This window comes from Galleria mellonella, unplaced genomic scaffold (genome assembly GCF_026898425.1).
Source record: "Galleria mellonella isolate WM207_F2 unplaced genomic scaffold, CSIRO_AGI_GalMel_v1 utg1267, whole genome shotgun sequence".
Taxonomy (NCBI): domain Eukaryota; kingdom Metazoa; phylum Arthropoda; class Insecta; order Lepidoptera; family Pyralidae; genus Galleria; species Galleria mellonella.
The window spans coordinates 1,356,564-1,417,511 of NW_026441987.1; the positions used below are offsets into that span (position 1 = coordinate 1,356,564).

Below are 60,948 nucleotides of genomic sequence, written 5' to 3' on the forward strand. Positions count from 1 at the left end.
ATGATCATCCATTAATATGAGGAACACCACTGCCCATTAAACTCCCTTAGTCACCTCTTACAACACCCACGGGAAAAGAGGGGTGACCCATTCTATGCCAGAATCACACGACAATAGCTGTGCTTGCATGGCTGTAATTCACTTTGTAAGGTGAATAATGCAAACATATTTTACTGTTAGGCTATCGAACGGCCTCAGCTTAGCACAGCTTTTTTTGCAAATAAAGCCCGTATTACATCACTGACAATGTAAATTTCTATTAGTGAAAGAATTTTTAAAAACTGTTTTTCGTTTTAATTTATCCATTATAAACAAAATTCCTTACTATGATATAAGATTAGGTGAAAATTAAAATTGTAACTATACGGTGTAAAAGCGGATACACAGCTATTTTTTTTTAACTCTCAGTATTTTTGGTGAAAAATGACCCTTCAGTATTATCTGGGAGTGGGCGAGTTGAAGGGATTACATTACAACTAGGTGTTATCTTTGACTTTTGTTGTAAATATTCGTATCATTGTGTAACAGAATGAATAAAAATAATAAACGAGTTAATCTGTATGGAGTTTCTGTGTCGTCACAATATCTGTGCTGCAAAGTTTTTACCAACTTTGACAGGTACGTTTAATTATCTCGATTGGTTTTTTTTTTCTTAATTTTCTTTATTTGGCTTAGTTGACTTTAGGCTAGTGTATAATAAGAAAAGAAAGCATTTTAGAACCTTAGAGTAAAAAACTGTTTGGAATTAAGTAACAATATAGATATCTATAGATACTACTAAATTGTAGATTGACATTAAAAATGGCGCGAAAATATTCTTAAGGTATTGTTGTAGGGATGTACCACACATGCTAGTGATGTAATCAAAAGAGTCGAATATCGTAAACTATATAGCATATATACAAAGCAAGTGTAGACAAACATAATCTCATATTTAACGAGTTTTATAAATATGACGATGTCAGTCTCAGATGCTAATAGTTTCTGTCAAGTGCATTACATGGCTTACCAGACAACGACACTACTTGTCCTTTAAAGCAAGTGATATTATCACCTGCTTTGAAGGACAAATTTATCAATTTCAAATGAGCCAACTGTAAATTTAAAAATTTATAGGTTTAAACTAGGATTCAAACTTGGGTTCCCTAGACTGCAGTCTAACGCTATCCAAATCATCTATTGATTTTATGTATAACAGTTAAATTGTACCTTATAATTTATACTGCATCCAAATCCTTTAAGTTTGAAACGAAACCTTGCAAATGCAGATAGTTGGCAGCAAAAATCGAATAGGAAAAAGCTATCTAAGCAGACAAATTTTATACACAGTCTTCCTCTAATAAACACGTAGGATATTTTCCGTTTTTACCACCAAAGCTGCCGGAAAGAGCTAGTATACAAGCTAGTAAGGATAAATAATAATAAGATATTAGAATCTATCAGATAACATAATGTTATACTGATAACTTCGATGAAATATACTTCTCATACTAATCATAAGTTACTGGTGGGTGTATTCAACTTTTCGCATTATAACTTCTCGCATTTATGTAGAATCATTATTATCCAGAAGCATTTCATATCGACAATGTATGGTCTTACATACAAAATATTTATTTAAACTCATACCTGTATCCTTATTCAACTTTCTTTTAATGGATGATAACGGTATGGTAGCTCCGCCTGTGCTAATGGTATTTGCTGGCGGAGCACCAATGAGAGATGATAGACATAAGAATAAAAAGGCAGATCAGTTAGCACATTGTGATGAATGCACCAGGAATTCAGCACCATGGTTTCCAGGAGGGACCACGTGGAGGTCGACCTGATTGGGTGTATTATTATCAATAGGGAAGCTAGACCCTATTACTAATAATCCCTTCCCTCTGATCCTCATTAAACTTATCATACATCTTATGACCTTGTTGTAAAGTGTAGTTATATGATGCAGCCTTAGATTGTATAGATAGAGTATTGAGCCTCAAAATGGGTCAATTTTTAGTCGACTACATTTTTTTTTTTTTTTTTTTTTTTATAGAACTTGAATGGCAAACAAGCTGACGGCCCACCTGATGGAAAACTATAGACATGAGCAGTACCATGGACATAACAGAGTTTACTGTTTCGCCCATGATAAATTCCTATTATTTATTCCTCTGTACCCAGTAAATTTCAAACCGAAACACACATGCAAATTAAAAATGCAGAACTTTTTTATATGACATTTAAATATTATATAAATAAGTATTTACGCAAAGGAATTTATATGACAAAATAAATATAGAAGTTACAAAGGAATTACTCATAACTATTTATCATGCAAAATATAATAATATAAAAAAGTTGACCCGCTTTTCTCGAAGCATTTGTACGGAGTCGCTCTATCTATATAATCTGAGGTTGCAGTTTTCTTAGTAATTCTGAAAATCTTAGATTTTCAGGCTGACAAATTACTTAAAAAGGATGTTGAGAGATCTTGACACTTCTAAAATTTTTGATAGGCTTATCTGTAATGAAGGCTATCGATCCCTTTACTACTTTTGTTAAGACTATTGGGGCTAGTATTCCCATTTTTCAGTAAATTACCAATCAAATACAAAAATAATTTTTCAAATCCAAGTGATAATTCTAGAGATTATCACATTCAAACAAACAAATGTTTTCATCATTTTAGTATAGATTTATATAAACAAGTGATATATTGAATCGTTATATATATATATATATATAATAATTATTTATATATATATATATATATATATATACGTGCAAGTGGGGGAAAGAGATTGATAGTAATGGAGACTGAGAGTCCTATTGCTAGCAACCAGTCCGACCTCCTCGCGGTTCTCCCTGGAAACTATTATGGTTAATTCCTGAGAAATTCATCATAATCGGCTAACTGGCCTGTTTTCATTCTCATCTATCAGCCACCCATCAAAAAAAAAAGTTCTTCGTTTATATATGTAAATTTTATTTTATTAGTAGAATGCTTTTAGCATTAAACCCGCCATGTGCACATATATGTACTAGTGAATAAATAAATAAACAAATAAAAAAATATAAACGTTTATTTTATGAAATTGTAAATATAAAAGCAATTTTATGCGAAAAAAAACGACTCAATTCTGTATTATAATGAGATAGAAGTATACATTCATCTTTTACTAAGAGATTGAACGTTCGTAATGTAAAGTTGATTTATTTATTATGCCAATACAATTTTAATGATGTGTGTTTAGGACTAAGGGCGAAGCGGACGTTGTCTACATTTTCACGAGTAAGTATCACCACGTATTCTGCTAATGAAATATACTTTTTTTATATCAATTCTCTCTTTAGCGAAAAACTATTTACAAAAATGCTTCTTATTTTATGGCAACTCGAACAAATATTCGGGCAAACACGCTACTGACGCACCTAATAAAAAATGTCAGAGGGGAAAAAAGGTTGTTAGTAATGTAACTACATTACTAACAACCTTTTTTTTCACAATTTTTTTTCACAATAACAGTCCCATTGCTGGCAATACACCCTATCAGGTCGACCTCCACGTGGTTCCCCCGAAAACCATCTTGGTTAACTGACCTGCTTCCATCCAAATCTGTCATCTCCCATTCGTGCCAAGCCAGTGTATACCGACAGCGCGGGTTACCATATCATCATCAGCTATTAAAAAAAAAACGAAAAGTGTCGTCTACAAGTATAAACATTTTCATTATCATCATATCAACTTGTAACTGTCCACTGTTGGACATAAGTCTTCCACTTGGTTTTGCCAATAGTTGGCAGGTGTATTAGGTAATATTTTAAAAGGGACACTGCTGCTCATCCCTCGTTAAATTACCTTAGTCATCTCTTACAATACCCACGGGAAAGGAGGCAGTAGCCTGTTCTATGCCGTGACCTACACGGCGAATTATAATTTATTTATTTGTATGTAATGAATAATCTCAAAAACTGTTCAACCGATTTTGAAAATTCTTTTACTTATAGAAATCTACATTATCAGCCAGTAACATAGGCTATATTTTATTAGTAATAAAATATTACTAAAGTTAAATCTTAACATGTTATTAACAAAATTAATATATAATTTGTTTTTGTTTTAAAGTTATACATCATCATCATCTTCCTACCCTTATCCCAATCATTTGGGGTCGGCGTAATATGATTTTATCCATATTACAAATAGATTTGTTTTTTTTTAGTTTTACAACCGGCCACCTGCCTGACGTCAACCCTCTTTGGGAATGTTTAAAGTTATACATATCGAAAGCTATTTATTTCTATATATTATAAGAATTTTTTTATGTACTCACCGTCACCTTTTTTGTGAATGTTTTCATCTGTATAATTTGTACTGCTCGAGGTAAGGGTCCTGGTGACTTGTAATACAGGTTTAATACCTAGTTCAGGCACCAGCTCCCACAAATAATATTGTTAAAATGTTTTGCAAGTTGTAGATATTATGTCCTGAATTGTTTGTGGTGAGAAATAAAAATAAATAAAAATAAATTATTTACATAATTACTAACAAAAAAATATTTAAATTATGTAAATTACTCAGCGAGCTATGGAAAGGGCTATGCTCGAAGTCTCTTTACGTGATAGAATCCGAAACCAGGATATTCGCAAAAGAACCAAAATAAGCGACATAGCCCGAAGGATAAGCAAGCTGAAGTGGCAATTGGCTAGTCACATAACTCGAAAAACCAACAACCGATGGTGAAGAAACATTATTGAGATGCGACCGCGTACGGGCAAACGCAGTATAGAACTACCCCCCGCTAGATAAAGTGACGAACTAGAATGCACTGCAGGGAGTCAGTGGATGTAGGTGGCTCAGGACCGTTCTTTATGGCAGTCTATGGGAAGGCTTATGTCCAGCAGTGGACAGATAATGGCTGAAATGATGATGATGTAAATAAATAAATGTATTATTAACAAATATTATAAATTCCTACTAATGGCATGGCAAGACAGTCATAATGGTATTGTAAAAGTCTCATTTAGCCCCTTTGAAAAGTTTAAAACGCAAATTTTCCTATATTATGAAAAAATTCCGAGGGAAAATGTAACCTAATTTCTTTATTATATAGCAAGCAAGCAGTTCATTACGAACGTTAAGAATTTGAATTACACTGTGCAAAGTTAGAAGTTGGTTAGAGTAAAATATGAGTGGTTTGGCTCGTTATCAGACCTTCAGGCTCCATCCCTTACTATTAGTTTCTTAATTCTCACCTGCTAATATTATAAACTATTGTATTTCAATAGAACATACTAAAAATGTAAACAAACAAATAATAGAAATAAAGAATCGATTGATCGATAAATGTTTCGGTTCGTTACAAATTTATTTACTGTATATCTATCTACTGATACACTCTTTAGAATCAACTTCCAGCAGCGGTATTTCCGAACCGATACGACAACATAACCTTCAAGAAAAGAGCATATTCCTTTTTAAATGGTAGGCAGCACACCTATGCTATGCTTCTGGTGTTGTAGGTGATCATGAGTGGCGGTGGTAACTTACCATCAGGTGAGCCGCATGCTAGATTGCCCTCTATGTTAAAAAAAAATTACTAGAATATATATAAGTACAAATCTATAAATGATAACGATATCTGTATCAAAATCCGTTGAATGGTTTAGAAGTAAGCGGAAAAACAGACAGACTGACAAAATTTGATTTTTTTTTTCTTAATTACATACTTTTAACAAACATTACAGTTTCAAAAACAGTTTTACTAATAATATAATTATTTCTATTGAAATTCTGGACTGAAATATAATATGTTCATACTGGAATTTTTATGACGTGCACACATATTTCATTTTGTGCATGGACCAAATTTATTTTTATGTTTACATATTCTTCTCACGCTTTTAATTCCGACAAGAGATGGCCCTCGGCATAAATTTTTGTACGGTCATAATAAAACTCCAAAAATTTCATGGTACAATGCACACGTGTTATGAAAATATATGGATAGCTTGCGCAAAAGGAAACTTTTCCCCTGAATATAATATCCATCATTTGCTCTGAATTTCTAATATCTATTATTATATATCTATACTATTAAAATAATAATTATGTATTTTATCAACAGGTATATTAGAATACTTTAATAATAGCCGTATGGTCCTGGCATAGAGTAGGCCAGCCCTTCCTTTCCCGTGGGGGTCGTAAGAGGCGACTAAGGGAGGGCGAGAGATGGGCAGCAGCGTCTCTCTTGAAACATCTCCAAAGCCTAACTGATGTTGCCAATCTACTTACTAAGCATGCCAATTACTGGCAAAATCCCCAAGGAGGCTTATATTCAGCAGTGGAGAATTAAAAGCTGATATGATTATGATATTAAAATACAATACTAAATAATAATATTATATCAGCCGTTAACTGTCCACTGCTAAACATAGGCATCCCCCATTAAGGGGATTTCACCACTAATTGCCATGTTCTGTTGGCGGATTGGCAACCACAGTTATGCTTTGGTAATGTTTAAACATTAATTAAAAAATCAATTTTCAAACCAATTTACAGTAGCAAATTACTGACGGAGTTATTAAGTAACAAAAATAAGATAAAATATAATAAAATTAGGAACCTTTTTCTTTGTGAAGTTAATTGAAAATATACGTATATACCAAACTTAGTAACAATTGCTCGAGCCTTTAAAGCGATAAGAGATGACAAACAAACAAAGAAATAAACTAACAGACTTTCATAATATAATATGATATGATGTGATATGATGTGATGTGATATGATATGATATAATATTAAAATGTATTATTGTATAAAAAAAAATCCAGATATATTTTCGAATACAAATATTCGTATTGTGTATTATGAAATGATTAATCTACGAGATCACTTAGTAGTGGTCGAGTTTATAAATCGTATAAACTCTGCTGGCTAAGTGAGGACAGGCCATGCTTTTATATTACAGGCGTCACCTGCGCCAGGAATCTTCTACTTACGTGGCATCTTATATTATACTCGTATAGATAGAGAATCGAGCCTCAAAAACGGGTCGACTTTTTGCCAACTAATTGTCCTGACATTTTTTTTATCAGTGTTCTATACACTTACGTATAAAATGTATCTGGACATATTATTTAGTAAATAAAATGAATGTTCACACATTAATAAGATGCAGAAATTAGAAAGACAAATATAGAAGTTATAAAGGAATCACTCATGACTATCTATCACACAAAATTGTATGAAAAAGTTGATCCGTTTCTCTCAAAACATTTCTATATAATCTAACCGTAGCATCTACCATATTATAAGGCTTTTTATTATAAGGCTACTACTTTGGCGATCGCTGGTAGATATCATTATTAATCTATACTTAAAATAATAAAAGAAAACAGTTCGTTTATTTGTTAGTTTAAACACGCTTATCTCTAGAACTCATAGTTGGATTTTTTTTAACTTAATATTTCATGCCTTGCGATATATAAAGACTATTCAACATCGTATAAAACCATGAGTGAAGTCGCGGAATACAGCTTGTATTATATTCGTAAGTATGAAAATGTGTTTGTTTTTTTTTTGATGGGTGAAAATGGTATTGTTATGGTGGTAACCCCGCCTACGCTGACGGAATACGCTGGCGGAGCACAAGTGAAGGGTGATAGATGAGAATGAAAACAGGCCAGTTAGCCCATCATGATGAATTCATCAGGAATTAACCATGATAGTTTCCAGGGGGAACCGCGAGGAGGTCGCCCTAGTTGGGTATATTGCTAGCAATAGGATTCTTAATCTGCATTACTAACAATCCCTTTCCCCCAAATGTGTTTGTTTGCTTGTTTGTTATATCTTATCGACTTAATGTCATAAATGATTATAAACTTTGGTATACAAGAATTTATCGTCGCACCGCTCTCCATCACGCTAGAACCTAAATGGTCACGTACAGTGCTATTTCAAAGAAATTACCTATCGCAAACGCTCAGGCTGTGAAATGAGCTCCTTGCTGAGTTTTTCTCTAGAAACAACAGTATGGAGTTTTTCAAATAGTATATTAAAATTTCTTCAGGTTCGGCAAGTGACACCCCTAGTGTTGCAGGCGTTCATAAGTCACAGTGACTGTTTACCATCAGACGGGCTGTATGCTTGATTGCCACTGATTGTGGTATAAAAAAAAATCATTCGACATATTCCAGTCATGTCACAAGTCAAAACCAATATACAATATATTTAAAAAAAAGATTCAAAAAAACACCCTTACCAAATCCGAAATTGCTATAGTTTCGTTCCCTTAAATTCTAATATATCGGTGAAATGTGCTATTAGCTTAGGGTAATAAGTGCCCCTGACTACCCCAGTCGGGATTACGGTCGTTAACATAATTCACGATACAATTTATAAGTTCTTAATTTAATGTATGATACTTTTTAGTGTGTGAATGTTGTGCGCTGTCTTAGCCAATTCTTCGCCTATTTTAATTATTCTTTTTTTTATTAATTGTATTTTACTCTTATGTTGTTTCTATATTAATTTTAAGGTTTTAAAGTAATTTTTGTTGTGTATAAATCTTAATTTATTCATTTATAATTAGAAGCAAAAGAAACATTTAGGTCAAGGTCGTAAAAAATTTGCATGTATTATATATTTGCTCTTATACAGACTAAGACATAGTCGTATCAAGACCTCTTGGCACTGTAGCCACCGACCGCTTGCCAAATAAAAGATTCTGAACCTATTAGGCATACGACTTCTTATTTTATGACATAATTTGGCAACTTATAATATTTTAAAAACACATATTAGTTTAATAAAGCATTTTAATTCAATTTAGCTCATCAACTGACTTAAAAAAAAATTGTCAATTCGGAGATAATTTTTGTATGTTACCTCCAATTGTCGTTTACAGTTATAAACCGGTTTAGAATTTTTTTTTATACAACTTAGAATGGCAAACAAGTTGACGGCCCACCTGATGGAAAGTGGTAACCGTCGCCTTTAGACATGAGCAGTACCATGGACATAACAGAAAAGGACATCTCTGAAAGGATATATAAAATTTCTGTTAGGCGAATCTATTTCAGATTCAAATTTTATCAAAATCGATACAGTAGATTAGTTTTTAAATCAGAATAACTAACTGGTTTTGCAATAATGACAGTCCGTTTTTTAAGGAACACAATCTTAATTATTTCTGACTTTCTATTGGGAGGCCCATGTTCAGCAGTGGACGGATAATGACTGAAATGATGATGATAAATCTTAATTATATTAGAACTTATTAGATATTTTCACCAGAGGGAGACTTTGTACAAAAGTCGATTGCTTGGATATCTCTGTCCCATTCGTGTTTCTACCGTGAAGCAGTTGTGTTTGCATGACTGTGTTTCCGTCTAAAGGGTGGGATATGGCAGGCAGGGTTCAGAGAAATAACATCTCGAGTCCTCAGGAATGGCAACGCATGGGGGCTATCATGGGCGGAACAGTATACTCTGTTATGTCCATGGTACTGCTCATGTCTTTAGGCAATGGTTACCACTTTCCATCAGGTGGGCCGTTGGCTTGTTTGCCATTCTAAGTTGTATAAAAAAAAAGATATAATTATAAAGATATTTTATCTAAATTTACTTTAGTAAAAAAAAAATAACCTCAGTTATATTACCTATATAATAAGAGTATAGTGCATGCAAATGTGTTTAAATTTCCTTCATGAAGATATCATATCCATTAATTGAATTTCATTAAACATAATGCAGATATTTTAGTTAATGGAGCAAGATTGAAATAATAATTATTACATTATATTGTTTTGATGTTCAGGATATAGTTCTTAGAATAACTTAACATAATTATTCTAAGAACAACACTATTAGATCACAATCCGTATAGCCTAAGATCTCGCTTCCAAATTCTGCAGGTAATCTGTCTTTCTTCTACATAAAACTTTTTAATGAAAACTGATTTAAATTAAGGACTTGACTAGAAAGAATTGAAAGAGGTTGGCTGCTTTCAGTTATCCGCAATCTAGTGTTGCCATGTCAAAACAGGTACAATAATTTTGTTAAATTTCCTCTCAATATGCTTTTTGAAAAGATTTACAGCGAACGAAGGTTTATTCTTTCCTATACATGGTAATATATGACGGTCTCAAAAAAATGCTCACAAGTAAGGATTATCTGCGTCTAATGTTTCGTTCCAAATGAATGGTGCTGCATTTATGGGAAATTGGTTCGTTCTAATAAAACCTCACTAAATGGAAGTTTATTCTTTTCTCTATGCGACAACATAAGATTGTTTATAAAAAATGGTCACAAGTAAGGATACCAGGTTCCTATACTTTTTTTAACGTCAAGAAAATGCATCATGCCGACCCCATACAGCTTAGGAACCATATGGGTACTGCTGATGTTTTACTGGCTAAACAACCTGACGATAAACTCCAACTCAGAAGAAAAGTGCTGTGGGTTCTTATTTGAATTCGGCCAAGAACAAGGTTACAATACAAGGTTGTGAGTAATTGAGAGCAGACACCCAGCATTTTATTATATTTTAGCTCATCTTTCATTTCGAATCATCATGATCACTATCACATCAGCCGTTAACTGGCCACTATTGGACATAGGCCTTCTACATAAGGCGAGTTCGGCTAGCAGTTGCTATGATTGATAGACGGGATGGCAACCGCAGTTAGGCTGTGTTATTTTAAGTGGGACGCAACTGCCAATCTCACAACCATTAAATTCCCTTACGATACCCATGGATAAAGAAGGGGTGGCCCATTCTATGCCGGGACCACACGACAATTGATTTCAAATAAGTTTCATTAAAAAATCATACCTGCAGAATTCTGCTGCGGGATCTTATACTATTAGTAGTTATTGTTCTAATATCTAAACTAATCTGACGTTACGTGACATATGCTGTCAAAGACCCAAATTTCATGCGAAACACAATAATTGGGAATTTACCTTATGGTAACTAATTTTCAATTATTATTTCTAAGAATCGCAGGTATCCCGTCACGTGAGCTGTTTAAAGTTTTACTCGTATACGTTTACCAGAGGGAGACTTTGTACAAAAGTCAATTGCTTGGGTACCTCTGTCCCATTCGTGTTTTAACCGTGAAGCAGTTGTGTTTGCATGGCTGTGTTTCGATTTGAAGGGTGGGATATGGCGTGAATTTACAGGGTACAGAGGAATAACACCTGAGTCCTCAGGAATGGCAACGCATGGGGGGTATCATGGGCGAAACAGTATACTCTGTTATATCCATGGTACTGCTCATGTCTATAGGCGACGGTTACCACTTTCCATCAGGTGGACCATCAGCTTGTTTGCCATTCTAAGTTGTATAAAAAAATAAAAAAATATATAAGAATACATTTTGTATTATTTTTTTATTTATAAAATTTCATAATTCTCGGACTACTTTTTGTAATGGGCGGAGCACCAATGAGAGATAATGGATGAAGATGAAATCCAATCAGTTAGTCCATCGTGATAAATTCTCTGGAATAAATCGCAATGATTTTTTAATGACGTTTGTATAAGAGAAAAAAGATATGAATAGCCCATTATCATAGACTTCTGTCTGTAACGCCATAAATGTACCTGCATGATCATAAGTGGGACAGATAGACATTTATGACTTTAACACACCATACAGTGATGACAAACATAACACAGACAACAATTAAAACATACAACTAATCTAATATATATATATAATATTCTTATATCCGCCGTTAACTGTCCACTATTGAACAGGCCTTTCTAAAAAGGGGAGTTTTACGAGTAGTTACCACGCTTGGCAGGCAGATTGGCAACCACAGTTAGGTTTTAGCAATGTTTTAAAAGGGACGCTGCTGCCCATCCCTCGACTATTAAGTTCCCTTAATCGCCTCTTAACACGCCCACGGAGAAGGAAGGGGTCCATTCTATGCCAGGACAACACGGCGATTATAGTTCCTGCTACAATATAATTATAACAACAAAACATCAATATTATGATGAAAAACAAAGGAAAATTATATAGAAAAGAAGAAAATTTACGATGCAATAACACAGGAGGGCCTGAAAACATATTTCGTTTTGTCGAAGTGAATTCGCCGCCCTTTCTTTATCTGACTTAACATTATGGCGCCGTAGTACATAATATATTTTTATTATACCGCCATATGTAAAAATATTGAGATTGTTGTTAAAAATATCGGTATATAAGCAAAGATAGAACAAGAAGAAACTTACCTATCTATCTACTGTTATACTTTTTATTTATACTAGCGTCCCTACGTCGCACTGATGGACATTTTTACATTTTAAAAAGTTGCCATTAAGGCTGCACACGCGATGGAAGCTTAAAAATGGAGTAACTTCTCCCATTTTCTCAACATTTCCCTTCACTGCTCTGCTCCTATTGATCATAGCGTGATGAAAAGAATACTATAACCTGCCCAGGAGTATGAAGAATAATTGTACCAACTTTCGTTAAAATCCGTCGAGTAGTTTTTGTTTCTATAACGAACATACAGACAGACAGACAGACAAAAATTTTACTAACTGCATTTTTGGCATCAGTATCGATCACTAATCACCCCCTGATAGTTATTTTAGAAATATATTTCAGGTACAGAATTGACCTCTCTACAGATTTATTATAAGTATAGATTTCAGCCACTGACCACTGCTGGATGGAAGCCTTCATGCCCATAAGGGAAGTTTTGCCAGTAGTTGCCAAGCTTGGCAGGTGGGTTGGCAACCGTAGTTAGGCTTTTAGAAATGTTCTAAGAGGGACACTGCTGCCCATATCTCGCCCTCCCTTAGTCGCCTCTTACGACACCCATGGGAAAAGAAGGGGTGGCCTATTCTATGCCAGAGAACACATGACGATACTACATACTCTGTTATACTTACTAATATATATCTATTTTAATATTATAAAGAGAAAAGATTTTTTGTTTGTTAGTTATGTATAAACTCACTAAACCGATTTTAAAAATCCTTTCACCTACAGAAAACTAAATTATTAATTACATATCGTATTCTCATCGTCATATCAACTGTTAACTACCCACAGTTGAACATAGGTCTCTCCCATTAACAGGGGTTTTATAAGTCGCTGCTATGCTTGGCAGGCGGATTAGCAATCGCAGGCTGTCCATCTCTCGATTTCTAAGTTCCCTTAAGAGGCGACCTCTCACGACACCAACGGGAAAGGAAGTGGTGGTCAATTCTATGCCGGGACCACATGGCACATATATAATCAGCTATATATTATTTAAATAAAAAAAAGGTCCTTCGAAAATGACAATAATGTAGTCAAAGGTATCAAAAACTTACCTATTAAATCTAATTTTTTTTTTTTTAATTATCCCTTGTATTACTGTGGCCATTCTTTTTTCAATATTGAAATTAGACTTTTTATGTAACATTATTTAAAAACATTGCAATTAAACTATATTGCAATCTACATACATACATACATACATATCTGTCACGCCTGTCTCCTATTAGGGTAGGCAGAAACAATCTAAACAAAAATAAAACAAATAAAGCAAAAACTATTAACAAAAATCTAATAAAAAAAATCAAATTTACAATCAATTCCTTTTCGTTTTCTTACTGTCACTTCTTTGTTTCGTTTTTGTTGATTTACAGAATATTGATTTAATTGCCAGTGTTAACACATAAAACGATAGAATTAGAACAACGGCTAGGTCCAGGTAGAACTTCTGGTAGAGAGGCACATGTAGCGCTGGTGAGCGGAGGTGCGGAGCGCCACCTGTACGTATCACGTGTTCAACCCAATGCACCACCTCCGCCCCAGGGGATACCGGCCGGTCGTGATATATTTTACTGAGCTCCCACGCTTTCCTTCTGTACCTGCATATACAAATACGAGTATAAAAGATCAGTTATCTCTTTCTCTCTTTAACTATTATCAGCTTTGCACAGAGAGTACCAAAGGTAACATAAGATTATTCTGTGATTTTGTTGTTAAAATTTTTTATACTTACTCAAAGTAGCTGTTTGCCGTTACCTTCATACGTGGCGGTAGCATATTTTTAAATTATTAATTAAAAATTATATATGTAAAGAAAGGATGCTTAGCGACTGACTGACTGACCCATATATCAACCGGCAGCCGAAATCGCTGAATCTAAAAATAGCCTCCCCCATAAGAGTGGTTTTGCCAGCAGTTGCCACGCTTGGCAGACGGATTGGCAGCCACAATTTATCTTTTGGTGATGTTTTAAAAGGAACGCTGCTGCCCATTCCTCCACCTTAAGCTTACTTAGTTGCCTCTTACGACACCCACGGGAAAGGAAGGTATTATATCATAATAATCTCTATATCACTTTGGCTGGCTGTTAGCTTATTTGCCATTCCAAAATTCAAGAACACACAAATTACACACCTGGTAATACAGGCATTTCTAGAATGCCTGTATTACCAGGTGTGTAACAGTAACAATTTGACAGTCTTGATAAAAAGTGGTATAAAAAAACTTACCCCGAATCACTCAACATGGTCTCAATAGCCGGCTTCAAATCATGCGGCAAGTTGGTAGTCAAGGGGACATAGATAGCATAGCCTTTTGTTACAGCCCTGTTTACATTGAGGAATTGATCAAAGAATATTGGCACGCCTATTGTTGGCACACCAAAGTGTATGGCTTCAGTGGATGACAGCAAACCACCGTGAGATATGAAGAACAAACAGTTTGGATGGGCTGGAAACAAAATTAATTAATATTTGTATTATTAGTATATAGGAGAAAATGAAATTAAACCTTTTTTAAGAATTTTTAATCAGACTTTGAAAAATAATTCGAATTTACTTTTTTTTAAGTTTTTATTTATTTAATCCTCTATTTAGAAACCACTTTAGAAGCATTTTAAAAACGTCTTGGCTCAATTGCTGAGATCATTATTTTAAATGTCTGACCGATACCAAAAGTTTATATTTCAATTTCTTAACAAATCTTCAATGAGGAAAAATATACCTAGAGAAAGTATAAATTAGGTTAATTATGGTTAGGTTATTATATATATATAACTATATCTGTCACGTTAAATTTTAACATACTCGGCGAAATATCTGCATGTCGAGTATTTCTTTCACTGCAATAGTAAAAGTCGACAAATGCCTCTAACTAGTAGTTCCATTGCTAGCAATAAATGTTTCCAAACATTATCAATGTTACATTATCTCTACTCCCTTTTTCTTGTCTTTTTTTTTCACTGGTGTAAGTGTAGGTATATGCTTACGAGGTACCAACCGTCGACACATACCGATAGTATTTCATTTTCATCCCATAAAATACCTTTGATTAACCCACTAGGAATTATAGTCGTTAACATGTCTATTTTTTATCACAAATTATCTAATTGTCATGCATATTAATTAATATTTTTAATTTATTTCAGTTCTTCGGATATATGTATATAAAATTTTTCTCATCGTAATATATATAACTCTAGTATAAAATATTAATCTAGAAAAGAACTCAAAGAAGTGTGACACTCAATTATCCAAGCCGAAAGCTAGGGCTTGAAATCACGCGAGTTTAGAACTTTCTCCCGAGACCAAACCTACGAGGAATTTGTATAAGACAAATTACTTACGAACAATTTTGAATGCTCGTAATAGAATTCAAATTTGGAAGCTAAACTTTTATGAATTAAATTTTTTAAGAGCGTCATTGCTACGCTAAGACTAAGGTTACAAATGCATTCTATGTTCATTTCAGTAATGCTATAAAAACCTTTAAAATAAATGCAGTCTTCTCATTGGCTTTCTTGCTTATTAAATATAATATTTCACTATAGAGAAATTTTAAATTCTAAATGAATTGCGTTAAAGAAGTTGAGAATATTTATGTTTGTAATGTTTATTGTGAGAAATGACTAAATCCATCATAATGAAAGGTAAAACATTTACGACGACCGTTTATAACAAAAGTAGGACAGAAGCCTGAACTAATGCGCGACATTTTAAATAAAATACATTAAGTTAAGGATAAATTGACATAATATCTGCTATTCTCCCCAGTTTGAAAAGCTTAACAAGATTTTTAGTAATGCCGGTAAAATATTATATTATAATGTGCAATATAACTGTAATAAATAAATAGAATAATTTTCCTAAAGTCAAGAACGTTTATGAATAGCAAGTGAATGAAGCTTAAATAGTTATTAATTTGCTTGTCCATTAGCTGCGAAAAACATTTGGGATCAATTGATTAATTACTATCTTTTAGTGGAGCTTAAGTGTTTTTGAAGTGAAGTAATTACGAAAATTAGATAAATTGATACAAATTTAACGATGATTAATATATGAAAATGATATAAACTCAGTTAAAAGACTATGCATAAACTTGAAATCCAATAATATCTATGTATCTAGTCTAAACTAGCAAACCCGTAAGTTAAATGTGGAAAGTTCTTAAGTTATATGTTATAGTGTAGGATGGACTAGAAGGTAAAATAATAGTTGTTAAAATCTTCAACTATGTATATATATATATATATATATATATATATATATATATATATATATATATATATATATATATATATATATATATATATATATATACATATATATATATATATATATATATATACATACATACAAGCAACATATGAAAACAACCGAGACAAATTAAATGCAATTTTCTTTTATGTACACTACACCATAATATCAATTCAATCTATAATACAATAGTATCGTTTAGAAAAAAATTGAATAATAAATCTAAACAAGCGGCAGTGTGTCCAGCCAAGTTCAAAGCTAAATAATAAAAAAGGAATTAGCGAAGCAGCAGCCGATATAATATATACTAATCAACATCCGGTATCGTTTATCCCAGCCTGAAAATCAAGATATCCATGCATTAGGATACAAACACATATAATGATGATCTGATTTATCTGTCAATTTATATAATTATTAGTCCTGCAAATTTGTTCTTGTAACTAGAACTTTTTGATAGACTGGAATAAAAGTAGCTTATATTTTATTCATCCTAAATACAACTAAATTTTATATTAAACTACATGTGTTGAGTTAAGTAGTAACCTCATTTACTCTATCGGTATACGCTAGTAGGGCACCAGTAATGATAGTTGAGGATGAAAGCAGCTCATCAGCCCAAGAATTCGACAAGAATTTACCACGATGATTTCCAGGGAGAACCGCATGAAGGTGGACCTGATAGAGTATATTGCTAACAATGGGACTGTTAAAATCCATTATTAACAAACCTTTGCTCCCATATGTGTTAAAATATTACCTACTAGTACACCAAATTACCATTTAAATATTACTAAAATACTCTTTCTTGCTTAAAAAAATGCCCAAGTTTATTAAGTATGAAAAAGCAACCAACATCCATTCATACGCCATCAAAACTTTCGTAGTTTTTATTCTACATATATATATATTTATTCTACATATATTGTAGACTTAATATTTAGATCAGTACCTAGTATACTTTGTTGAGGAGCCCACTTCAGTATATGTACATTTTTAGGTAAATTCTGCAAATCTGCCTCATATTTCCATATAACAGTCTGCTTCAACTCCCCGAAGACTTTAAGAAGTCCCTCTGTCACATCGTTCGGGATATCCTTACTCTGCCATGTGGATCCCATGCTGAAGTATATAACGCCATCTTTTGGATTGTCCATTAAACTTTGTAAGTCCTGTAATTATTTTTACTTCTATTATATCCATAATTTAAAATTATTATAATATCGTTTTAGTTGAAAGAAAATTTGAATAGGTGAAGAGAGCTCCCTGCCGAGGTTTTCCCAAGATACTACAGCATAGGGCTCTTCAAAAGGGGGGTAAAGGGGTAAATTACATGTATCATATCTCTCTATTAAGAAATAATAGAATTTCATTGTGCGTCCGATCACACAGTTTATAATTACTCCTCTCCATCCAAAGGTTACCTGGAAGAGATCGCTTTTAGCGATAAGGTCGCCCATTGTTTTCTCATTGTGATTATTTCTTGTAATTGTTTATATTTATAATAAATTTACTATTGTAATCTTTTGACAATAAAACAATAAAGAGTATCTATCTATCTATCTAAAGAGGTTTCTTCAGGGTCGACAACGTGCGCATAATACCCCTGATATTGCAGGCGTTCATAGGCTACGGTAACCGCTTACCATTAGGTGGGCCGTATGCTTGTTTGTCACCTCAGTGGTATAAAAAAAAGATGAAATCAAACATTTCCAATCGAACCTAATCTAATCTTGATTATAACATTCTTCTTTGTGAACTGAACCGAACTACTGAAAACTTACTTTCGGCAGCGGTTTCGCTGGAGATTCAATATGAGAGCCTCCGATAAACTTAAAGTTCTGCGGAGTGCTTGGCAAGTTTCCAACGGCGTGGTGTTCGTTACCAAATATTAAAGAGGCATTGTATATTAATTCCTTGTAATTAGGCAATCTCCTGCCGCGTTTCGCTAAAACCGGGCCAAAATATTTCTCATAAGCGGCCTCCTCTTTTGGTATAAGGAAAAATCTGTAAATTTAAGCGTACATTACACAGATTACTGTTTCGACAATATGAAAAGAGAACACGTAAATAACAAGGTATAGTGGACAAGATACAAATATTTTTTAACGAACAGATAGTAACTATTTTACTAATATAATAAAATTTTAACTACATGATGTGTGCACATAGAAGACATTTAAAAATTGAAGGAGACATCTTAAGAAACAAGAATTTTTATAACTTCCATCTGTCTATATGTACCGGCGTCACGTTAAAGCTACTGTACTAAATTGTATGCAATTTTCACATTTCTATTCTTAAAAAGCTAACTTTAAATATGTTATATATTTTATATTGATACGTCATCTAGAAGTTATTATTTACTTTTCGTACAAACTTGCGTATAATATCTAGTTATAAAACATTTTTTTGTAGATGTAATTTAAATTAAATATTTGTATAATTTTAATTTTTTTATAAGGCCACAGTAGAAACAAATCTTATTGTATTGTATTGTAAAATCTTTATTGTACATACAATAAGTTTTGGATATACAATGGCGGACTTATCCCACAGAGGGATCTCTTACAGTCAACCTCTGTCTGAGAGGCTGAAAGAAAACTACAGTTTTATTTTTGAATGTAAAAATTGCTATAAATAAAGATAAAACTTAATAATATATATAAAACTTAATACCTAGTTCAATTTAAAAATAAAGTTTTATACCTATATTTCAATAATAGGTAAATATATACACCTACTTATATAATATTGTGATGTTATGACTATATTGGAAGATTTTGAAAGTTGGTCGATTAAACATCACGTTCGAGTTACGGCGTCTTAATATTCATTTATTATTAACTAATAACTACATTCACCTCAAGCTTTCGATAAATTATAAGTGTATTCTATAAACTGTGTTATGTGATATCTATTTTTGACTTACAAGTGCATTTAAACAGATATTTCTACGAAAAATTGGAACCTATAAAGTAAAAATACCGTCATTAAAACAATTGTGGAGTGTTTTATAGAAACGCATAAGCGACGCGTTGTGCACGGCACTTAAGACCCTTTTCCCGCGAACTTATAATGTACAACTGCATTGTGATCGGAATTCGGATCTTGTTGTTAAGTTTTTTATAAAGAAATTGGCATTTGTCATCACCTGAGAAAATTTACACATAAAGGCAGGGAACTCATTCTGCACCTCCAGGAGAAATTATTATCCAGACATCCATCTATCTTTTTTGTGGATGAACAAACTATGCTCAGTTCCTGAATTGCTAAATAACGTAATTGAATTACTTAAATTCGAGCTGCATACATCGTAAGTAATTTTTTACACCAAATATGTCAATCAAATGTGGCGCTTGTGGTTCAAATATACTTACAATAGATTATATGGAATGCTGCACATGCAAAGAATTATATGATCTTCAATGTTTAAATCTAACACCTGAAAATTTTCTTGGATTCAGCCAAGAGTTTAAAAATAAATGGGTCTGCCCTTCATGCGTCTGCTCAATACCTAAAGGAGATAATACTAGTACTCCTGTTCGTTGTAGTACTACTAACTCGTACAATGCTTGTGCAACTACTGAAAATATTACCTTTTCGCGTGGTAATCGTTTAAAAACTAAAAACGATATTAGTCCAGCAGGCGACTGCAATATATCAACTCTTTTAAAAGAAATACGCTGTCTAAGGAAAGAAGTCCTTGACTTAAAGGATCAAAATCTAAGCATTATGCAGCTTCATCAGGATGTCAAAGATTTGAAGGCTGAACTGTCAGCAATGTCTATGAACATTACATCAAAACTAACGGAATATAATAAAAAATTGGAAGCTAATGATTTAGAAATGTCTCACCTGAAAGCATCCCTTACAGAAGTGCAACAAAAGCTTGCAGTTCAAGAGCAAAACAATATCATTAACGATATTGAAATTGTTGGAATTCCTGAAAACGATAATGAAAATTTACAGCATATCACCATAACCACAATGCGTAAGTTTGGTGTTGAGATATCAGACACCGACCTCGATCACGTATTCCGCGCTGGTTACCGTCGCCTGGATGCTTCTTCAACGGCAGCAAAAAACAAAATTTCGCGTCCTATTGTTGTAAAGCTGTTGAGACGACGGAAACGTATGGAACTTTTAAAAGCAGCAAAAGCTAGACGAAACACTACGACTGAAAATATTGTAGATGGACCACCGAAAACAATTTATATCAATGAACGCCTAACTTATAGTAATCGTCAGTTATTTCGCCAAGCCAGATCACGCGCGCAGTGCTGCGGCTTTCAATATTGTTGGATACGTGATGGATCGATATTCATTCGTAAAGCAAACGGAGCGCCGGCTATCCATATCAGATGTTTTGAAGACCTCGACCTGCGAATGGAAACATCGGGAATGCAGGTGCAATACACTGAATCGAAACAAAAATAATGGTATGGTGTGTTGTTGTGTTCGCTACCATTTTGTAAGGGTAATATTTTTTGGAAAACTTGTATATCGATTTATATTGACTCCTACATTGTTGATTGAGTCTTTTGTTTTTATACAATATTCATTAATTCTTATTATGTATACAATACAGATCATTAATTTTTCATCAATCTCACACTTACACATCCACCTACATAATCACTTCATGAATACTAAATATATACAGAAATATACTTGGCGTTATATTTTAGTTGTAAAATACAGTTTATCTTTTTCCTTTGCAATGCATAATATCATATATATAAATATTTTAATAAACTCAATAAATGTAATTATCCCTTATCTCATTCACAATGACTGAAACAAAATTACAAACAGTAACAGATATCTGTAATACATTTAGCATAAAATGTCACGAATGCGAAATACTGGAAAATAGTAGTAATATATTGACTAATGCTTACAACTTCAAATTGTTAACTTTTAATATTCGTAGTATTTATCATAATTTTGATTCATTCTTGGTGGCTTTGGCTAGACTAAACATAACTTTTGACATTATTATACTTACCGAATGTTGGCTTGCTGAAGATCAACCAGTGGGGCAAATTCAGGGTTATACTGCGTACAAAACTAAAAATAATTTAAATAAGAATGGGGGCGTTGTAGCTTACGTACTTACCACTTGGAGTATCACAGTGCGAGAGCCATCGTTTACAGAAGCAGAGTGTCTTGCAATCGAATTGCCTAACTCCATTGTTGTTCTTGGTTTGTACCGTTCTCCATCTTTCAGAATAATTGATAATTTTATTACATCACTGAGTGATATAATTGAAAATTATAAGAAAACTTCGACAATAATAATGGCTGGAGACATAAATATAAATATTCTGTCTGATCAGTGTAATTCTGATTACATTTCTTTACTAACTGAACAAAATTTTATACCAGTTATTACCAAATCAACACGTAACGATGCATGTTTAGACCACATATTTATTAAGTCTAGAAACTTGATCGCTATCGGTTTGGTTTGCAGAACTGATGTTACAGACCATGATTTTGCAATGTTAGGTCTCTGCTCAACTATTAATCGTACAAAGGACCCTAATAGATTTTTGCTTAGTACTGACTACACTGGTATCTCAAAAGAATTGCGTGATGTTGACTGGTCTTCAGTTAACAATGAAACAGATGTAGATAAAGCCGTTGCCACATTCTTAAAAAATATTTCCAAAGTGATAGACAAACACACTAAACGTAAACAAATTGGTAGATCGAAGTTTATACTAAAGCCTTGGATTACACAAGGACTCATTAGATGTATGAGGCATCGTGATCAACTTCACAATGACCTAAAAAGACACCCACAGGATTTAGTACGTCAACACATTTATAAGCGATATAGGAACTACCTTTCTGAAATTTTACACAAATTAAAAAAAGATTACAATAGAAAACTGTTAGAAAATAATAAAAATGATGCTAAGAGACTCTGGAAATCAATTAAAACAATAGCCGAATTTCCAAACAAAACTATTCCAACTGAATTAACAAAAATTAAAACCACCGTAGAAGAGTCTTTAAATTTTTGCAATGAATATTTTTCGAATATTGGGAAGAAATTGGCAAAAGACTCACTTATGAAAAACAATACAAATCAAGACACGTTGGTGAAAAATATTAAAATAAATAATTTCGCTAATCACTCTTTTTATATGCAACCAACAGACGTTCATGAAGTAGATAAATACATATGTCAGCTTAAGAATGACAGTGCTCCTGGTCCAGATGGGTTAAGGCCCACCTTACTTAAGGCAATTAGAAAAGAAATAGTGGTTCCACTGACTCATATCATCAATCTCAGTCTATCAAATGGAATTTTTCCAAGACAATGGAAAAAAGCTCTGGTAATTCCGATACACAAAAACGGTCCCAAAGATTGTCCAGAAAACTACAGACCTATATCGTTGTTGACTATGTACTCTAAAATACTTGAAAAAATTGTAAATAAAAGGTTAATGGACTTTTTTGAAATTAATAAAATAATCAGTGAAAGACAATTTGGATTTAGACGTAGTAAGTCAACAGAAGATGCAGTTAAATTGCTTACAGATCTTATTTCTAAGCAACTTGATAACGGAAAAAAATGTGTTGGGGTATTTTTGGATCTCGCCAAGGCTTTTGATACTGTGTCAGTGCCTATTCTCTTGAAGAAACTTGAAAGCTGCGGTGTTAGAGGTATGGCTCTGGAATGGTTTCATAGCTACCTAAGCGATAGATGTCAGTATTTGAGAGTTGGGGAATCTGTGAGCGAAGAACTATCCATCAATTTCGGCATTCCACAGGGAAGTGTACTTGGTCCGACGCTTTTTATTCTGTATATGAATGACATACACAATGTAATCTTACCTTCTGCAGATATCATTTGTTATGCCGATGATACAGCAGTAATTTTTAGTGATCACAATTGGGAATCCACAGTAAAAAATGCTGAAATAGGTGTTAGTAACATACGTAGCTGGCTCAATAATAATCTTCTAACGTTAAATATTGAAAAAACCAAAATTTTATGCTTTCACAAATCTCGTACCTCGGAACCAAAACAGTTAAAATTTTTAAAAATCCACAAGGTAACATGCATTGGTCATCTTTGTACTTGTGAAAGTATTACAAGACAAAGAACAATAAAATATTTGGGTATTGATATCGATGAAAATTTATCTTTTAAATCTCACATCATCAACACTGCAAAGCGAGTTAGAAAAACTACTTATGTAATGAGACTCCTACGTGACTCGGCTGATAAACGCACTCTCCGATTAGTGTATCTTACGCTATGCGAATCAATAATATGTTACTGTATTTTGATATGGGGTGGCATGGGAGTAACAGCATTAATAGAACTCGAGAGAGCCCAACGATCAGTGCTAAAGGTGATGTTAAAGAAATCCTTCAGATACTCTACGACTGCTCTATATAAGGAATCCAACGTTCTGAGTGTGCGACAACTTTACATCCTTAGGGTGTCCTTAGTAATGCATCGCTCCACAATTAACAGTCCGCATTATCCCAGGCTGATGGAAAAAAGAAACCCTACTGTACACCAAACCTGTGTGAAGTCCTACTTCGCTTCCCGTTTACCACTATTCATGTTTCCCTATGTTTATAATATAATATTAAAAAAATGTAAAATTATCCGATGTTCAGTGAAAGAAGCAAAATTAAAAATACGTAATTGGCTGCAATCTCTAACTTATATGCATACAGAGGATCTGATAAGACCTGTTTCCTAAAATATTTATTGAAATGCAAGCGCACAACACACACGCACACGTACACGCACACGCACACGCACGCGCGCACGCACGCACGCACGACACACACACACACACACGCACACACGACACACACACACAACTACACACTCAAACTATTACAAATTATTATATACGAGTATATTTATATTAAAATTATATTTATCCATATTAGTTAATAGGTTCCCCAGATACAGGCTCGACCCATATGGGGACCGTTGTTAATCAATTATGTAATCTACTGTTTGAAATAAAGATTATTATTATTATTTTTAAATTTTACCAAAATTCTCATCTCCCCTCTTAAGGAGAGGAGATGGCAACTAACCCCCGGCAGAAGCACAGTCGGCCGGGGTTCAGGGCCCCAGGGAGAGAAACCGGCGTACAATGCGGGCAGAATCTAAGAGCACCGCCTTCTGCATCTTTCCCGGGAGTGAGCCGCCCCGGAATCCCAACCGTCTGAGATGTTGTTCCAGACTGGTTGGGATAAGACCGTTCACCGACATAACGATTGGGATGATTTCGGTAGATGTCACCCCCCACATTTCGGTCACCTCGTGAGCCAGGTCGAGATATTTTCTCTTCTTCTCGGTTTCGGCTTTCACGAGGTTCTCGTCATGCGGTATGGTGACATCCACCAAAAACACCCTCGAAAGTGCCCGGTCCATCACCACGATATCAGGTTTGTTCGCAAGAACAGTCCTGTCCGTGATGATGGATCGGTCCCAGTAGAGCCTGACGCTGTCGCTTTCGAGGACCGGCTGTGGCTCGTACTTATAGTACGGCAACCTCTCATTCGCGAGGCCGTACTTCAGAGCTAGCTCTTGATGGAGTATTTTGGCTACCTGGTTGTGCCTGTGCAAGTACTCTGTGTTGGCAAGAGCTGAACAACCCGAAAGCACATGTCTGAGTGACTCTCCAGGATGGCGACATGCTCGACAGATGTCCTCAGTGCCATCCTTCAGAATGTGCTTTCGGTAATTGTTCGTCTTAACCACCTGATCCTGTATTGCACAGACAAAACCCTCGGTCTCTCCGAAGAGATCACCGAACTGTAGCCAGTGCACGGAGGTCTTCGTGTTTACGTACGGCCCGTGAAGGGCTTTGAAGAACCTTCCGTGCAACTCCTTCTCTTTCCATACGGCCTCCCGCTGAGAGGTACTCAAAACTTCGGGTTTTCGCCAGTCCTCTTTAGCCAGAGAAAGAGGGGTGAATCCTTTGTCACATTCTATGACCTCTCTATGCAAACCCTCGTCTCTTTTCTCCAGAAAATATGTCCTGAGGCTGTCAATCTCGCGGTTGTGCATGGTCTTAACGCTTAACAAGCCTCGACCACCAGCTTTCCGCGGGATATACAGCCTCATGACTGACGATTTCGGGTGATGCATTCTATGGAGGGTCATAGTTGTGCGGACTTTCCGATCCAGGGCTTCGAGTTCGGTTTGAGACCATCTGAGCACGCCAAAAGTGTAAAGGAGTACGGGTATGACCCAGCCGTTATAAGCTCGGATTTTATTGGCGCCCGACAAAGAACTTTTCAGTACTCTTGTAAGGCGCGCAAAAAATTCCTCGCGGACTGACTGTTTCATATCCGTCTCCTTCACACCGATGTTTTGTGACATGCCCAGATACCGGTATGTTTCAGCCTCGGAGAGGGTTTTAATATTAGAGGGATCTGTGGCGATCCCTTCAGTTTGAGTGACCCGTCCCCTCTGCACATGGAGGACCGCGCACTTGTCTATTCCGAGCGCCATTCTAATAGAGCTGCTATAATCGTTTACGATATTTAGCAGCTCCGTCAGGCGTTCGACGCTCGGAGCTAGCAGTTTCAAGTCATCCATGTACAGAAGGTGAGACACTCGTGTACCTCCTCTCCGATACTGAAATCCAGTCCCCGAATTCTCCAGTAAAGTACTGAGTGGATTCAGGGACAGGCAAAACCAAAGTGGACTCAAACAATCGCCCTGGAATATTCCTCTCTTTATCTCTATCCGGTCAGCGGTATCCGTCAATCGCTCGCCCTGGATAGTCAGGATCGTCGTCCACTGCCTCATGCATGCCTCCAAGAACACTCGAACTGTACCGTCGATCTTGTACAGCTCGAGTATCCTCCGGAGCCATGAATGGGGCACGGAATCGAACGCCTTTTTATAATCTATCCAGGCGGCGGAGAAATTCCGACGGTTCCGCTTGACCACGTGGCCAGCGACAGCATCAATGAGGAGCAGCTCCTTCGATCCGCGGCTACCGCCCCTGCATCCGTTCTGAGCGCTAGATAGGATCTTATTCTCGTACACATGACGAGAGATCTTAGCGCTCAGAACGGATGTTAACGTCTTATATATTGTCGTAAGACAAGTGATGGGGCGATATTTAGATGGATCCGCGGTATCGTCCGTCTTAGGAGCTAAATGAGTGATCCCGGTTGTAAGGAAGTTCGGGAGCGCCCTGTTTTCGAGGGCACTCTGGAATTGCACGGCTAAGGTCGCATGGCTGGCCGAGAACGCCTTTAACCAGTAGTGCTGCAATCCGTCGATCCCCGGACTTTTCCAGTTCGGAGCCCGACGGATCGCGGCAACCACGTCTTCCTCCGTAATGGCAATGGCGTTCATCGGCGTTATTCGAGCACATGCTTCCTCAACATCGTGCATCCATGCGCCCTCCTCATGTTCCACAGGTTCAGACCACAGCTGTCTCCAGAAGGCGACGAAATTGGCTGTTTCGGGTCTTTGTCCTGTGGGCTGTAGTTTTGGGCGCTCCAAGTTCCTATAAAACTTCCGTTGATCACTCATAAAGAGGCGATTCTGTTGATACCTCTCAACCCTCTCAGAGTACCGTCGGAGTCGCTTCCCCCATGCAGCGATCTTCTGCTTCAGTTCATCTATGCGCTCCGTAAGTTTGTGCCCGAAGTCCGGCTGGAACAGACGTACACCTGTCCCAGCAAAGGCCTCTTTTACGGAGCGCATAATTCTCGGGCGTGTGTTGCCCTCCCTGAAGCAGAGCAGTCTACCAATGAGGACTCTGGCCTGGGCGATCCGTCGTTCAATCCTTCTTTTCCAGGCTGGTTTCATATTATCCCTTTGGATATTACGTCCAGCCCGGGGCATTTTTGCGCCGGTATATCGGCATACTGCCAACGCAGCGCCAAACAGGATTGAACTCGTCTCTCCCAGGTCACCGCTGCCCTCAAGGTACTGAGGCAGCAGTCCATTTGTGGCCTCAATGGCATCCCGCGTCGCCACATTTGGATATATCCGGGGAAGCTTCGGTCTCTCTTCGAGGGGAGTTCTTCGGATCTCTAGAATCGCCTCCTCTAGTATGCTCCTCATATGCTCTATATCCTGGGAAGTTGTTCCGTCCGCATCCGCTTCTGAAAGCGTTTCGGCAACCACCTCTACGCTAGGTAGCACGTCTGAGATGGGTTGCTCTACGGTCGCGGAATTTGCTTCTGGAACAACTTCACTTCGCAATCGTTCGAGTTCGGTCGCGCTAAACATACCAGAGCGCTGTATGTACCGAACTCTGTCGGCTAGGTTCTGTTCCGAGACGGTTAGATCCGGTAAAAGACGCAGAAACTCGCGGTGCATTACTGCCCGGTATCCTGTTCTGCCTGTTTATTATTTATTATTATTATTATTATTATAACAATGGAATTTTACTAGAATTTATATTAAAAATAGACTTGCACGCCATTTGTGATAAAATATGGAGGCGTAATAATCTAATATTGTACCATCTATAATATCTATATTTAAGCAAATAAACTATTATTATTATAAACATATATCAATAAATTAATTACAAAATAACAAATCATCTGTATGCTTTGTATTAATTGTGCCATAAGTTTGAAATCAATTTTGTTAATTCTTTAAGTGCTATGGTTAATTTTCATATTGATCTTACATTAACTTTATGAAAGTTTAAACAGCCCTTGTTCTTTACACATATTTACACATATTACTTATTTTTTATTAGAAATTAGAAACAAATTTCTAGACACGTGATTTTGCATTCTGAATCGAAATATTATCAATTTAATGTTTGTATGAAATATTTCATCGTTCATCAATGTTTTCTACATTGAAGCCGCTGTTTGTTTTTTTTTTTCTAAACAACTGTGATTATTCATCAATAAATGTATCACAAGTAGCTAATATTAAATAATTACCTCTTCATTATATTCCATTTTATCAACGCCCATAACTCTTCAACTCTTTGCTGGAAGGAGAGAGGCAGGGTGTTTGAAGATAAATAATCAACAGTATAAGCAGGATTAGTTGGTTGATCAATCAGCTGCAATACCGACGATTGAGCTCCCATAGAATAACTCCATATCATCGGACAGTTGTATAATGCTGCAAATCTAGAAAACCATAATATTAGTGATCAAAACATAGCAGACATGTTTAATCTTATAAGGTTTCTAATGAAAAAATTACTTTCAATTCAACTATTTATTCTTTTTTTTTACAACACAGGGGGCAAACAAGCATGCGGCTCACCTGATGGTAAGTGACTACCGCCGCCCGTGGTCACCCATAACACCTACGGCATTGCAGGTTTGCTGCCGGCCTTTTAAAAAAAAGACTGTTTATTCGTGCACACAATTTCTAAACCACCCACAGAAAAGGAAGAAGTGGTCTTTTCTATGCCGGAACCACACGGGAATCACGGAATTCAGTTATATATTCTACCTGAATCAAATATCTGTACTTTTCACGATGATTGTGTAAATATGTATCACACACAACATAAATTTCTTACATTTACAGTAACTACTGTAATGTGAATATTATACATGTGTGTTAAAATAATGATTAAGGAAGTCGAGGCATATGTTTACCGTAGTACTTAGACTAGCACGAAGTATGTTACCATAATTACTAGAGAAAAAAAGAGAGAGAGAGAGACATTTCTACATTTAAATGTGCTTAAGAAAAAGTGTTACATTTATCACAACGGCATCAATTAGCTTTTTTTATGCAACTTAGAATGGCAAACAAGCTGACAGCCCGCCTGATGGAAAGTGATAACCGTCAACATGAGCAGTACCATGGACATAACAGGGTATACTGTTTCGCCCATGATACTCCCCATGCGTTGCCATTCCTGAGGACTCAGGTGTTATTTCTCTGTACCCTTAAATTTATTGCCATATCCCACACTTCATAGTCCTTCCTTCTAGTCACAAACTAAGCAAAGCTTATAGATACTATGAATTACAATAAAACAACTTATACATACAATAATAATAAGTGCACAATCATACCAACTGCCTGGATCACAAGCTAGGATTAGTAGTACAAGGAACCAAGCAACAAGCATTTGTAGAAACCAAGCCAATTTAGAATAATTTCTTTTCTAAATTGATCCGACCCCTTCAATTGACAATCAAATCCAAGACCTCATTTATATAGAGCGATATGCTTACCACTGCACCATAGACATCTTTATATATACTAAAACATTGTTTTTTTTTTGAATATAAAGAATTATTCGTAATACTTACGCGGCGTAAACTTCAGTTTCATACAAATCTGATATGACCACGTCGAAACGTACATTGGGATCATTTATAAGCTTTCTCACATTCTCATTCTCGAAGGTAAGAATAGCATTATGTACAGAAATTTCTTGAAGAGTACCAACATCATTCATCGGCACACCATTGTGCATAATAGCTCCAATATCCATAATACCATTATCTGTGGAAATTAGTTTATACTAATATCTATCTTCTTAGACTTTATTTTTATTCAACTTAGAATGGCAAACAAGCTGACGGCCCACCTGATGGAAAGTGATAACCGTTGCCTATAGATATGAGCAGTACCATGGACATAACAGAGTATACTATTTCGCCCATGAATGGCAACGCATGGGTGGTATTCTTTTACCATAATAATTAAATATTTTGGATACAATATATTCTCTGCTTAGAACTTTACGTGGTAACTTAATAAGTAACTAGTTTTTTATATATATCTTTATGTCGTCCCCTGTTTACTCTTCACTAGAACAATCAACTAGAAATTCACTATTACTTCTTCAGATAATATCTGTATTATCGTTTTATTTTCATCTAGATCTAGAACATTTCAAATTTTGTCTCGTATAGTATATCTTATACCAACCAAGTCATGACCATAAGGTCATAAGGTTAAATTTAGCTAAGCCTCAAATTTCCTAAGACGGTTCTCTCTACTAACAAACTAAAGCAAGACATGCAATATTCGGCCACCAATTACTTACCCCGTCAAAATAGATATTCTGATTTAATTTGAGCCGATACCAAATAAACAGAATTATACAATGCGTTCTATCTACGACTATGGAAATCATAGAATTTGGGATATGACAATGAAGTTATAAGGTACAGACAACTCCATTGTTCTCAGGATTCGCATCGTATGAGAACTACCATGGATGCTGTTCAACATTCTGTAGTGTTCATGGTACTGTTCATATTTATAGATGACGGTTACCATGTCCTATCACGTGGGCAGTCAGTTTGTTTGCAAGTTCTAAGTATTTTAATAACTTAAGAAGATTGGCTTATATTATAGAGCAAAAAAGAATATGTATCACTGCTTCTATTTTCAAATAAGTTAAATATTTTTACCTGGTAATGATTTTACGTTATCGCTGACATCGATTTGTTGAAGTTTATTCCCATATTTATGGTTCTTCAATGGATAAACAGTTATATACGTTACCTGCACAAATTTGCAATCGCCAATTAAATACGCTATTAATTTTATATATACTTTAGATAAAATTATTAAGAATAAGAAAAACTGTATTAATATGGCAGAGGTGTTCTTTCTAGTGATCTCTCCGGTTCTAGAGTAACTAGTTCTACGTTCTAGTACTAATCTAACTAGACTATACGGGTGTGCGACCTCGGGCTTCCGAGCCACTGCATCTTCTGACCAGTATCCCTTCCGCAACTGCAATGTCGCTCTTTTCTTTTCCCCCATAAATTGTTCATTCTTTACCAACTTTGTTTACTCACTCCCAAAGTCCTCCTCCTTTTTCCTAAATCCAAATAATTGGAATAAGGCAGGAAGATGATAATTATATTATCAGTTATATATTTACGTGTTAGGATAAATAGTACTTGAAAATAACTTGCTGAGCTCCAGGTGTACTCATCATGATGGGCTAACTGACCTGCTTTTTCATTCTCACCTATCATTCCTCACTGATGCCCCGCCAGCGTATACCGTTAGAGCAAACATGATTACCACTCCATTATCATCCATTCAAAAAGAATTTTATTATTTGAAAGCATGAAAATTTGGTTAAGCCAAATGTACCTACTGTGAACATTTTTATAAAATTTCAAAGATGAAGAGGGATATATATGATATTAATGGAAATTCCAAGAAATTCCAAGCCAAACAAAACAAGAATTTGATGTTGAAATAACGAAAGATATGTTGACAAAATATTACAATTTCTCCCATTCGAATATTTTATAGTGGGGTTTATGACATATAAAACATATATTTCCTTCTATGAGAAAAGGTCCGATTTATCTATGAACGAACACTTCATCGTATTATTGAAATTCTAGTTCGAAACTTCGGAATTAGTTTTCATGGTAGACCCCAAAGATAATTGTTACATTATATTAAATTAATACTAACAGAATCGAACAATATTTTGTATAAGAAAACTTCTATATCTACAAGGGAGTATTCGATCAATCTTACAATTTTTAAACAATCTTAAATGATGAAATTACCTCATGTCCAGAGTCTATGAGATTCCTTAAATGTCCCTCGCCCAAAATGCCAATACTCCTTACGGGCAAACTGTATATTAATAATACTTTATAAGCATCAACACTGCACATAAATAATGTAAATAGTATAAAAAGATTCATTGTACAAGTCTCGTTTAACTTGTGGACATGCGAACACTACTGATATGTGTTACTAAGAATATTATCTCTCACATGTACTCGTACCTATAATATTAAATACAGTACAGTCAACAAAAATATTCCAATTGTTCTTGTGTGATTTTTTAACCGACTTCGAAAAGGAAGATTCTCAATTGGGTTGTATTTTTTTATGTTTTGTTACCTCATAACTCCGTCAAATATTTACTATTTATTTTTTTTATCTAAAAATATATAGTTACAGATAAATCACATAGAAATTTAACGAAAATCGGTTCAGTAGTATATAGTAGTGTGAAGTCGAATTTTATGTGACGTAATTTAATTATTATTTTTTGTTGATTTTCTTTTCGAGCCTTTCAACTATTTTATTTTGCCAGTAATTTATAAGAACTGTACACTAAATCTTATATTACTGATACTATACAACACACAATTACATTTATTAGCAATTTACACAAAAGTCATCTGTACGTATTTCACTTCTTAGACCCCCTATCAAAAAAAATAAAAATATTTTCAGTTATTTTGCAATTTGTACGAGCCAACGATATCTAAAACGGTTCCAATTTTTTAATCTATATCATTTGTAACTGCTGTAAATAAAGCTGTAACAGACGGATGAACAAATGGACGATAGTTGCATCTCAGCTATGCCTTTGTACCGTTGTGGTACGGAAACCTAAAAATTAGTCAAAGAATTTCGTTTCATACTGAAAAACCCTCACACCAATACAAACAGATATACCATCCTTACTGATATTATAAATCTAAAAGTAAGTTTGTTTGTTACCTTATAACACCTTAACGACTTAACCAATCACAATAAAATTTGGTATAAACAAACTATATTGGATCTAGATAGGAGTAAACTACTTTTTATCCCTTTCAGTAAACATATCCCGATCACGTGGACGAAGTCGCGGGTAAAAGCTAAATTAATATAAACGCATTACAACTTTTGTTGTAGACCATACAATTTAAAAAGTATTGTAACGCATTATAATTTACACTCATTACAGCCACTGTTATCATTTAAATACACGTTTCTTTATGATATTTTTTAACTTTTATAATTATTACGATAAAGTTCAATTTAATTATAAGTAGTTGTTTATTTTCTGTACACACTTAGTGCAGTATTGATAACCTATTTATTTAAAAAATAATAACTTTGTTTACCTATTGTTGCAGGATGAATTGATATAACGAGATTGCTAGTGGCCGTATATTGAAACTGATTAACAATTGATTGGCAACTGATCGACAAACGCCAATATTAAGAGATAATTATCTAAATAAAATAAAATTTAAAATAAAAAGTAAACTTTTTTTCTATTTACTTTTTTTGTTAAATTTGGCACCCATATCTACTCGTAGTATTGCATGTAAATGGCCCGGAGTAAAAGGGTTAAAATCGCTTCGAGTCCATTTTCAAATTACCCAACAGGGGGACCATTTGATAGTTAAGGGGGGCTTAACTATCAAATTTTACCCCTGTGGGGCGTGGGCTCCATGTTGGAAAGAAAACTTTGTACAAAAGTCGATTGCTTGGGTACCTCTGTCCCATTCGTGTTTCTACCGTGAAGCAGTTGTGTTTGCATGGCTGTGTTTCGGTTTGAAGAGGGATATGGCGTGAGTTTACAGGGTAAGGAGGAATAACACCTGAGTCCTCAAGAATGGCACCGTATGGGGGGTACCATGGACGAAACAGTTCTTTGTCATGTTGTCTGTTATGTCCATGGTACTGCTCATGTGTATAGGCGACGGTTACTACTTTCCATCAGATGAGCCGTCAGCTTGTTTGCCATTCTAAGTTGTATAAAAAAAAACTCACTTTCACATTTAAAATATTTTAAATGATTACTATAAGTGTGTTTATATCAATAATTCATCATCATCGTCACCATATCAGCTATTATCTGTCCACTGCAAAACATAGGCCTCCCCCATAGACTTTTTCAATGGATGATAATGAAATGGTAACCCCGCTTGCGCTAACGGTTTACACTGGCGGGGCACCAGTGAGGGATAACATGTAGGTGAGGATGAAAGGGAAGTTTAGTTAGCCCACCGTGATGAATACACCTACAATTCATCACGATGGTTTCCAGGGGGATCCACGTGGAGATCGACTTGATAAGGTATGTTGCTAGCAAAAGGACTGATAATCCGCATTACTAACAATCCCTTCCCCTCTTCCATATAGACTGTCTTAAGGAACGGTCCTGAGCCACCTGCATCCAAAGAGTCCGTGCAAATGCATTTGATGTCGTCACTCCATCTAGAGAGAATCATTTTACATTGCATTTGCCCAGAGTCGTCACTCAAGAACCTTTCTTCCACATTGGTTGTCGGTTTTTTAAGCTATGTGACCAGCCCATTCCTACTTCAGCTTGCTTATCCTTATTGTTAAACTAAGAAACTAAATTTTCAATTTTAAACACATAATTTCATCATTCTGTCTATAGCTATAATATCCACTGTAGAGTTAGCGAACCACACAATTTATCTTATTCCTTACACCATTATTTCACAAATGTTTAATTGATTGTGAAATTCCAAATTGCAGAACTCTAATCTAATGTAAATATTTAACAACAATAATAGTTTCATTAAATAGTATATAAGTAAAGATCTAACAAAAAGAAACTGTTTATATACGTATATGGTATATACGGCGGGCGAGAGGGCAGCAGTGTCCCTCTTAAAACATCTCTAAACCTGCGATTCCAAACCCGCCTGCCAACTACTGCGTGGCAACTACTGGCAAAACTCCCCTTATGGGGAAGGCATATGTTCAGCAGTGGACAGTAGAGATAGTACATATATATATATGTTTGTCATCACTGTATGGTGTGTTAAAGTCATATATGCCTATCTGTGCCTCTATCTCTCGTTTTATGTTAATGCAGGTACATTTATGGCATTACAGACAGAAGTCTGTGATAATGGGCTATTCATATCTTTTTTCTCTTATTCAAACGTCATTAAAAAATCATTGCGATTTATTCCAGAAAATTTATCACGATGGACTAACTGACACCAACGCGAAAGGGGTGGCCCATTCTATATTGGTACTACACGGCACATATTATTTAAATAAAAAATAAAGATCACTACGAAAATGACAATAATATAGTCTAAGATATAAAAAATTTGCCTATTAAAGCTAATTATTGATTTTTTAAAATTCTTCCTTCCATTATCGTGGCCATTCTTTTTTCAATATTGAAATTAGACTTTTTATGAAACAATATTTAAAAATATTCCAAATAAACCATATTACCATCTAAACAGAATAAAAACCACCAAAACAAAAATAAAACAAATAAAGCAAAAACTATTAAAAAAAATCTATTAAAAAAAAGCAAATTTACAATCAATTCCTTTTCGTTTTCTTACTGTCACTTCTTTGTTTAGTCTTAAATGATTTACAGAATATTGATTTAATTGCCAGTATTAATATATAAAATGATACAATGAGAACGGCAGCTAGGTCCAGGTAGAACTTCTGGTAGAATGGCACATGTAGCGCTGGCGAACGGAGGTGCGGAGCGCCACCTGTACGTATCACGTGTTCAACCCAGTGCACCACCTCCGCCCCAGGGGATACCGGCCGGTCGTGATATATTTTACTGAGCTCCCATGCTTTCCTTCTGTACCTGCATATACAAATACGAATTAAAAGATCAGCTGTCTCTTTCTCTCTTTAACTATTATCAGCTTTGCATGGAGAGTACCGAACTTGTGCTAACAATTTTATTCTGTAATATCTTGTTTAAATTCTTTATACATACATAAAGTAGCCATTTTCCATTACCTTATTTTATTGCTGTAGCATATTTATAAATTACTAATTAAAAATTCTATATGTATAAAAAATTATGCTGAGCGATTGACTGATTGACCCATATATCAACGGGCAGCCCAAACCGCTGAATCTGAAACCTTGAAAGTTTGCAGATAGATTCTTTATATAGCGAAATATCAACCCCTATATTCAAGTCATGGGTAGCAGCGTTCCTATTAAAACATCACGATTCCTAAATACGATTGCCAACCCGCCTGCCAATCGCGGCAACGTTTGGCAAAACTCCCCAAAGGGAAGGCCTCTATTCAGCAGTGGTCAGTAAAGGGCTGATATGATAATAATAATAATGAATTGGCTCAAACTTCTAAAAACTATGCGTACGTAAACGTGGATAAAAGCTAGTACCCGATATGAAACAACAGGTACTAGAGAGAGTGTTCTTGCAAAAGTCGTCTGCAAGAATAGTCTCCTACTCGTATTTCTGCTGTGAAACCTTTTTTTCAGTTTAAAGGATGAATCATCATCATCATCATCATCTCGGCCATTATCTGTCCACTGCGGAACATAGGCCTCCCCCATACACTATCATAAGGAAGGATCCTGAGCCACCTACATCCACTGACACCCTGCAATGCATTTAAGGCCGTCACTCCATCTAGTGGGAGGTCGTCCTACACTGTGTTGGGTGAATACTGAGTACAAAGACATACTACCTTAGCTCTCAAGAATGGTAACGCGTCATGTTTGCCATGGGTATCGTTATACCGGTATTCTAGAAGCTACAGTAACAATTTGACAGGTTTTGTGATACAAAGTTCTATAAAGAAAACTTACCCCGAATCACTCAACATGGTCTCAATAGCTGGTTTCAAATCACGCGGCAAGTTGATAGTCAATGGGACATAGATAGCATAGCCTTTTGTTACAGCCCTGTTTACATTGAGGAATTGATCAGCGAATATTGGCACGCCTATTGTTGGCACACCAAAGTGTATGGCTTCAGTGGATGACAGCAAACCACCGTGAGATATGAAGACCAAACAGTTTGGATGGGCTGGAAACAAAATTAATTAATATTTGTATTATTAGTATATAGGGGAAAATGAAAATAAACATTATTAAGAATTTTTAATCAGATTTTGAATATTAATTCGATTTTTTTTTTTTACTTAAAATAATTTTACTTTAATTTAATCCTCCATTTTGAAAGCATTTTAGAAGCATTTTTAAAACATTTTGGTCCAATGGCTGATATCGTTAGTTCAAATGTCGGACATACAAACTTTTTGGTGTCGATTAGACACCAAAAAGTTTGTATGTCAATCTAAATTTCTGACTAAATCTCCAGTGATGAAAAATATAGATGAACCCAATTATAATTTATACCTATCACGTTAAATTTAAAAATACTCAAGGAAATGCGGGCATGCCGAGTGTTATGTTCACTACAATAACAAATATCGACAAATGCCTCTAGCTAGCAGCTCCGTTGCGAGCAATATACCTTTTCAGTTATCTCAATATCAATATGACATTATCTTTACTTTCTTTTCCTTTCTTTCATTGGTGTAAGTGTAGATATATGCTGACGGATTATCAACTCGTCGACATATATCGATAGTATTTCATTTTCATCCCATAAAAATACTTTTGTCTATCCCATTAGAAATTATAGTCAATAGCATATCTACTTTTTTATCACAAATTATCTAATTGTCATATATATCAGTCAATATTTTTAATTTATTTCGGTTCTTCCTCCATCCAATTTTTTTTTATATTACATTTCTATTACAAAATATTCAACTAGAAAAGAACTCAAAGAAGTATGTCAATAAAATGTCTTTCTCAATTTTCCGACATACATATATATATTCTTTATTGCACGAATGTTAGCAAAAGCGAACTTATCCCTAAAAGAGATTTCTTCCAGTCAACCTAACACAGTGGCATAAGAAGTCGTGAGAATTGGAAAAATAAAATAATTTTAAACTTTTCTTGAAAGAACCGCTAGACGGGCTATTCTGAATACACACAGGAAGTTTATTCCACAGCTGTGCAGCACGAAATACAAATTATTAATGCAAATGAATTGCCCATAAAATGAGTTTTACAGTTGGGAAGCTTCAGTACCCTGAATTGGTTTAAGCAAAGACGTCTAGGTCTAGAAGGAGGAAGTAAAAATTAGAACCGGGAACGAAGGTAGGAAGGAGAATTGGGATCATTAAGGATATTATATAGGACCGCTAGGACATGTGTCTTATGACGCTGTCGGATTGGGAGCCACTTTAAACGAGCGAGGTATTTCGAGATATGATCATATTTTTGTAAGCTGAAAATAAACCTTATTGCTAAATTTTGTAACCGCGCAAGCTTGTTTAGCAGCTCCTCGGTCACATCTAAGAAACAGACATCGGCATAATCCAGAATAGAGAGTAGAACAGATTGAGCAACATAATTTTGATATTGAAAGGGAGAAAGTAAAGGAGATATTTGAGAGAGTGATATGAAAAGTAGATCCGTCTACTAATGTCATTAATATGAGAGGTCGACGACAATGTACTATCCATCATAAGTCTTAAACTTTTAGCTTAAGCAGTATATCATATATTGTATTGTATAATTGACGAACAGAAAAGAAGAGAACTATTCGATAACTGTAGTGGAAACGTTGACTGCACGAAGGGTGACGAGGAGAATTTTATGAGCTTAATCAGCCAATTTTGCTAATGGTAGATCTGTTTGTGTAGCAAGGATTGCTTGCACGTTTTCAGGTATGCGACGTAATCAAAGTTGTTGTAATAACGAATCATCGCGTAGGGACGAACCAGCAAGAAATTGGGAAGGCTTAAGCCTTGCCATTTTCAGGGAGCCAGTTTCTTATCGCTGAGTAATTAGTTAAGGCACTTTTGTTCAATGCAAGAGAGTCTACTAATAAGTGTAGTTTTAAGTGCCTGATACTGGTCTTCACCAAGCGGGTTTGTTAGGAGATTCTCCACCTTACGTACCGATATCTTACATATCTACGCGATAGGAGACGTAATCGTATCATTGCTCATATTTACAGAGTTTTATTATAAAAAATACCAGAGAGAGACTTTATACAAAAGTCGATGGCTTGAGTACCTCTGTCCCATTCGTGTTTCAACCGTAAAGCAGTTGTGTTTGCATGGCTGTATTTCGGTTTGAAGGGTGGAATATGGCGTGAATTTACTGGGTACGGACGAATAACACCTGAGTCCTCAGGAATGGCAACGCATGGGGGGTATTATGGGCGAAACAAAATACTCTGTTATGTCCATGGTACTGCTCATGTCTATAGGCGACGGTTACCACTTTCCTTCAAACTGCACCGATAGACGCCGCGTATTTTCGAAGATGGTAGACAGATAATCCACAGCACCACACGTATGGATTAACTTGGTAATAACGACGAAAAATTGTAGACACGTTGTGTCGATTGTTATAGGTACGTCGAAGTAATTTTACTGATTCGTATTAAAATAGGTTTTGCTGGTACCAAATAATAAGTGAGTATATAACCTCCTAATATATCCTATAACCTCCTATATAAAGCTTCTGACCGTGTGCTCCCGGCATAGAATAGGCCATCCCTTCCTTTCCCGAGGGTGTCGTAAGAACCGACTAAGGGATGGGCGTTCCTTTTAAAACATCTCTCTAAAGCCTGACTGCGGTTGCCAATCCGCCTGCCAAGCTTGGCAACTACTGGCAAAAGCTCCCAAGGGGGAGGCTTATGTTTAACAGTGGACAGTTAAAGGCTAATTTGATGATATAACTGTATATCCAATTTAGTTAGTATCCAGTGTCTCGGATTCAACGACTCGAGGTCACCAATTAAGAGAAACGGGTTGATAATTAAAATGCTTGATATTGTAATTCTTTTATCACATCTACAAGGTAGACATTCTATACGGTAGAAAAACCTAAAGACCATCAAAGACAGAAATGTGAAACAAAAGATAATAGGAAATTTGTAGAAAAATATAAGAGGCATATTATGATGGTCAGTAATACGCCACACTCTTAATAGAATTAAAATTTGGAAGCTAAACTTTTATGGATTGAATTTTCATTTTAGTCCGTAATTGTTACGCTTAGACTGAGATTACAAATACATTCTATGATCATTTTAATGATACTCGTACAATACTCAATAGTGTGAATCAGCTTTTTCTGTGGGTCATTTTTACATAATATCAATTCAATCTACAATACGTCTCAACGATTAATCGTTAACACAGAAATTTCGTATTAAATAATATTACTCAAGTAGACATCCGGTATCGTTATAATAGCTTTTAGCATGTTTATCACTGACCTTGTCTCAGCTTCAAGAGAAATATAAATACAAGCTAGTAATGATTTTGAATACAAAAACACACAGTAACAACTTGATTTATTTATCAGCTTACATAATAACCAGACCTACGACTTTGTCCGTGTGACTAGGATATATTGATAGACTAGAATAAAAGTAGCCTATATTTTATCCATCCTAAATACAAATAGATCGAGACACTAACGGTACTACAGTCCCTCCAGCGGTATCAGATTGACTATAGGTAATATCGAAGAGTCGAAGTGTAGGTACAGTAAGATTAAGACGTCTATCCGGGTATAGAACCAGAGTACGAAACCCATTTCAGTGCAGAATGGTGTAAGACAGGGTGACGTCATATCCCCGAAACTCTTTACAGCTGCATTGGAAGATTTTTTTCAAACCTTTGGACTGGAAAAGATATGGGAAATATATCACTCACCTTCGATTTGCCAATGACATAGTAATCAAAGCGAAATCCGTGGACTATTTGAACACTATGTTCAATGATCTCAGTGGTACTTCTCAACAAGTAGGTCTTAAAATGCACAAGACGGAATCATATCTAGCGTCCATGTCACACCTATACTGGTTATATATAGAGAACACTACGCTGGAAGTTGTTAATCAGTATGTATGCCTTTTTTTTCGTGGAGAAATGCATCATGCAGACCCAAACGCCCCGGGGAAGTCGTATAGGTACTGCCGGACTCCTACCGGCTAAAACCACCACGGCATTCCTCGCCGCGCCATAATCTTGAGGATCCGGGTTCCCTTTTGTAGTCCACCAAGTCCCAACGGCGATAGCCCGTACCGGCTTGCGGGCCCCGACTCAAATATGGAGCGGGCGCTTGATGTTACGTTATATTATATATATATATATATATATATATATATATATATATATATATATATATATATATATATATATATATATATATATATAAGTAGGATAACAATTTAAATTGGTACCTAGTATACTTTGCTGAGGAGCCCACTTCAGTATATGTACATTTTTAGGTAAATTCTGCAAATTTGCCTCATATTTCCATATAACAGTCTGCTTCAACTCCCCGAAGACTTTAAGAAGTCCCTCTGTCACATCATTCGGAATGTCCTTACTCTGCCATATGGATCCCATGCTAAAGTATATAACGCCATCTTTTGCATTGTCCATTAAAGTTTGTAGTTCCTGTAATTATTTTAACATAAACATTTATAATATCATTTAAATTAAAATAAAACAAAATTGGATTAGATAAAGAGATGAAATCAAACATTTCCAATCGAACCTAATCTTGATTATAACATTCTTCTTTATGAACTGAACCGAACTACTAAAAACTTACTTTAGGCAGCGGTTTCGCTGGAGATTCAATATGATAGCCTCCGATAAACTTAAAGTTCTGTGGAGTGCTTGGCAAGTTTCCAACGGCGTGGTGTTCGTTACCAAATATTAAAGAGGCATTGTATATTAATTCCTTGTAATTAGGCAATCTCCTGCCGCGTTTCGCTAAAACCGGGCCAAAATATTTCTCATAAGCGGCCTCCTCTTTTGGTATAAGGAAAAATCTGTAAATTTAAGCGTACATTACACAGATTACTGATCCGACAATATGAAAAGAGAACACGTAAATAACAAGGTGCAAATATTTCTCAACAGACAGATAGTTACAATCTCGTTAATATAATAAAATTTCAACTACATGATGTGGGTACATAGAAGGTATTTAGAAAGTATTAAATGCAATAGCAGTCAAATTAAGAATTTTTAAAACTTTTTTCCTTTATATATTTGCCCGTCTATTTTAATTACACTAAAAGTACTGTATCAAATTGGATATGATTTTAATATTTCTATTCCTGAACTAACTAACTATACTTAAAATCTAGTACATATTTAATATTTATAGACCATCTAGAAGTTATTATCTACTTTTTAAATCCAGACATAGGAAGTTGCTTATAATATCTAGTTATAAAATACTCATTTTGTAGATGTAATTTAAATAAAACATTTGTATAATTTTCAAATTTTTATAAAGGCACAGTAGAAACAAATCTTTTTGTATTATATTGTAACATCTTTATTGTACATACAATAAGTTTTGGATATACAATAGCGGACTTATCCCACAGAGGGATCTCTTACAGTCAACCTCTAAGAGGCTGAAAGAAAACTACAGTTTTATTTTTGAGTGTACAAATTGCTATAAATAAAGATAAAACTTAAATAATACATAGTTTGATTTAAAAATAAAGTTTCAGCGTTTCAAAGTGTATATATATATATATATATATATATACATACATATATACATATATATATATATATATATATATATACGTATGTCTAAATACGTGATTTCGCATCCTGAATCAATATATTATCAATCTAATGTGTCTATGAAATATCTCATTATTCATCTATGTTTTCTACATTGAAGCCACTGTTTGTTTTTTTTTTTCTAAACAATTGTGATTATTTCTAAATAAATTAGTCACAGGTAGTTAATTTAAAATAATTACCTCTTCATAACATTCCATTTTATCGACGCCCATAACTCTTCAACTCTTTGCTGGAAGGAGAGAGGCAGGGTGTTTGAAGATAAATAATCAACAGTATAAGCAGGATTAGTTGGTTGATCAATCAGCTGCAATACCGACGATTGAGCTCCCATAGAATAACTCCATATCATCGGACAGTTGTATAATGCTGCAAATCTAGAAAACCATAATATTAGTGATCAAAACAGAGCAGACATGTTTAATCTTATAAGGTTTCTAATGAAAAAATTACTTTTAATTCAAATATTTATTCGCGCACACAATTTGTAAGCCACCCACATACCCTGTTCTATGCCGGGACCATACGGGAATCACGTAATTCAGTTATATATTCTACCTGAATCAAATATCTGTACTTTTCACGATGACTGTGTAAATATGTATCATACACAACATAAATTTCTTACATTTACAGTATCTACTGTAATGTGAATATTATACATGTGTGTTAAAATAATGATTAAGGAAGTCAAGGTTAAGTCAATATCGTAATACTTAGACTAGCACAAAGTATGTTACCATAATTACTAGAGAAAAAGAGACAGAGAGAGAGAAAGACATTTCTACATTTAAATGTGCTTAAGAAAAAGTGTTGTATTTATCACAACGGCACAATTAGCTTTTTTTATGCAACTTAGAATGGCAAACAAGTTGATGGAAAGTGATAACCCTCAACATGAACAGTACCATGGACATAACAGAGTATACTGTTTCGCCCATGATACTCCCCATGCGTTACTATTCCTGAGGATTTAGGTGTTATTTCTCTGTACGCTGTAATATTATTACAATATCCCACACTTCATAGTCCTTCCTTTTAGTCACAAACTAAGCAAAGCTTATAGATACTATGAATTAAAATAAAACAACTTATACATACAATAATAACAAGTGCACAATCATACCAATTGCCTGGATCACAAGCTAGGATTAGTATTACAAGGAACCAAGCAACAAGCATTTGTAGAAACCAAGCCAATTTAGAATAATTTCTTTTCTAAATTGATCCGACCCCTTCAATTGACAATCAAATCCAAGACCTCATTTATATAGAGCGATACACTTACCACTGCACCACAGAGATCTTTATATATACTAAAACATTGTTTTTTTTTTTATATAAAGAATTATTCGTAATACTTACGCGGCGTAAACTTCAGTTTCATACAAATCTGATATGACCACGTCGAAACGTACATTGGGATCATTTATAAGCTTTCTCACATTCTCATTCTCGAAGGTAAGAATAGCATTATGTACAGAAATTTCTTGAAGAGTACCAACATCATTCATCGGCACACCATTATGCATAATAGCTCCAATATCCATAATACCATTATCTGTGGAAATTAGTTTATACTAATATCTATGTTCTTTGACTTTATTCAACTTAGAATGGCAAATAAGCTAACGGCCCACCTGATGAAAAGTGGTAATATACATGAGCAGTACCATGGACATAACAGTATACAGTTTCGCCCATGATATCCCCCATGCGTTGCCATTCCTGAGTACTCAAGTGTTATTCCTCTGTACCCTGTAAATTCACTGCCATATCCCACCCTTCAAGCCGACTAATCGAATCTAAGACAAATCTCTACATACCTTTATTCTTACATACATCTCTTGTTGCGTACATAATTTTAAACACAGTTTATTATTAATTTATTTATTTGAAGTAAACAGACAAAGTAAACAAGACATATTCGTAGTGCCTCGAAACTGTTTTGCAGTTTGTATGCAGCTCTATGCTCTTGTACATAACGGTATATGCATACTCCTAGCTATAAACATATATGGTACTTCTTTATATATGTACCAGAAATATAGCATTTATTAACCACTTGGTTAGACAGTGGATCCACAATCATCACTATACATTATGGACAAGATCTACCAACCAAACCAAGTCTAAAACAAATCCATACAGAATTTTACAACTTTTCTTTTAAAATATTTTTTGTTACATTATTTAATAATATATATTATTAAATGCAACAAAATATATATTCCTTGGTAATACACTATATTCGTCTATATTTCGTATTGAATGAATGTACTACTATAGTCGTATATATTTCTTATTGAATGAATGAATGAATGAGTATAATTTATTTGCATTATACAATATAGGAAATAAGCAAGACAATTTACAAACACAACGATACAATTGTATAAGTACAGTATTCCTTATTGCATTCCATAATGTGATTAATTAATATTACAATATATATAATACTAACAAACTAAAGCAAGACATGCAATATTCGGCCACCAATTACCACCCCCTCAAAAGATATATTCTGATTTAATTTGAGCCAAAACCAAATACACAGGATTATATAATGCGTCCTATCTACGACTATGGAAATCATAGAATGTGGGATATGACAATGAAGTTATAAGGTACAGACAACTCCATAGTCCTCAGGATTCGCATTGTATGGGAACTACCATGGATGCTGTTCAACATTCTATAGTGTTCATGGTACTGTTCATGTTTACAGATGACGATTACCATGTCCTATCACGTGGGCAGTCAGTGTGTTTGTAAGTTCTAAGTATTTTAATAACTTAAGAAGATTGGCTAATATTATAGAACAAAAAAGAGTATGTATCACTGCTTCTATTATCAAATAAGTTAAATATTTTTACCTGGTAATGATTTTACGTTATCGCTGACATCGATTTGTTGAAGTTTATTCCCATATTTATGGTTCTTCAGTGGATAAACAGTTATATACGTCACCTGCACAAATTTGCAATCGCCAATTAAATATGCTATGATATTTTTTTATTTTTATTTATTTCAAGTTAACAGTTACATACACAGTATATATACTTAGTGCTGCGAAACTGCATTGCAGTTTGTCTGCAGCTTTGCGCTCATTGTACATACAGCTTTTTAAACAATTATAAACTTATATCCTAATGCTATATACTAAATTATTATAATTATCATGCATACTTTAAACAAGATTGTTATGTACAATGAAAACTGTATTTGATATACCAGGGGTTTTCTTTTAGTGATCTATCTAATTCTACAGTAAGAGCACACGAGTATGCGAGTCCGGCTTCCCGAGCCACTGCATTTTCTGACCAGTATCCCCTCTGCAACTGCAGTGTCCCCAAATAATTGGAATAGGAACAGCAAAATTAAAATTTATCAGATATAAAATTACATGTTATAATCAATAGTACAATACTTGAAAGTATCGTGCTGAGCTCCAGGTGTACTCATCATGATGGACTAACTGACCTGCTTTTTCATTCTCACCTATCATTCCTCACTGATGCCCCGCCAGCATATACCGTTAGAGCAAACATGATTACCATTCCATTATCATCCATTCAAAAAGAATTTTATTATTTGAATGCATGAAAATTTGGTTAAGCCAAATGTACCTACTATGAACATTTTTATAAAATTTCAAAGATGAAGAGGGATATATATGAGATTAATGGAAATTCCAAGAAATTCCAAGCCAAACAAAACAAGAATTTGATGTTGAAATAACGAAAGATATGTTGACAAAATATTACAATTTCTCCCGTTCGAATATTTTATAGTGGGGTTTATGACATATAAAACATAAATTTTCTTCTACGAGAACAGGTCTGATTTCTCTGTGAACGAACACTTCATTGTATATAAGAAATTCAAGTTCGAAACTTCGGAATCTGTTTTCATGGTAGACCCCAAAGATAATTGTTACATTATATTAAATTAATACTAACAGAATCGTACAATATTTTGTATAAGAAAACTTCTATATCTACAAGGGAGTATTCGATCAATCTTACAATTTTTAAACAATCTTAAATGATGAAGTTACCTCATGTCCAGAGTCTATGAGATTCCTTAGATGTCCCTCGCCCAAAATGCCAATACTCCTTGCAGGCAAACTGTATATTAATAATACTTTATAAGCTTCAACACTTGACATAAATAATGTAAATAGTATAAAAAGATTCATTGTACAAGTCTCGTTTAACTTGTGGACATGCGAACACTACTGATATGTGTTACTAAGAATATTATCTCTCACATGTACTCATACCTATAATATTAAATACAGTACAGTCAACAAAAATATTCCAATTATTCTTGTGTGATTTTTTTAACCGACTTCGAAAAGGAAGATTCTCAATTGGGTTGTATTTTTTTATGTTTTGTTACCTCATAACTCCATCAAATATATACTATTTAATTTTTTTTTATCTAAAAATATATAGTTACAGATAAATCACATAGAAATTTAACGAAAATCGGTTCAGTAGTATGTAGTAGTGTGAAGTCGAATTTTATGTGACGTAGTTTAATTATTATTTTTTGTTGATTTTCTTTTCGAGCCTTTCAACTATTTTATTTTGCCAGTAATTTATAAGAACTATACACTAAATCTTATATTACTGATACTATACAACACACAATTACATTTGTTTACAATTTATACAAAAAGCAATTTGTACTGAATTTTATACAAAGGGAAATCTGTACGTATTTCACTTCTTTGACCGCCTATCAAAGAAAATCAAAATATTTATTCATAATAATTTACATAATAATTTATATGCATTATAATTTATTTATTTATTTATTCTTTATTGCACAATAAAATTTTGTACAAATGGCGAGCTTAATACCATATGGCATTCTCTACCAGCTAACCACTTATAATTTACACTCATTACAGCCACTGTTATCATTTAGATACACGTTTCTTTATGATATTTTTTAACTTTTATAATTATTACGATAAGGTTCAATTTAATTATAAGGAGTTGTTTATTTTCTGTACACACTTAGTACAGTATTGGTAACCTAGTTATTTTAAAAAAGATAACTTTATTTACCTATTGTTGCAGGATGAATTGGTACAAACAGATTGATAGTGGCCGTATTTTTAAACTGATCGACTGATTGGCAACTGACTTGCAACTGACGTACAACTGATCGACAAACGTCAATATTAAGAGATAATTATCTATAAATAAAATTAAATTAAAAATAAAACATCCGCATTAATACTTACACATTCTTACCGGTTTTACCCAATAATTACTTGGTCGTACATACCCCGCCTTTTAATATAGCGGTTATACGTATAGGAAAATGGCTGGAATACCTCAGAGCAATTTCGACGTTCCCCGGCGCGTGACCGGAATCTTGGGCTAACCAATAAAGCAATTACCAGACGAACTAATTGCATCAAACGGGTACCAGCCGTAATTGTGTTAGGAAAATCTTGTAGTTTACACTGTAAACTTCAAATATTTAATACTAACAATTTTTTACGTTTAACTTTACTAGGTGTTATTATACATAAGTTCATATCACTGGTTATTTGATTAAAATTATTTTGTTTAATTCCCATATTTTACCAGAGGAAGACTTTGTACAAAAGTCGTTTGCACCTCTTGTTTTTGTACCTCTGTCCCATTCGTGTTTCTACAGTGAAGCAGTTGTGTTTGCATGGCTGTGTTTCGGTTTGAAGGGTGGTGGCAGTGAATTTACAGGGTACAAAGGAATAACACCTAAGTCCTCAGGAATGACAACGCATGGGAGGTATCATAGACGAAACAGTATACTTTGTTATGTCCATGGTAATGCTCATGTCTATTGGTGACGGTTACCACTTTCCATCAGGTAGGCCGCCAGCTTGTTTACTATTCTAAGTTGTTAAAAATAAAAAATAGTATATGTATGATTGTTGGCAACACTCGAAGACTGACCACCACTATTACTACCAGAAATTACACAACCATCCATACTAGTCATCAATCTCCAATTACTATTTTGTTCACGCACGTTTTGCGATACGTGTTTCACATATAAACAAGCTATTTTCAGGCAAATTGTTAGATCGCTGCTTGGGGCCTAGTGCTAACCGTTCGGTATCCAAAATTTACTTTTTTATACTTGTTTATTTTTAAATGAACTATCCCGTATTATTTTTTAAAGTTATGTTTTATTTCGGTAAAGACATTTTTCTTCGTCGTTACTTTTTTTTTTTTTATATACATGTAGAATGGCAAACAACTAATGGCCTTTTTTTATACAACTGTTTTAGAACACAACAGGTGTTATTTTCACGGTTGAAACACAAATGGGACACAAAGGACCAAGCAATCGACTTTTGTACAAAGTCTCCCTCTGGTGACCAGCCCATTGTCACTTCAGCTTGCTTATCCTCAACATCGAAATAGTTCAGGTAAATTATCATAGTTTACTTAAATACTCGCCTTAATTTGTGTATTTTATAAAACATAAAAGGAAAAATACATATTTATTTTGGCTTCCAGCCATATCAGATAATCCTATTATATTTATATTATAAATACAGTATATTTGAATAATATGACAAAGTAATCGTTTGCCCTATTATTTGATTTTATTTCTTTTGCCCTTTTGCCCTACAGCTATAACTATCATAGTAATGTTGCTGATCTGTAATGAACTTTATTAATATAAATAATAGTACACTGAATTCTGTGGCGTCGCCCGCGTGAATCAGTACATGAAGTATCCTATCCTATCCTATGTGCTAAGCTTGTATAATACACATAGTTTTATACCTTCAAATAAAAAAAATTAAAAAAAAAAAATTGCGCCCAACACTTATATGTCGATCCCATATTAATATCATTATAAAATAAAAACTAAACAAGGTACCTACATTCTACCGTGAAGCAGTTGCGTTTGCATAGCTGTGTTTCCGTTTGAAGGATGGGATATGGGGTGAATTTACTGGATACAGAGGAATAACATCTGAGTCCTCAGGAATGGCAACGCATGGGGGTATCATGGGCGAAACAGTATACTCTGTTATATCCATGGTACTGCTCATGTCTATAGGCGACGATTACCACTTCCCATCAGGTGGGCCGTCAGCTTGTTTCCCATTCTAAGTTGTATAAAAAAAAGTAAAATGAATTATCAAAATCGGTTCATAGTTCGCAAAAATATTGCGTAATATAATACAAACGAATTGGGAAAACTCTTCCTTTTGAATAGCACTTACTATAAAGCAGTGTTTTTCAACATGCGGGTCGCAACTCCGAAAGTAGCAAAACTTACCTCAGTAAAAAAAACAATATTATAAAGATGATCGACGTCGGAGTTGGTCGTATGTTCACATATGTTGGTCGTATGTCACTATCAATTTAGCGACGTATTTAATGTAAAAATATGTATTTAATTCTATATTTATCCAAAACCTAATTATACAAATGCATAAGCACCCTACAACATCTTTGTAACACTATAAAATACATGAAAAAAAGCGAAGAGTCAAAGGTCGCGAAGTACTTTTTCATACTAGGGAGGGGAGGGTTCGTGTCATGAAAAAGGTTGAAAAACACTGCTATAATGTATAGATATTATATATGCCATTTTATTTTATATATATATATATATATATATATATATATATATATATCGTAATGATCATCATAACCACGAAGATTTCTAGCGGATACCGCGTAATGGCCGATTTGATAAGGTCTGTTACAATCAACGAGGCCGGTAGTCCCCAATACTAAGAATCCTTTCTCCCTAAGCTCGATGGTCAAGTACAGCGTAGTTCCAGAAATGCTTCCTTTCACAAAAACTCAGGTTATGGAATGAGCTCCCAGTCGACGGTTTTTCAAGAGACCACAGCATGGGATTGTTCAGAAAAAGAAGTAAAGAGGTTTTTACAGGATCGACAACACGCGCCTATTTTTTCTCTTTATATATATATATATATATATATATATATATATATATATATATATAAATTCACGCCATATTCCACTCTTCAAATCGAAACACAGCCATGCAAACAGAACTGCTTCACGGTAGAAACACGAATGGGACAGAGGTACCCAAGCAATCGACTTTTGTACAAAGTCTCCCTCTGGTAAATCTCCCTCTGATAAGACTCGCAATCGTTTACCATCAGGTGGGCCGTATGCTTGTTTGTCACCTCAGAGATATAAAAAAGACAAAATTGTATTATGCATATTATATCATAACAAACATGGTAATACTATCATCGTTATCATATTAACCATTACCTGTCCACCGCTGAACATAGACAATACATACATACATACATACATACCTATCTATATATTAGTATGTATTCAACCTACAAACTCCTTACGTAACCAACATCCAATATCAATTATTAACGCAATTTAAGGCGACGTGCTCCGTGAAATGGCGATATTGTTGGTTAAATTTAGTATTACTACTATTCGTATAAAGGTGGTGCCATCTATTATCAAACAATTTTAGGTCATTTTCATTGTAATCTGAAGTGGCTTACCACAATACGTGCACGTAGCAAGTGGCAAACATTTTTAATGATTATGTTTAAAAATAATAAAATTAATAATTATTACAATATTCCTATTAAGTAGTTTATTTTTGTCTTACCAGATGGAGTCTTGTTCCGATCAGCGTCGCTAGATTTGAAATATAAATTGTATAAGAAACATTCGCAAAATTTTGAAGCTATGTAATAGTTGGAAAAATTTTTAAAGAAAAATTAAATAGTTCTGAAGAAAGTGTGATAACTTTTTTTATTTTCATTTATTAATATATAAATTTAATTTTAGTATTGATTAAACCGTATAGCATATAAATTCAATAGAATATGTCATTAAAGATAGCAACATGAGGTGAAGAATCGAAAAGTAATCATCAATTTCTAACAAATTCAAATTCAAATCTTTATTCAAATAGATTGGTTTACAAGCACTTTTAAATCTTTTTTTTTTTAACTACTGCAGTGTTAAGAAAGTTATAGGCTGTTAAAAAGAGGCCACAAGAAACTCAACATTATATTAGTAACATTTATTAAGCCTATTCTCACATTGTGATACATATATGTGGTGCAAGCCTATTTTATCTATTAAGATATATTGTCACTTTCTTTCATATTGGGAATGTAGCATAAGTGAAAGAGACAAACATATCAATGACTCAAATACGTTTATGAGACGTTTGACATTTTTATAAATAAGAGCGTTATAAACAACGATTATCAATATTTATTAGGTGAGCTGTATTTTTTGTCTATTTTAATTTTTCAAAAAAGTCACTGCTCTATAAATAATTCTAACAGAGTATACACCGCTATCAATGCAATCAATTCAAATTTATTATTATTAATTCAAACTTTGATCGAACGACTTCGCCTTAACTGTAATATACAATCACATTATTACTATGACAGTCAATTGCGGTACAATTGCCAATATTGCATTGATAATATGATGTTATTTGGTGCGCCAATAACAGCTTTGTTGTTAACAGTTGCACAAGTGTTGTTTGCGGTGCTCTTTAAATGTGTTACAGTATCATACCTATTGTAATTATGTTAACTTATACCTCAACTCTAGCCACCTTATTCTTAAAAATATCAAACCTCTTTTTTTTTTGTCCATTTCTTTTACACTAATTTCTCTATATGAAACATGATAGTGACAAAACAATGTAATAGTTAAAATAGGTTTGTACGACATTTTAGTTTTTATGTATAAGGACGAAAGAGTTTACATGTAACGTTTAAAAATAAATCTATCAATAATTTATATTGAAATCCTATATTGATTCTTCACTGTCAATGACCTTAATGTCAAAAACTTTATTGACACAAAGGTCATAGACAGTGAAGTTGGTCACTAAAACGGGATCTCAAATGACGCTAGAATCGAGACTTGTGATTTCCGTAGATTATTCGTAATTCAAGATAATTTGAGATAAAATTTCTAAATTGGCGAGTGGTTGTATTTATTTTTCACCGATATAATAATAATTTATTATAATTTTTTACTTTATTGTCTTGTATTGTACAACTTTAAAAAAAAAACAGCATAGTAGCATACAACGTTGCGATTCCAAGTGTATTGACCACGATGGGCCAACTAACCTACTTTCATCCTCATCTATCATCCTTCAATGACACCCCGCGAGCGTATACCGATAGCGAAGGCGGGGTTAACATTCCATTTTCATCCATTAAAAAAAAATTGTCACGTACTCATATAGTGCAGTTTCAGAGAAGTTTCCTCCCGCGGACGCTCAGGCTGTGCTCCTGCTGAGGTTTTCCGTAAAAACTATAGCATGGGGTTCTTCGAATAGGTAACTTCAGGGTCGGCAACGAGTCCGTAATACCCCTAGCGGGGGGAAAGGGACTGTTAGTAATGGAGACTAAGAATCCCGTTGCAAGCAATATCTAGGCCCAATCAATCAATATCAATACCCAACTAGGTCGACCTCCTCGCGGTTCCCTCTGGAAACTATCATGGTTAATTCCTTATGAATTCATCACGATGGGCTAACTGGCTTGTTTTCATTCTCATCTAACACCCTTCACTGGTACTCCGCCAGCGTATCCCGTTACCATTCAATTTTCACCTATAAATCCGTATCCGCGTCCATAGACTACAGTGCCTGTTTACCATCAGAAGGATTGTATGCTTCTTTGCCATCTTCGCAGTATAAAAAAAATACATCTACTGACTTCGTGAAATCTCTAAATTCTTTCAGCATAAATTGTATGTAAATTACGGATCGACATTTATCCTCCATCCAAATATGTTTAAAGCTTATTTAAAGCTAAAAATAAACATGCATTTTCCTTTGGAAAATACTTCAAACGTGAACACATGTAAGTACGCCAATGAATAACGAGATGTTTAGTAGTCACAGTATATTCAAGGAGTATACTTTATTTGCTATATACAACATTTTGAGATAACACAAATAAAAATATATATACATAAATGTTGCTTATAAAAATTAAGTGTATGTACAAAAATAATTGTTGTAATTATGTTATTTTAATAATCATTTGTTTGTATGACTGTGTTTCAGTTTGAAAGGTGGGATATGGCGTGAATTTACAGTATACAGAGGAATAACCCCTGAGTCCTCAGGAATGGCAACGCATGGAGGGTATTATAGGCGAAACAGTATTCTCTGTTATGTCCATGGTACTGGTCATATGTATAGGCGATGGTTACCACTTTCCATCAGGTGGACCGTCAGCTTGTTTGCCAATAAAATTTAAGAAATATTAAAAGTATAAAAAAACACTATATAATCTAAGCGTGTACGTAGCCACAAAAATCAACCTCTCTTTTAAACCTTTTTAGTAGTCGCCTAAAATATACATATATAGTAGCGTTATCTATATCTCCCATATCTATGCCGCCCCGGATATCACGGTCCAAAATACCACTACGTCTGATTTCCACTGCGGACAGAAAAGCTTGGCGTTGATACAGCCGTATAAAGTAAACCGAGCATTTTATTGGGGTACCCTCGAGGCAATTCACTTCCGATCTTCATCGTACATTAACTTTTAATAGCCGATTCGGTCATTGCTTTCTGGCGTTGACTGTACATGTTTATTACTATACATCAAACCAACACAATAAGAAAACTCTCCTTTCTGAAATCAAGTCCATAAACAGCACCGTAGAATACACTATAATACCCATTACAATGTAATATATGGTTATAAGAAAATTTCTTTGCCATATTTCACCTTTTACGAGGCGACCTCGTACAGGCAAACGTAGTGTAGGACGACCTCCCACTAAATGGAGAGGATACCTTAAATGCATTGTAGAGAGATAGTGGATGCAGATGGCTTGGGATCATTCCTTACAGGTGTCAAACTACTTATATTTACAAGTGAACAATTAATGGCTGATATAATAATGATGATTTCAACTTGTAAACCGAAACACAGACATGCAATCACAACTGTTTGATGGCAGTAACACGAGTGGGACAAAGGTACCCATGCGACGAATTTCATACAAAGTCACCAAACGATAAAGCAACAAATGGCGTATTTAGCACAATGATAATCCGACAAAACCTTGACTCGTCGTAATACAAAACGTATTATCGTGGAGCATCCTACAATTTCACTACGATATGGACCGCTAAGAAAAGGGTTCGGGGACTTCCATGGGAAAGGGAGATAACGGATTCACGAGTTAAGCCACGGGATACTAGCTAGCAATTTATAATGTTAAGGAAACGTCACATGCAGCTTTTCTCTTGGTGTGTCGTATTAAACGTGATGATAAATAAAGTGTTATTTAAAAAAAAAACAAAATGTCCGTATAGGCCTAATTATAAAATAATGTTTTACTTTAAAGTAAAGATATTTTTTTTTATTCATAATAATAATTTTTCAGTACGGGTGCCATTTGAAACGTGACAAATAAGACAATTTTTTTTTAATAAAAAAAAAACGGCTATTATTTTCATAACACTTAATCTCATATTATATTTTTTTATAACAAAGTAATATATAATGTAATTGTATATATATATATATATATATATATATATATATATATATATATAAATGTATTGTAAATATATAATAAAATTACCAGAAGGAGACTTTATACAAAAGTCGATTGCTTGAGTACCTCTGTCCCATTTTTCCCACCGTGAAGCAGTCTTGTTTACATGGCTGTGTTTTGGTTTGAAGGGTGGGATATGGCGTGAATTTACAGGGTAGAGAGGAATAACACCTGAGTCCTCAGGAATGGCAATGCATGGAGGGTATCATGGGCGAAACTGTATACTCTGTTATATCTGTAGTACTGCTCATGTCTATAGGCAACAGTTACCACTTTCCATCAGGTGAGCCGTCAGCTTGTTTGCCATTCTAAGTCGTATAAAATAAAGACACCAATGCAGGAGTAAATTTTATCTACAGTAAAAATAATTACTAAAATTGGTTTAAAATATTACGTAACTGAAAAAAAAATTGCATTTAAATTGAGAACTCCTTTCTTTTAAAAGTCTCAAAACAACTTTGCATAATTTAATACTCTTTGTCAGCACAATAATTTATTAGCGGATAAAAGAAAGTACGGAAGTGAAACCGCTCAAAAACAAGTTCGTAATATGCGCGTTAAAAATGAAAAATATTTCTCTCTTTCATTATAAATTAATCGTAATTCGAATTTTTATTTAATTATTCGAATAATGAATGTGTTATCGATTGTAAAAATCAATCAACTGTCGAATATTGTTTTAAATTAATTTTTTTATTCAAATAAATCATTCGATTCCATAGCAGAATGTTTGACTGGGAGCATTTAGCGTAATATTGTTTCTCAGCTACGTTACCTCAATGGAAAACAAGCTTAACAAATTCAGATTGAAATTGAAGTATTTAACCGTACCTAAAACTAATAATTTACCCATGTTAGAATACATTATAATAACTGTAGTCTAGTATTACCTAATTCTTTAAAATTGTTCTATTTCATTTCATATATGTATAATTATTTAAAGTAACTGCTATGAATAATACCTTTAATATGCATGTACATTTAATATTGTATTATATTTAATGTAATATTATATCTCATAATGCAATATGTTGTATGACACTAGGTCTCATGTCGTATAGGGAGGTCAAAAATATGGCATGGGACATGAAAATAATTCATGCAACATCTTCCAGCCAGCTCTATCCCAGGCCATATCCTTGACCTCGCTATACGTATGTACATATGTATTTCCAAATCACAATAAGCACTCATTAATCTACATTAGGCTCGCAAAGTGATTACTTATATACAGCTTTAATAGATGAAGTATGTTTGAGTTAATAATACTAATTTACAACTTTGCAATACCATGTAGTAATTAAGTTGAGTCGGTTAACGACTTTTACTTGATTATATAGCTACATAATCAACCATAAGTTGTTACCCTCTTAAATGGGCTATCATTTAAGAGGATTTACACTGCAATACCACATATTAAATATTAATATCACGTATAAATTCTCCATCTCTCTCCCTCTCTCTGCCTTGCCTTATCCCATTGCGTTAAGTGCCGGCTCGCCTTCTCAGCCTTCACTAAGCCAGTTTTAGATCATTAAGTGTCCCATGATCATATCAGATGTTAAGTGTCCACTGCTGAAAGTAGGCCTCCCTCATAAAGGGGGGTTTTGTTAGTAGTTACGATACTTGGCAGGCGGGTTGGTAATGTTTTAAAAGGGACTATACTACCCATCCCTCGACCATTGATTGGTCATTATTAATTATGAACAATAAGGTATAAAGGGAATATTTATGGTCAAAACAAAGCCATAGACACAAATACGAAGATAAATAGACAGATAATTTATTTACATTGCTTACAGCATACAAATGACAACAGACAGAGATAGATAGATATATATACGCAAATAAAGAGATAAAAGGGTTCATATACAAAAGAAAGTAAAAAAGCATAAAATAAGTAATATATTTTTTCCTTTCATGCGTGTGCCACAGTAACATACAAATCTGCGTATTTTATTGAAATATGCCTTTCCGTAATGCCAAATAGCCATCGGGTATAAAAATGTACAGGGACTCTGCACATCTTAAAGCTTTGCTGGCAGAGAATGCATTGATTCCACTTCTTATATCGATGTTTTTTATCAATAAAGTTAAAATACTTAGGAATATTATAAATGTGAATAGGGGATTATTATTGATAATTATTATTTTTATTTTTTCTTAACGATTATTAATAATAATAATAAATTTTATTATTTCTTAATGACAAGGGTCGTTAATATGCTCAATTTAATAACTTATCAGTTATCATTATCCATGGTACTGCTCACATCTATAAACGACGGTTACTATTTCCTATCAGGTGGGTTTGTTTGCCATTCTAAGTTGCATAATTTTTTTTTGTGCCCGCCAAATTTGAAATCACCAATTCACGTCCTTCGAGGTCAGTAAATTCAGGTAGTTTACCAATTAATCCACAAAGCTGTTATCTATCTTCTAACAATTGTTTCTTACCTACGAGTCTGTATTCTTGAACGCCCAGTATTTCCCAACAGTACAAAATACACGAGGCATGAACAACTCCCTGGGGCTTAAAAAACAATCTCCTACCTTAGCTTGTTCCGCAATATCTTGGAATAATAGAAAAATGCAAAACTCTCTATTGTGTTTTTGTTTTTGAAACAAATTAACCTTTTGCTTTTTTTAAGTTCTATAGTTGCCAGAATTACATTACTGGAATTAGATTAAACAATGGTTCCCATGATATTTCAAAATTACACATTCATATTTTACAGAATACAAAACGTAAATATACCTAATTTAAAAATAGAAGTAAAACTCGCGGTACTGAATTTTAAAATTCGAATTTTAGAAATTTTACAGATTTTAAAGTTGCAGAAGTATATTATCAAAGTTTCTAATTTTTTTTTTTCATAAATAAGGACTTACACCTTTATTCATAAAAATTAAAATCTTCTACAAACCTATGTTAACTATTACACTGTTTTGTTACTTTCATTCAAACTGAGAATTTAACACAAAAGAAAGAGACAAAACAGTTCAAAAGCCATAATAGTTTTATTTGGTTTGTCATGTTTATGAATAAGTAGGTTAATATACCTATTTACTTATATTGTTACTTATGTTATAATGTATTTCCAGACACTGAAAACATAGATTTTGTCCTGTAAAATTACTACCGTCTATCTCTGTGTAAACCTTTACCGTGGATTTATAAGAGGCAACTAAATAACTTAAGGGTCAAGGCACGGGCAGCAGCTTAACCCTTCAAAACAAAATTAACCCTTCTTTGCATGATTTTTTTATTGATGAAATAAATCAAGATGATATAATTCATTTCAAAATTGAAGGAAAAATGGTTAAAAAATAAATTTGACAGCTATAGTTTTTTATTTTTTCTGCAATGGACATTAAAAAGGTATCCAGACACGATCAACTTAAAGTGAAATTGTTCTTTTTTATAATTTTTGGACATTCAATGTTATGACGGAAATTTCCACATTATGCAAAGAAGGGTTAAACTAAGTACATATCAATTTACTATATAGTATATACATATTTAAGATACGTCTTGTATTTTTCTATAATAAATCTTTGTTCTCAAATAAATATTGTTAATGAAAAACATTTTATAGTTCTTTTGTTTGATCTTTTATTACAGCACTATTAATTAAAACATACTACATACTAGTTGGATGTAATTATCTCGGAGTTAAACCTAGGATTATGTTCAGAATTCTAAGAAACTATTACACATAACTTGGGCGTTGCTAATTAAAACTGGGCTGAACTACAGCTCAATTTATTGTAATTATTACTTGGAAATATTGTAGTCTTACAAAATTGGATTTAGGCTAAAAAATGTATTGTTTAAAATGAAAGGTAGATGAAAGAATACAGAGTGAATACGAAATTATTGGCGTCCTCATGAGGAAGTTATTTACTGAATATTTCTACCAAAGAAAAATAAGAAATTTAAAAGAGTAATTTCCCTTGAGTTAATCTTAATTTTTTTATTTTTCCAATTGAACTATCAAATCTTATAATCATTAAACTAAATGTCTAACGTAGGTACTATATTTATTTATTTTAACATTTATTATATAAGTAAGTATATATTTATTGATATGTATTTATGTAATATTCTAATATATATTAATATTTAGTTTAACTGTTTATTTGTATTTTTTTTTATACAACTTAGAATGGCAAACAAGCTGACGGCCCACCTAATGGAAAGTGGTAACCGTCGCCTATAGACATGAGCAGTATCATGGACATAACAGAGTATACTGTTTCGCCCATGATATCCCCATGCGTTGTCATTCCTGAGAATTCAGGTGTTATTCCTCTGTACCCTGTAAACTCACGCCATATCCCACCCTTTAAACCAAAACACAGCCGTGCAAACACAACTGCTTGGGGGGGAAAGGGATTGTTAGTAATGGAGACTGAGAAGCCTATTGCTAACAATATACCCAACCAGGTCGACCTCCTCGCGGTTCCCCCTGGAAACTATCATGGTTAATTCCTGATGAATTCATCATGATGGGCTAACTGGCCTGTTTTCATTCTCATCTATCACCCTTCACTGGTGCTCCGCCAGCGTATCCCGTTAGCGCAGGTGGGGTTATCATTTCGTTATCACCGATCAAAAAAACACAACTCCTTGATCACGGTAGAAACACGAATGAGACAGAGATGCCCAAATAAACGACTTTTGTACAAAGTCTCCCTCGGGTAATCTAATATATAAAATTCTCGTGTGTGTAAAATTCTCACGGTGTTTGTTACCAAACTCCTCTGAAATGGCTTTACAGATATTTATGAAATTTTATGTGCATATTGGGTAGGTCTGAGAATCGACCAACATCTATTTTTCATACCCATGAATGATAAGGGTGACCCACACCAAAATATTTTTTTTTTACATTTTTTTTATTATTATTTTATTATAACTAAGCATTGAAAATACATACAACTTTAAATTCTCATTGTTGTACGATCAACCCCTGTATTTTAATTGCGATTTTTATATTTCGCAATAAGTGGTAAAACAACGTTTACGGGGTCAGCTAGTTTATTTATAATATCCTTAAATAAGGATTTTTTTAATAATTTTAATAAAATATTTTTGAAGTAAAAAATACCAAATTATAACGTTACAACATCATTAGTGATTGCTTAATTATGGTTTTTAAAAAAAAAAATATCCAAGATATCGGTTACACTATTGATCTATATCAATATATAAGACGCCCAATCTTGTCCGTTAGTACCAAACGACTTTAACCGTCTTGCAAAAAGAGATTTTCAATTTCATAGTCCAATAAATCACTAGTGTAACCCTCGATTTTCGCCATAGAATGGACCACCCCTTCCCTTCCCGTGGTTATCATAAGAGGCGACTAAGGAAACTTAATGGTCGAGGGATGGACAGCAGCGTCCTTACTAAATCATCACCAAAGGCTAATTGCGATTGCTAACCCGCCTGTCAAGCGTGGCAACTACTAGCTAAACCCCTCTTTGTGCCTATATTAAGCAGTGAACAATTAACGGCTGACATGATGATGATGATGAAATATTATAACGATCTAAAACAGGGTAAGTGAAGACTGACAAGGGCCCTTATGAGAAGGCTTACGTTCAGCATTGGACAGTTAAAAGCTTATATGATGATCATCG

At 34.3% G+C, this 60,948-nt stretch overlaps 2 protein-coding genes across 2 annotated transcripts; both read right to left on the bottom strand.

The window, feature by feature from the left end:
• Positions 1 to 13,538: 13,538 nt before the first annotated feature.
• On the bottom strand, positions 13,539 to 32,229 carry LOC113517616 (UDP-glucosyltransferase 2-like). The gene is made up of 8 exons (XM_052900349.1): positions 32,033 to 32,229; positions 30,905 to 30,998; positions 29,792 to 29,987; positions 28,451 to 28,645; positions 18,307 to 18,529; positions 17,475 to 17,694; positions 14,498 to 14,717; positions 13,539 to 13,867 (listed from the first exon to the last, which is right to left on the bottom strand). The coding sequence occupies exons 1-8, from the start codon at positions 32,171 to 32,173 to the stop codon at positions 13,585 to 13,587; spliced, it is 1,572 nt and encodes a 523-aa protein (XP_052756309.1). The 5' UTR covers positions 32,174 to 32,229; the 3' UTR covers positions 13,539 to 13,584.
• A 3,299-nt stretch (positions 32,230 to 35,528) lies between these two features.
• On the bottom strand, positions 35,529 to 46,948 carry LOC128201927 (UDP-glucosyltransferase 2-like). The gene is made up of 8 exons (XM_052900355.1): positions 46,752 to 46,948; positions 45,568 to 45,661; positions 44,057 to 44,252; positions 42,874 to 43,068; positions 41,694 to 41,916; positions 41,317 to 41,536; positions 36,840 to 37,059; positions 35,529 to 35,856 (listed from the first exon to the last, which is right to left on the bottom strand). The coding sequence occupies exons 1-8, from the start codon at positions 46,890 to 46,892 to the stop codon at positions 35,574 to 35,576; spliced, it is 1,572 nt and encodes a 523-aa protein (XP_052756315.1). The 5' UTR covers positions 46,893 to 46,948; the 3' UTR covers positions 35,529 to 35,573.
• Positions 46,949 to 60,948: the final 14,000 nt, after the last annotated feature.

Coding starts and splice junctions, on each gene's coding strand:
- LOC113517616 (XM_052900349.1), bottom strand. CDS start 32,173: ATGAATCTTTTTATACTATTTACATTATTTATGTGCAGTGTTGATGCT. Junction 17,695..18,306: donor CAGCGAAACCGCTGCCGAAA/GTAAGTTTTCAG, acceptor AAATAATTACAG/GACTTACAAAGTTTAATGGA. Junction 13,868..14,497: donor ACCATGTTGAGTGATTCGGG/GTAAGTTTTTTT, acceptor TTGTATATGCAG/GTACAGAAGGAAAGCGTGGG.
- LOC128201927 (XM_052900355.1), bottom strand. CDS start 46,892: ATGAATCTTTTTATACTATTTACATTATTTATGTCAAGTGTTGAAGCT. Junction 45,662..46,751: donor TCATAGACTCTGGACATGAG/GTAACTTCATCA, acceptor AAATTTGTGCAG/GTGACGTATATAACTGTTTA. Junction 41,537..41,693: donor CAGCGAAACCGCTGCCTAAA/GTAAGTTTTTAG, acceptor AAATAATTACAG/GAACTACAAACTTTAATGGA.